The following is a 71,090-nucleotide window of genomic DNA, read 5'->3' as shown; positions in this document are numbered from 1 at the left end:
CTTTTCATTCCATTTTTTGTAATTTTTGTTGTCAACGGGATGTCAGTAAAGAAGGCACAGGTTCTGAGCTAGTGTAACTGCTGCTCCTTCTCAGGCTGTTGGTGGCCCAGTTGCTCAGTTTGTCGCTCAGATCCGCAGTCAGCAGAGGGTGAGGACCTTCTGCATCAAGCCCTGAGCTGCCAAACCCCAGGGCAGCAGTCCCCTTCCCCCATTTGTCAGCACTAACTGTTCATCCAGGCTCAATCAGTTAATGAAAAACCTGATTTCTCTCAGGGCTGGGACATGAAGGGCTGGTTGGGAAAGGCCTGGGTTGGAGCTGTTTGGTAGACAAGCAGGAGTCTGGTGTGTCTGGGGTCTCCTGTCCTCCCAGCACTTGACCTTCCTCTTTCAGACACCTCTGGGTGACGGCAGGGCATTGTAAGTATGTATTTGTATCAGCAGAGTAGAAGTTTCCAGATTTTCCACATCATTGCTAACACTTTACTAAAACGTCTGGCCATCCTAGTGTTGCTCTTATCCGTGGTCCTTGGATGTGATATTTCAGTCTTGCTACTCTTCGGAGACTTTCTCTTTGGCCTGCACATTAAGGCAAGCAGGAGAGCAGAGCCATCTCAGGGCCCAGCCACCACTCTCCCTCTGCAAAGCCCCAAAGACTGCCTGGGAGCCAAACCCATCTCTACATTCTCTGCCTCCTGACACGCCATTGCCATGGAAGGAGCTCACTCCTTCACGCTTGCATGCATAAGATAATTCCTGACACTCTAGACAGTTCCTGGAAACAGGAGGTGCTCAGCATAGGTGTGTTGTAGGGAGGGGCCATGTAGTCTAGTGTCCACATTGGAATACCTGAGTTCCATTCCCAGCTCCAGCTGCTGCCTCCAGCTTCCTGCTGATGCAGACCCTAGGAGGCAGTGGTGATGGCTGAGTAATTGTTTGCTGCCATCCACATGGGAGACCTGCTCCCAGGTCTCAGCATCAGTCCAGTCCCTGTCACTGTGGACATTTAGGAGAGAAACCAAGAGATGGGAATTCCGTCTAGCTGTGTCTCTGTCTGTATCCCTCCAATAAATACTCTTTTTTTAAATTTTTTATTTTATTTTATTTTATTTTATTTTTTTTAACTTTTATTTAATGAATATAAATTTCCAGTGTACAGCTTATGGATTACAATGGCTTCCCCCTCCCATAACTTCCCTCCCACCTGCAACCCTCCCCTCTCCCGCTCCCTGTCCCCTTCCATTTGCATCAAGATTCATTTTCAATTCTCTTTATATACAGAAGATCAATTTAGTATAAAGACTTCAACAGTTTGTACCCACATAGCAACACAAAGTGAAACATACTGTTCGAGTTCTAGTTATAGCATTAAATCACAATATACAGCACATTGAGGACAGAGATCCCACATGAGGAGCAAGTGCACAGTGACTCCTGTTGTTGACCCAACAAATTGACACTCTAGTTTATGGCGCCAGTAACCATCCTAGGCTGTCGTCATGAGTTGCCAAGGCTATGGAAGCCTTCCAAGTTTACAGACTCTGATCATATTTAGACAAGGTCATAAAAGACAGAGTGAGGATAGTAACCAATGATCCTAAGAGTGGCATTTACCAGGTTTGAACAATTATACAGCATTAAGTGGGGAAGAGGACCATCAGTACACACAGGTTGGGAGTAGAGCCATTGGTGGTAGAGTAGAGGTTATGATTACAAAGGAATGAGGCCCAAGTGCACTAGACAGGGCCTAGAACAAAGGACAGAGTCATTATTAGAGGAGCTAAGAAAGGTGCTGTCTAAGCTACAAGTAATTTTTCTGATTGAGAGGCAAATAGAACCTGATAGAAGGGGCTTGATAATAATCTGGTGGGCTTTAGGCCTTGTAAATTAAGAGGCCCAGACCTATCTATCTCTTCACATGGGGTATATCCTAAGGGAGGTGTGAACCTCTTAGGGGAAGGCACTCTGTTGACTTTCATTACTTGGCTGGCCTGGGAGGAGAGCTGGCCAGGTAAAGGCAGGTGGCATCTCTAACAAGAAATTTACAGTTCTGCCTGCAATGTTGCTGACCCTACTTGACCATCCCCTCAGCTGCAGTGGTCACTTTGGAAGTTGGGCTGAGTGAAGGGCTTTTCAGCTTAGAGCCAATAAGATCTGTGGCTCTGACCTGGGCATCCTTCGACTCCAGGGCAGGTCCATTTCCAGTGATCCAACTCTTGGCAGAGCTGCCAGGGCTCTTCACAAGCTGACTTCTGCTGAAGCCCAGGCTTACCACATTGAAAGCCACTGCAGTGGACTGGCCTGTTGGGTCTGCTTGAGGGCAGATCACTGTACAGATCAGCCATTAATAGGCCTGCCACCCATTGCTTCTGATGCAGAGCTTTCTTTTCCTCCTGGTTTGTGTTAAAGCAGACCAGAGGATGCAAGTCAAGGGAGTGCCCGTGTCCCATCTCTAATCTTCGGTGGCCTGAACTACAAGTCTATAGTCACAGGCATGTTCTGTAGTAGTTTTTCTAAGGTAGACAATGCCCATGAGGAAAATTATATTCTCACTTTAAAACTTTCTTTCCCTTTTGTCTGAAAGGGAGGTTTTTTCTACTTACTGTATACTGTGAATCTAGCTATGAGATTATTATTTAAGTTCTTATTTTGGCTATGCTATTATACAAAAATGTTAGCCATCTCTTTTATAAGGTCTAAAGATTAAATTGTGCATCCTACAGATTCCTTCATAATAGAATTAGTTTCCTACCTTGAAGAGAATAGAGAAATGAAAGAACAAGTTGGGCTTAGAACAGAGAAATGAGGGAGCAAGTCCTAGATCGCTTGCTGACAATAGCAATATCACATGAATACTTAGCAAACCATTTCAACCATTAGATAACAACTTAAGAAAACATTTACCAGAAGGTCCAATGCCTTCTATAAATTTTAAGAATCATGTATTTGAAAACACCTCTTAAATATCTAACATGGTGTAGTTTGTTTAGCCAGTAAACTTAAGCACAACCATCTAAAATGTTTTTAGTTTCTTTCTACCAGCAAGTCTAAAACATATGATACACAGATTCAGGTCACACAAATTAAAATGTATCTTTGATTGATTTTAGCAGCTTAAATTTATGGACAATCTTATCTATAGGCCATTTAAAATAAAACTCTTAATAAAATTTCCCCATGTGGACATACAATATGTACACACATATAATATAGCATAATAGACCAATATAGCAATTTTAATACTAGCTTTTAAAATCTTTAACTCTTTTTGTAGATTGCCAATTGATTTGAATTGCTTTTTCTTTTTAGTAACCTCAGTTAACCATACTTTCTCTCAGTTGGTACTGTTAATACATTATTGGCTTCATCTGTTTACAGAGCCATCCCAAAGTACTGAATACAATAGAAGTGGCTGGAAAAAGTCCATAGGAACCTATAGGAGGACAGCTAAACACAGAACCAACAACGCTTTAGTTTTATGAGCAGAAAATCATATATAACTGTGGATGACAAAAGACTTTAAGTTGCCATGTTTAAAATTATAAACTCATCAACCAACAAGAGGCACTTGCTTACTTCACAGTATTTTTGAAAGCACCTGTAGGATTTTACAAGTATTTAACCCTTTAGGCCTCTGGGGCTTTCTCATTAAGATAACTATCATGTCTAGTAACACAAGATCATTAGACTTTTTAATTCTCAAACATTTGTATTAATAGCATTTTCCATTATAGAAACTTAAAGTCTGGTACCACATCACATCTTGACAGTCCTTCTAATATAATCCAAACAGCCTGATTAGTTGGTGTCTCTATAAGATGAGAGACATAGGTCTTTCGATTTTTTTCAGTTGGGCCCAAACTGGAAAAACCAAAGTCCAGGATTTACTGGAAATTTTAGAGACCAGATTGTTTGAAACTTTGATTTTTTGAATGCCTGACAAGAATGCCAAGAAGGCTCAAAATCCAAAATATCTGGTTGAAATAAGATTCCTTAAAATCATGACATAACATAGACCAAATTTGATCATTGTTACAAGGTGATTATTCAAATTTTTTAAAATAAGCACATAATTAAATAACCCATAGCTCTTAATAAAAATTCAGCTGTTTTTGAACAATTAGAATTTAACAGACATCAAGAGAACATAATAGATTACTTTAACACATTGATTTAACAGAGCATCAGAGTTTAATTCTATGTCAAAGAGAAATTGAGCTTCCTGTGAACTTTTGCTGTGAGGTTTCCTTCCTTTACCTTCTTTCATATTGGTGACCATGTTTCTGTGTTTCTGTGTGTAACACATCTTTAAGCATCTTTTGCAGGGCAGGATGAGTGGCAACAAATTCTTTCAGTTTCTGTTTGCTATGAAAAGTCTTAATTTCACCTTCATTCACAAATGAGAGCTTTGCAGGATATAATATTCTGGGCTGGCAGTTTTTCTCTCTTAGCACCTGGGCTATGTCTCGCCATTCCCTTCTAGCTTGTAGGGTTTCTGAAGAGAAGTCAGCTGTGAGTCTAATTGGAGATCCTCTGAGAGTAATCTGGCGTTTCTCTCTTGCACATTTTAGGATCTTTTCTTTGTGTTTCACTGTGGTGAGTTTGATTACGACGTGTCGTGGTGAGGATCTCTTTTGGTCATGTTTATTAGGGGTTCTATGAGCTTCCTGTATTAGGATGTCTCTGTCTTTCTCCAAACCTGGGAAATTTTCTGCTAGTATCTCACTAAAAAGGCCTTCTAATCCTTTCTCTCTCTCCATGCCTTCAGGTACTCCTAGAACCCGAATGCTGGGTTTTTTAAGAGTATCCTGTAGATTCCTGACAGTATTTTTTAGATTTCTGATTTCTTCTTCTTTTCTTTGATTTGATTGTTTCCTTTCCTCTTCTCTGTCTTCTAAGTCTGATATTCTCTCTTCTGCTTCGCCCATTCTGTTTTTAAGGCTCTCTAATGTGTTTGTCATTTGATCTATTGAATTCTTCATTCTCGTCACTATCGCAGTTTCTTGTTCCACTAGTTGTTTCATTTCATTTTGATTCCTCCTTAATATTTCATTTTCAAGAGAGAGATTTTCTATCTTGTCGATTAAAGATTTCTGTAGTTCAAGAATTTGTTTTTGAGAACTTCTTAATGTTCTTATAAATTTTTTGAGATCTGCTTCTTGCATTTCTTCATTCTCCTCATCTTCATAATCTTGAATTGGGGTGTCTTTTTCATTTGGGGGTGTCATAGTGTCTTCCTTGTTCTTGTTACCTCGGTTTTTGCATTTGTTGTTTGGCATGTTGGAGATATTTGGTTTCTTCACTGTGGTGTTTTTTCTTGTTACACTATGGCTCTATATTAAGTGGACTGTCTGCTTTCAGTGGAGCCTTAGAGGCTTGAGATGAGTGTGGACTGAGAGCTGTGTTTGGTTCCTCAGGATTGAGGGTGTGTCAAAGATGACACTCCCAGGTTAGGTGTGGTAAATCTCTCTCTCTTTTTTTTGATTCAAAAGGGAAGTAATTCCACACAGCTGAACGTAATTGGAGGTAGTTAACAGGCAAATGATAAACCCACAGGAGCCAGAGATCGGAAGCTCTTTCCCACGGACCACACAGGGAATCTGTGCTGCCCTCAGTGTGGGCTCCAATTCTCCTGCAATCTCCCACTGGGTTGTCAAGTCAGATCCCAATCTCCTGTTATTTCACCCCTCCGCCCAGAGTCAGGTTTTTCTGCTAGGCTCAGGGCTGGTGCAGACCTGAGGTCGCCCTGCTTATGACGTATGTCCAAAATGGCGCCTGCTCTGTCTTGCTCGCCTTTGAGAGGTGAGCAGAGAGGGAGAAACTTGTGTCCGTATCGGTCACTTTTTAAATTTTTTTCCTCTCTCTCTTCTAGTTAGCCTGGTGAATTTTTCCCCACGGAGTTTCAAGCCTCGTTCCCTCTAGCCTCCTCTTTCCGCTTGCCCGCTGGTGTCTCGGGCTATTGTGGTTCGGCTCACCTCGCGTTCCAGCGCTGGTGTGTTGAGTCTGCCGCTGGTGTCCCGAACTTGGGCTCCCACTCTCTCCACGCAGGTACACTGTGAATCACTAGTTCCGGTAGAGTTTCCTATGCTGTTTCATCCCCTACTCTTCCTTGATCCTGCAGTATCTCCACTTATAATAACTTGTCTCTCTCCCGGACTAATAGTGTGCTCTCTGCCTATTCCGCCATCTTGCCCTAAATACTCTTTTCTAAGAGAAAGTTTATGGTACCTCCTGCTCCCACTTCTGGGTTGTCTGCCCGCCTGACTACATGATATCTCAGCCCATATCCCCCAGAAGTTTCTGGAAAATCCCAGGGCTTTCTGAGGGCCCCAGTAGGAAAATTTCCACAACAGATCCTTGCCGTGTGAGCAGTGCTTTCAGGAGCAAGCTGTGACGATTGAGAGTGGTTAGGGCACACAAGCTCAGGCAAGGACATGGGTTCAGTAGAAGCTCACCTCAGCCTGAGCCCACAGAGGATCTGAAGTGCCCCTGGGACCATGTGCACATTCTTGGGCCTGGGGGTCCTCACACATTCCTATTCCCCATCAGTCTCAGGTTGACTGGAGCTCAGGTCAGGAAGACCCTTCTCATGTCTCCATGACGGCCTGTCCCTGTCATCCTGGTGGGTCTTTGAACACCATGTTCCCTGTGCACAGCTGAGTGTGCCAGTAATTCTACCTTTCAAGTAAATAAAATAAATCTTTAAAAAATTAACTGAAAAAATGAGCTCTGTACAAAAAATATTAATGGGAAACAACAGAGTGGAAGAAAAGGAGCAGGAGTGTGGGTGGGAGTGAGGTGGGGAGAGAATCACCACGTTCCTAAATCTGTGTATATTAAATGCATGAAGTTATATTCCTTAAATAAAATAATAAAAAATTGATGTGGAGAAAGCAATACATGTGGTACCCTTTTGAATTACATATATTCAAGATAATCACTTTTTTGATACTTAAATATTCTGAGTAGAAGAAGAACACCGAGAATTATTGGCAGCAAAAAGCTTTAGAGCAGTTTCTGCCTGGAGGGTATCTGGAAAACCATGGTGAGTGAGTGTCACCAGATGGAGGCTCTGTTGGCTTTGAGATGCCAGGGTTTGCAAGCACCACAACTCCTGTACTGTGCCTGGAGTTACCGATATTGTTGAATTTCTCCTCCTCCTTCATCTTGCCTCTTCTTCTTTCTCCTCCTCCTCCTCTTCCTCTTCTTCTGGATTTATGTATTTTATGGGCAGAATTAGAGACGTGTGTGTGTGTGTGTGTGTGTGTGTGTGTGTGAGAGAGAGAGAGAGAGAGAGATCTTCCATCTGCATGTTTACTCCCTAGATGGTCCCAATGGCTGGACCGGAGTCAGGAGCTTTTCTGGGTTCCCACATGGGTGCAGGGGCCCAAGGACCTTGGCTGTCCTTTGCTGCTTTTCCAGGCCATTAGCAGGGAGCTGGTTTGGAAATGGAGCAGTTGGGATTTAAACCAGTGTCCATATCGGATATCAGTGTTTCCGGTGGCATCTTTAGCCATTATGCCACAGGACAGGCTCCATGCAGCAACTTCTTCAGATCCTTAATTTGTGGCATGGTCTGCTACAACGGAAAATCCTTGGAGCTGGTGTCTGCATCCAAGCAGCTATTGAGAACAGAGACAGCTGGCCCAGGGCTGTGGCTCTGCCACAGCTGCACCACGAGTCTCAGGGACAGTGGTGCCAGAGAACCTGGATCTCACTCACCCCACCTTGGTGCTGCCTTTTCTGAAAAAGCATTTTCACTTCTCTGGTTCCCCTTATGTTCATAGCTGCTACTCTTCCTTCCAAAAAGAGTGATTTTCTCTTCCTCAGCTGTTGCTATGAACACTTGAATTTTTTGCTTTGGTACATATTTTGTTTATGTTATACACATTTCATCTATTTCCTTTATACCATTATAGGAACATAGTGGCACTTCCAGCACACTCCCTCCTACCCATGCTCCAGCACATTGTTTTTGTTGTGACCTGGGATGGAAATGCACCTGGTTGGTGGAAGGTTGGGTTGCTACTCAGCATCCTTATTTTTAAAAAAACTTTTTATTTATTTGAGAGAGAGTTACAGTGAGAGGGAGAGACAGAGAGAAAGGTCTTCCTTCCATTGGTTCATCCCCAGAAGGCTGCATTGGCTGGAGCTGCACCAATCCAAAGCCTGGAGCCAGGAGCTTCTTCCAGGTGTCCCACAGGGGTTCAGGAGCCCAAGGATTTGAACATCATCAAGTGATTACCCAGGTCACAGCAGAGAGCCAGATTGGAAGAGGAGCAGCCGGGACTAGAACCAGTGCCCAGATGGGATGCCAGTGCCACAGGCAGATTAACCTGTGCTGGGGCTGGTGTCATGGTTCACTTGGTTAACCTCTGCTAGCGGCGCCAGCATCCCATATGGGTACTGGGTTCTAGTCCTGGTTGCTCCTCTTCCAGTCAGTCCAGCTCTCTGCTGTGGCCCAGGAAGGCAGTGGAGGATGGCCCAACTGCTTGGGTCCCTGCATACACATAGGTGACCAGGGGGAAGCACCTGGCTCCTGACTTCAGATTGGCACAGCTCTGGCCATGGCAGCCATTTGGGGGGTGGACCAACGGAAGGAATGTGAAATTAAAAAAAAAAACTACTCTACAATGATCCTGGCCCCCTGGAATCTCCTCAGCAGTTGTGGGGTTGAAATCAATCTCTGAGCTGAGACTTTTCTACCAGATTTTTTTTTCTCAACAACACATCTTGAAGTGTTTGGATTTGGTCTACAGAGAGTATGTTAGTTCTTTAAAAAAACCTTGTATTTATTTTTTGAGATAACATATAATTTACATTATAGCCAAAGGCTTATTGGTGCCCCTAAATAAAGAGTTCCAGAAATAAAAAGTGAGAAGACCATAGTTCAGTAAGAAAAGAGGCACAGGCTACACAGAATAACCAACAGAAAAGATGTTCATGTTGACTCACATAAAGTAAATTTTAAAGTAGTCCCAAAATCATCAAAACTCTAGTAGAATATAATTCCTATCAATTTTCTTGGATCAATATTTAACACAAAATGAGACAAAACACACTATTTCCAGTAAAACTATATATTCAGGCATTTTCCTCTTTAAATATTGGCTGCCACCCTATAAGAGAGGACATGCACCATTTGTCTTTCTGTGTTTGGATTATTTCACTCAATAGCATGTCCTCCAGTTCCAGCCATTTTTCCTGCAAATGGTAGAATTTCATTCTTTTTATGGCTGAATAATACTCCTCTCTCTCTCTCTCTCTCTCTCTCTCTCTCTCTCTCTCTCTCTGTGTGTGTGTGTGTGAGAGAGAGAGAGAGAGAGAGAGAGGCACCTTAGCAGGTTTTCAGCTGTCAACTTCCAGTGCATTTGTTAAGAAGTGATCCTGCTGCTCCTCAGTTGAGTGCGTGTGCTCCATTCTGCACACCTGCAGGTGGATCCAAGGGCTGGAATGGTGATTGCTTTGTTGAGGGGAGGTGGCTGTGAAGCTGCTGGGTCATCCCAGGGCTGCACCTGGTTGCATGCTCCCCAGCAGCCTGCTCAAGGCCCATCTACCCTTGGCCTGACCACAGGTGTAGAGTTCAGCATTTCTTTCCCACATGTGGGCACCCTTTCCTCTGTGGGATTTATGTGGATTCTCCTGGTGGGAGTGAGGGGCTGTCTTGTTAGGCACATGAGGCCATTTGTATTTCCTTTTGGTAACCTGTGTGCTTCTGTTCAACCTGCATTTCTTTTGAGACATTGATGTTTTTCCTATTGAATTATGTACGCGTTCATTTTTAAAGATTTTTATTTATTTATCTGAGAGGCACAGTAACATTAAGGGGTAGTGGTGGTGGTGGGGTGATCCTGAGATACTCCATCTACTGGAGATGCTCCATCTATTGGTTGCCTTTCCAAATGGTCACACTGGTCAGAGCTGGGCTGATCCGAAGCTGTGAGCCAGGATCTTAGGACCTCTCCTTCCTTCCTCTTTCCAATGGGGATGGGATGGGAATAGCAATGGGAGCAGCAGAGCTCAGGCAGCAGCTGTTTGTACTGCAGAGACCATTAGTAGCCCCAGTTGATGTGTGGGACACTGAGGCCCAGAGCCACCAAGTACCTATCTCATGGTGGGGGTCTGGAATCCATACTCTTAGCTGTCAGCTGAACTTGTAACTGCACCCTCCTGTCGGTGAGGTGGGAGGGAGGAGGAACTGAAGTTGGTGTTGCCGGCAAAGCCTCGACACAAAGGAGATGCTCAGGAATGACAGCTGTGTCCAGTTAGTAGCATGGAGCTTAATCCAGATCTCCCACATGGGTGTCAGGCACCTAACTACCTGAACATCCCTTGCACTCTCCTACGACCCACACTAACTTCTTTTTTTTTATTAAGTTTATTGATTTACTTGAAAGAGTTACAGGGTGGTGGAGAGAGAGGGAGAGAGACAGAGAGTTCTTCCATCAGCTGGTTCATTCCAGAGATGGCTGTGATGGGCAGGCTGAAGCCAGGCACCAGGAGCATCATCCAGTTCTCCATGTGGATGGCAGGGCCAAATACTTGGGTCCTGTTCCTCTAATTTTTGCAGGCCATCAGCAGGGAGCTGGATTGGAAGCGGAGCAGCTGAGCAATGAACCGACCACCATATGGAATGCCAGCATTGCAGGCAACAGCCTTATACACTAAGCCACAGGGCTGGCTTCCACATGAACTTCTATTTCTCTCATATTGTTCTGTCAGAGCCACACGGACAAACTTATTTTGAAAATGAAACCTATGATTTTTAGTTTCTGCCTACCTTGATAGAATATTATACAATAAAATAATCTTGTTAATTTGTGTGGCAACAAATTTGCTGTGTTTCCAGTGCACTTTGTTATTGGCAAAGCTGATGATCAAAATATAGTAAGAATCACTAGAAGCACATTTAGCCTAGTGCTTAAGATGCTCATTAAGAGACCCACACATCGGGGCTGGTGCTGTGGCACAGCAGGTTAAAGCCCTGGCCTGATGCGCCAGCACCCCATATGGGTACCGGTTCTAGTCCAGGCTGCTCCTCTTTCGATCCTGTTCTCTGCTATGGCCTGGGATAGCAGTAGAAGATGGCCAAGTTCTTGGGCCCCTGCACCCACATAAGAGATGCAGAAGAAGCTCCTGGCCCCTGGCTTTGGATTGGCGCAGCTCCGGCCATTGCGGCCATCTGGGGAGTGAACCAGTGGATGGAAGACCTCTCTCTCTGTCTCTATCTCTCTCTGTGACTCTGTCTTTCCAATAAATACAATAAATATTTACAAAAAAAGAAACCCACATCATTGGACCTAGGTTCAGTTCCTCCTGTCTTTAGCTCCTGAGTCCAGCTTCCTGCTAATGCAGACTCTAGAAGGCATCAGTGATGGCCTAAGTAAGTCAATTCCTGCCAGCCACAGCCACATGGGAATCCTTGGTTGCATTTCCAGCTCCCAGCTTCAGTCCCTACCTGGTTCATCCCAGTTGGTTGCAAGAATTTTGGGAATGAACCAAACAATGGGAGTACCATCTGTGTCTCAGCCTCTCCAAAAATGTAAAGACTTAGAAGATGTATTCATTATTGAAAGGCAGAGTGACAGAGAGGGAGACACAGAGAGATCTTCCAACCACTGGTTCACTTCCTAGAAGGCCACAGCAGCCATGTGTGGAACTCCATCATGATTTCCCACATGCGGTACAGGGACCCAAGTACTTGGGGTGCCTTTGGCCTTTGCAGGCACATTAGGAGGAAGGCAGATATGCGGTGGAGGAGCCAGGACTCAAATCATTACTCCAGCATGAGATGCCAGCGTCATTGTTGACAGCCTGAACCATAGTGCCATGATGCTGTCACCACAAAATAAATAACTTTAAAAATCTTTTAAATGCATAGTGAGAACACTGGAGTTGCCCAGTGGTGGGGGACGACAGGGAGGCCACCAGCCAAGGACATGTTACAGGCTGGCACATGGACATGTTACAGGCTGAACCTACTAGGTCCCTGCTGTCTGGCAGGGGGCACTGTGGAGTAAAGCATACTCAAATGCTTGAGTGCAGTCAGGCTTTGGTGATGCCAGGCAAGGCTGATGTTTTTTGCACCTGGCAAGCAGCAGAATTTGGCCCAAATGCTTGCCCCATTTCCACTATGTGGGAGACCCAGCTGGAATCCCTAACTCAAGGCTTTGGCTTGGCCCAATCATGATCATTGAAGTCATTTGGTGAATGAACCAGTAGGTGGAAAATCTCTCTCTCTGTTTCTAGCCCTATGTGTAAACTGCCATCCAGAGAAATAAGTCTTTTTTTTTTTTTTATAAAAGGTCCCTCCTTCCAATGCCATTGCACTGGGGGCTAAGTTTCCAGCACAGGTATTTTGGGAGGACATTTGAGCCACAGCATTCTTTCAAGGAAGCAGCCAGCGGTGCAGACAGGTGAGGGCGTTGCAACCTTCCTGCAAGGCAGCTCTAGTGGGTGGGCCAGAGAGTGGGGCCAGGAGGAAAGACTCTGTTCTGTCCCACAAGGACCACAGGCAGGGCATGACAGCTGAGAGGTCCCCATCCTGTAATTGGTTAAGGAGAAGCAGCCACTCCTTTCAGCCAGGAGAGAATCCTGGGCTCCCATCCCTTCAGTTCAGCCACAGGTTTCCTGCTCAGGTGTCAGTCAGTCCTTGTGGACATCAGTGTGTTGGGCTCTGCAACCCCATCGCCCACATGACGGAAACTTTCCAATAGGATTAGACCTTCCCTGGAAGCTGTCACACAGGCCAATGCTTTCTGACACAGGATCTGCAGAGCAGACACATGAGCACAAGAGACAGGGAAGCTTTTGCATTGAACACTGCCATCTAATGTCAATGTTCAGCCAGCAGGAGGCCACAAGATGAGGGGTTCTCCTGAGTAAGAGGTGTGCCACAGGTTTGAAGGTGGAGGAGAGGACCAGACAGATGGGAGGGTCTCCAGATGAAGAGACTAAGGAATCAGGTCTGGAGGCCAGGGAAAGGCAGGAAGCAGGTTGGCAAGGGGGTCCTGCATCCATGGCCGTGTGTCCCTCATCAGACACTGCCTGGGCGGTAGGACAGCAGCGGCTATGAGGGTCCACATCCGTAGGGCATAGATAATCTGGTCCAGAGGTGCAGGGAAAGGCAGGGATGCAGGGAAAATGGTCCCCTGGAGACAGCTGTAGGCCCCAAGAGGAGATGCTGGCATGGAAAGAAATACCCATGGGCTTTTTAAAAAAGATTTTTCTTCTTATTTATTTATTTGAGAGGGACAGACAGAGAGAAAGGTCTTCCATCTGCTGGTTCACTGCCCTGATGGCTGCAATGGCGAATCTCAGGCCATTTAAAGCCAGGAGACAGGAGCTTCTTCTGGGTCTCTCATGTGGGTGTAAGGGCCCAAGGTCTTGGGCCACCTCTGCTGCTTTTCCAGGCCATAGCAGAGAGCTGGACTGGAAGCGGAGCATCTGGTACCGAAACTGGCACCCATATAGGATGCTGGCACTGCAGACGGAGGATTATTCTAGTGCACTACAGCTCCTGCCCCAATATCCATGGGTGGTTCTTCTTCTGCACCCTGGGCAGTGGCCCTGCTGGTGTCTCCTGTTTCCTTTTCTGTGTCCTCTGCTTTCCTTGTTGCTGGACACTGGAAGGGCAACAGTCAAATGAATAATCCCTACAGCTGGCACAGGGGTAAAGGAGGAGGCTGTGTGCTGCTCTGCTCTGGGTGGCCATTGCTTCACCCCCAACGTGCTCTTGATGCTCGACAGCCCTGTTGCTTCTCCCTGTCATGGTCTTTCCTGGTGACCCCGTTACTTGTCTTGGTGGGGACTGTAGTGGTTGCACTTTGCTGGAAGTGTTCACTGAGCTGCAGGGATGGTGGTGAGTTTGTTCTGCCAGTGAGGCCTGCACAGAGGTCATGAGCACCTGAATCGAAGGCAGCACCTCAGGGTGGCACAGTGAACTCAGGGTGGTGATCAGAGAGACCTGCACCCCTGCAGAAAGATCCTGGGGCCTTTCCCTTATGTCCTACCCGTCGACCAGGACCACAGACAGGTGCTGACCCCGACCTGATAGAGGCACTTGGCAGGCTGAGTAAATGGGATCAAAGCAGCTGAGCTCTCTGGTCAAGGGCAGAAGTGAGGACAGAGTTTGCACGGGGAACTCCCTTAGGGATGTGGAGTCACATGGGGTGCTTGGATAGACAGCTAAACTCTCAACCGTCACCTTTGGCTGGGAACTCTGCCAAAATCTAAGTGAACAATCCTGGGGATCTTCTGGACAAAAACTATAGGACCGTATTGTGAGTGAGGGCTGATTCCCTTGAGGTCCAAGAGATGGCCTGGTCATATCCTGGAGGGGTAGGCAGTGTCCATGACCCCTCCCCCCATTCTAGACCTTGTGCCAACCATGATTAGATGTGAACCCAAGTCCAGCCCTCACTCTGAGACCCAGGGGCTTGTGGATATCACTGAACCAGCTGAGCAGCAGCCCTGCAGGCCCCCATCCAAGTTGATGCCTCCTCACTGCTCCTCACCAAGTTCTGTTGCCTGTCACATGGGCAGTTGGTTTGGAATGTCCTGGCTTCTGACTGTTGGAAACTGAGCAGTGTACTGGTCACTCACTCCAGGTGGTCCCTGACCACAGCGATGCCTCAATGCAGGGTGGTAGGTTGAGCCATGTGCTATGGGGGGATGGGCACTGTGTGGACCCCCTGATTCTTCAGCGGGGTTGCATGTCAGGGAAGCGATTGCATTTTGGTCAGGGATTTTAAATATTGAGCCATGAGGTTAGTCAGGATTTGGGGTCATGTATGTCTTCAAGGACATCAGCTGTCTCTTGCAACCCCCCAGGAGATTTTTGGAAAGTGTGGGAGGACAGTCCTTGGTTCCGTGGCCAGGGTAGCATCTTGTGGTCTCGGGGTTCAGGGATCTCCATGCTTAGGGACTCCAGCTGTACATTCACCTTAAGATTCACGAATGAATCATCGGTGAGGTAACTCTGGGGAAGTCATTTAATCTCATTTATTTCAGTGCCTTGAAACCATCAGAAGTCACAGCCGCTATTCTGCCTACACTGCATCTCAAGACCATAGGTTTTGTTTGTGAGCTGTGAAGAATCTGTCCCATGCCAGTGTGGAAGAGAAAGCCCTATTTTCTGATTTGTCACCTGTGAGGACCCTCCTCTGAGGACACTAGCACTCAGGTCTCCTTAACTCTACTAGATACTTGGGAAGTGAATACTTATGTCAATGGCTCTTATGACATAGCAGCCAGTATTTTTAGGCTTTGGATTAAGTTATTTTTAACCTCACAGTCATGCTACTACACAGGCCCTTCAACATTTCCACATGTGAAAGTGGGTCACTTCCACTTTTGTTGCTGCTGTGAATACTGCCACTATGAACATTTGCCTTAGATTGTTACATGAAGGAAAGTATTTTTTTCCTGCGTAGATATTCCTGAGCAGAATAGCTGGACCACACAGCAGCCCTGTGTTTAACTTTCTGAGAAAGTGTCACACTTCTGGGGGGGATTAGCTGAAGCAGTGTTTGAAGTTTCCACTTTTGCGACCTCACTGGCAGCACTTTTCTGAACAATTTGCAGGCATCCTAGTGTTGATCTCTCAGGTCCTTTATAAACAGTGTTTCACTCTCGTGAGTCTCTCTGTGGCCTTCAGCTTATTATGATATGAAATTATAATGCCAGGGTACATTGAACTTCCTGGTTATTTTTAAATTGCATAGACAGAATCAAAGAGATGGCCTCTGCTGGTTCACTTCTAAAATGCTTGCTACAACTACAGTGGCCAAAGCTGGGAACTGAGAACCTGATCCATGTCTTCCACCTGGCTGGAAAGCACCCAACTTCTTGAGCCATCACCACTGCCTCCCAGGATGCCTATGGGTAGGAACTAGAGACAGAGGTAGGGGATCAAATGCAAGAATTCCTATGTGGGACATAGATGTCCTAAGCATTAGCGTAATGACTAGGGCTAATACCCAACATTCGCATATTGTGGTTAAAGGTTATAAAAACATTGGGGGAAGCTTAGGATATAATTTATATAATCTTGCCATCCTATTCTCTCTATCATCTCTCTGTGGGACTCAGTGACTATGTGGTATTCTTAGTAGTGTTCCACAGGTCTCTGGAACTCTATTTGTTTGCTAACTGTTCATTAGACTGGGGTCATCTCAAGGGTCTAATCCACAAGTTCACTGATGCTTTTGCCTACTCAAAGGCCTATTATAGGTGGAGTTACGTCCTCTATGGTCAAGTCCTAGCCCTCAGTGTATGTGTATGCATTTTTTTTGGAAAAAAATGTATTCACAGGTAGAATCAGTGAAGATACATCATCCTGTATCAGAGTGGGTCCTGATCTAAATGCCATTGTCCTTCCTTTGGCAGAGAAATGTGGCCTCTTAGACATGGAAGGAAGAAGGCTGCTCTGGGATGACACAGGCAGAGACTGGAAGCATGCACTGCAAAGCAAGCAAGCCAAGGACTGCAGCAACCACCAGAAGCTAGGAAGAGACCATGAAGGGTCCTAGCCTGGAGCCTGCAGATAGAGCAGAGGGCAGGAGGCCCCTGACCTCAGGCTCTGACCTCCAGAACCATGGGCCAGCTTCCAGCTTTAATGGCACACAGATTGCAATAAGGAGGTATGGTGACTAGAAAACTAATACTGGCCCCTCTTGTGAGCCTTTCAATTGTTCTGATTTGGAATTCCAGAACTCTGTTTGCATACTTTCCTGAATTACTTTGAGTATATTGTAAAAGCTGAGTGCTCAGGAACTAGTGAGATCCATGTCTGTAATTCCTCAGAGATAGTGTCAACCGGCTGCTTTTTTCCCCTTGATTTTCTGCTTGTGTTGGGAGATCCTGATCCTGTGCACTCCCAGGGTCAGTGATTCCTTTGGAGGCCCCACTGGGCTCACAACAAGGTGGCACAATGTGAGTGAGATGTCTGCCCGACAAGCTCACCAGGGTCTGATTGCTCAAGGTGTTCATGGATGCCATCTTCCCAGCACATGGTAGATTCTAGTACCCCAGGAGGAACTGGATGTTTGGCTTTAGTCATTGTGTGTGTGAGAAGTCCAGCACCGTGAACCTCTCTCATCAGAGAAGGGCGCACCTGTGCATTTCTGGATTCCCAGGAGTGTGTCAGAACTTCCCTCATGACCCAGCTCTCCTGTAGTGCTGTTGGGTTAGTCTGTCTTTTATCTAAGGGAAGTTGTCAGCCACTTCACGTATCAACAAAGTTAAACATTGCCTTGATAGTTTTGACATTTGTGCTTGGGACCATTGTACTTATCACCATGGGCAAGCTCATGGTCAAAGCAAAGCTCTGGCTTGTTTTGACAGACTTAATTGTGTACTGGAAAAGAACGTTGTCCAGGACAAAAATTTGGGGTGATTTCGGATATTTTAATGTTGCTTGCAGAGTTCTCTCTATAAATGAGAGTCAATAGAGCATTTTCAGTAGGGGAGTGGCAAGAACCAAATTGAGTTTGAAAAAGAGTTCTCTGCTTACTAGTGTGAAAACTCCTTGATGGCCAGAGAGTTCAAGTGAGGAAGATACTGAAGTGTGTGTTTGGAGGTGCTAAAGGGCTGTGGCCTCCCTCAGACAATGACAGGGGACATGGATCCCATGTAAAGATGCCATGGTCCCAGGCTAACTTGTAATGCAGAGGCTGAAGTTACCGGGGGTGAGAGCAGCAGTGGGGCCTAAGGGTGCAGTGAAGGACCTAAGCAGCCGTGTCCTGTGCAAAGCCTTCAGAAGTAACAAGGAGGTGGAGAATGCGATGGAGCTGGGAGGGACAGGAGAGGGGTCCCTGGACAAGGGGGCTGCGATATGGCTTCTCCCACTCTGCCTTTCTCCAGTGCCTTCCATGACCAATGCAGATGTCTTTGATCTCTGTCTTCAGATCATGACTGGTTGGTCCTGAACAGTACAGGTGTCTCATGGACAGTTCCTCAGAAGGCATGGGGATGTGGGAAAAGGCTGTGCACTGCTGAGTTCCTGGTTGACCTCAGCCTCACACCCAGTGCCTTTTTTGTTTCAAAAGCAGAGCTAGGGAGAGAGGTGTGAGACTGGAGCAGCTTGCACTGGGACAGGCTGAAGCCAGGAGCCTAGGCCTCTGAGTCTTCCACCTGGGAGGCAGAAGCCCCAGTCATTGAGCCATCTTCTGCTGCCTTCCCAGGTTTGTTTGCAGGAGTTGTATTATGATTGGAGCAGCCTGGATGCTACCCAGTGGAAGCTCTTATCACAGGGAGCAGCTTAACCCGCTGCACCAGAACTCCACACACCTACCTCGCACCCCAGCGGTTTGGATTTCCCTGGGGCTTTGGTTCCCTGGCTCAGGTAGTTGCTGAGTCCCATTCTTAGCTGTGCTACCTGGACTGGACCACAAGTGTGGTCGTTCTGAGGTGCACAGGTGGAGGTGAGCAGTGCCAGGTTGGCAATCAGGGTTTTGAGAACTAGATTGAATCTCCGGGTTCAGGGCTGATGAAACCATAGTGGGCCGTTAAGGTCCTGTGATAATTTGGCCATCGACCAATATTCCAGGGCAGGAGGCAGGAGCATGTCCCCAACAAGGCATGTGAGCCTAATTGGTCAGTGGTAACCCTCCATGGTTGGAATGATTAGAGGGGAACAACTGCACTTTATATAATGTGAATGGGTACTACTTGGAGTTCATTGCAACTTTTGCATTGCTTTAACTTGATATGAGTGACAGAGAGAGACATGGAGACACGGAGCTCCCATCTACTGTTTCATCCCCGAATGACCCCTAAATGCCTGCTGTGGACAGGGAACACAGGTGAGGGCCTGGGAACTCAATCCAGATTTCCCGTGGGGTGGCAGGGCCCCAGCTACTTGGGCCATTAATGCTGCTTTCCAGGGTTGCATAGGCAGGAAGCTGGCATAAGGATTCAGAGCTGGGGTTGAACCCAGAATTGACCACTAAGCCAGTCACATAACCCTGGCTCCATATTTGCTGAGTAATGCATAATACATAACATTACACATTTTCCTTCTGAGAACTGTCATGGTCAGAATCCCCCCAAAAGGAGGAGAGATGGGAGGCTCAGGGGCAGTGGTTTGTTTCTTTAAAAATGTACACAAAAACACATGCACAGAAAAAAAGAGAGAGAGAGAGAGAGAGAGAGAGAGAGAGAGAGAGAGAGAGAGAGAAAGAGAAATATGAAAATCTGACTGCTGCTTCACTTCCCAAATACAGAGGTGGGGCTGGGCCTCACTGAAGCCAGAAACTCCATCCTGTGCTCTCACATGAGTGTCAGGAACCCAAGCACTGGGGTCATCACTGGGGCCTCCCAGGGTACAAGAGTGCAGGAAGCTGGATCAGAAGCACCGGTGGGACTCTATCTCAGGATCTCCATATGGAATGTGGGCGTCCCAAGCAGATGGCAAACCAGTTCTGCCACAACACCTACCTCAGATGCAACTTGGTTTTGATGAGATTGATGTCCTGAGGAGTCCAGGCCAGCTATTTAATGGGATGCACCTGTACGGGCATGCATGTGGGACTAGGTATTTCCTAGAGATTTCCAGCTGATGCAGCTCAGTTGGGGGTTTGATTTGTGTGAGAGAGAGCAAGGAGGAGGAAGATAGCATTCCAGGTGGTAGCAACAGGGTTTTGCCGGTGTGTGGGACGTGGGCCATAGGAAGGAAGATCTGTGTCTGGCTATCTCCTTCTCTTTGTGCCGCTCTCTCTACAAATGAAATGAAAATAAGTCTTTAAAATCATTGTTAGCTCATATTTTAGAAAAGAGAGCCCTGTTCCTGGAGCTTTCACCTCTGAAGCATGTCAACACTGTGCCCCCAGGAATTGACCTATTACAGTCTGTGATCCCTACCTACAGTTGAGCCCCAGCATAGGGCTGTGCTCAGTTAAGCTGGGATTCTCTGCATCTGCCAATCAAGGCAATTTCTGGAGGCCTGTTTTGCCAGTGACCTCACTTTTCTGTAGGATACAAGACGAGTTTGTGAATTCAGGTGTTCAGTTTTTGTCTGGTGGTGTGGCTGGGAGTGACTTTCAATACACTTTGTACATGTGGACTAAAAGATGTAAATTAATTAATCCTTTTTTTAAAAAATGGGAATCTAACTAGTTTATTTTTCATGAAAATAGTCTCTTCCCTTCCCCTTTCCAGATCAGAATGGAAGAGATGGAGTGACCACTTTCCCCCATGTTGACAATCAGATCACCCAGGAATAAGTGACATCCTAGAATTACTGTTGTCCTTGGTTATTGTGGAGTGATGAGTTTTCTTCGATTCTTCCTAGCCTGTGAGTTTTGTGCATGCTCTCTGGCTAAGATGTGAGTGTAGGAGATTTCCTTAAGAGACAAATTGTGCATGTGTGGAGTGTAGATTGCTGGTGTGTGTGAGGTGTGATCCAGCCAACCACAGCTCAGAGAGGAGGTGAGAAGTGGCTGCTGCCACAGCAAGGTTGAACCTTCCTGTCTCTTGCTGTCCTGAGCTCACTTGATCTTGGGCCCCATCCCTAAAGTTCAGCCACAGATTTTCTTTTCTTTTTTTTTTTTTTAAGATTTTATTTACATGAATGCCAGATTCCACAGGGAGACAAGAAGAGGCAGAGAGAGAGAGAGAGAGAGAGAGAGAGAGAGAGAGAGAGAGAGAGAGAGAGAGAGAGAGAAGTCATATATTTGCTGGTTCACTCTCCAATTGGCTGGAATGGCCAGAGCTGCATTGATCCAAAGTCAGGAGCCAGGAGCTTCTTCCCGCTCTCCCACATGGGTGCAGGGGCCTATGGACTTGGGCCGTCTTCTACTGCTTTTGCAGGCCCATAGCAGAGAGCTGGATAAGATGTGGAGCAGCTGGGATTCAACCTGGCCCTAAGTTTGCCAGCACTGCAGGCCATGGCTTCACCCACTATGCCACAGTGCAGGCGCCTCAGCCACAGTTTTTCTGCTCAGGAGGCAGTCATTATGGCCATTGACCCACTCTGGTCTCCAGCCCCTGTTACTTGCACCACAGGAACATTTTCCCCTAGGATCTGACCTCCTGTCAGCACTCAGCAGAAGCCAGTGTTCCTCACACTGAATCTACAGAGCACGGACACAAAAGAAAAAGAAAGAATATGGTACTTAATACTACATAAGTGAATGTTATCTTGTGGGGAGCCAGCTGGAAGCCATGAAAGGAGCTGGCCAGGGGCAGAGTTGTGCTTGTCCTGGAGGGTAGAAGGAAGGGTCATGCGGGAGGGTCTATATCCATAGGTGCTGGGAAACTGGGTATGAAGATGCAAGGAAAGGTGGGAAGGACAGTCACAAAACTGCCCCTGGGACCAGCAGGAGGGAGACAGAGGGCAGGAGGTGCGGTTGACATTCTGTGGTCTGTGATGGAACAGAGCAGGGTGAAGTGTCCATGGTATCCTTCTGTGGGGGAGTGTAGGGACTTGACTGTCCCCCTTCTGGGCTCACAGTGGTGATTTTTGTTTTTTCATGCCCTGTAGAGTAGTGTATGGGGGTGTGGTGTCCATGGCCTCCGCTGGTGAAAGGAGCATAGGGGTGTGTGGTGTCCATGGCTTCCTTCCATCGGGGAGCATATAGGGTGTGGTGTCCATTGGCTCCTCCTGAGGGAGAGCGTAGGGGAGTGTGGTGCCCATGACCTCCTCGCATGTTGGATCATAGGGTGGTGTGGTGTCATGGCCTCATCTGGTCGGGGAGCATAGGAGGATAAGTTGTTTGTATCCCATCAGTTCAGGGAACATATGGGGGTGATGTGTTCATTGCTACCCCCATTGGGGAAGATGGGGGAGAGATGTCCGTGGCTTCCTCCTGTGGAGTATCGGGGGTCAAGTGTGCATATCCTGGATGATGGGCTGATGTACTTTGCAGGCTTGCCTCCTCTGCCTTCCATGGCTGGTTGGTCTTTAGGAGCAAGAGTGGTTGGCACAGGTCCTGAGAAGGGAAAAGGCCAGAAGGCTGTGTACTGCTGTGCACCTGGGCGACCTCAGCCTCACCTCCTAAAGTGCTTTTGCTGTCTGTTACAAATGTATTTTGTGTGAAAGGTTGAGTTGGGGAGCGCGAAAAAAGCGAGCTTCCATCTGCTGATTTGACCCTGAAATGGCCACCACAGCTGGCATAGTCACTTACAGACAGGGCCCTGGATCTTCATCAGAGTCTTCCAAAGGTCCAAGTCCTTGAGCCATGTTCTGCTGCCTTCTCAGGTAGAGTGGCAGGCTGCTGGGCTGGAAGGGCAGCAGCTGGGACTCAACCCAGCACTCAAATGGGATGCTGGTGTGGCAGGCAGTGGCTGAGCCCGCTGCACCACAGCACTGTGCACACACATGCCCGCCGCACTCCGACCACCACCCCAGTGCTTTCAGATTTCCATGATGATCAGGTGACCTGGCTCAGGAGGTGGTGGCATCCTGTTCTTGGCAGTGCTCCCTGTGCCAGAGGACATGCCGTGTCTGAGGCCCACAGACAGAGTAAAGCAGCGCCAAAATGCCACTCAGTTTTCTCAGGATCAGAAAGGACTGTCTGCTGCAGGGTTTGTAATACCTATGATACTTTGGTCATCTTCCAATTGGTCCATGGCCAGAGGCAGGAGTGTGACCCCGACCTGGGCATGGGATCCCTTTTGGTCAGTGGTCACCCCCTTTGCTGCGGTCAGGTGAGGGGGCCAAAATTTACTCCCCAAAGTGTTTCTCAAACAGGGAGAGTCTCTCTACAACAGTAGATGTCCCAAACAGCTTTCCGCCACTGTCCCTCAGAAGTGCTAAGGCCAAAATGCTGCCTCTGTGGAACCTCGGGAGTACCACATCTGCAGATGACATGGGAGGAAGTGGTACTGGCAAAGGCTGCGGGTCCCCTCCAGACTCTTGTGTCTCCCCACTTTCTAGCTGAGGGCAGAGGGTATGTGGATGGAGCACCATGAACTGTTGGTAGTGTGTTGGCCCCCTCAATGCTCTTCCAGGGCCTTAGCTCTCAGGGTGCTATGCTGGACTCATTTCCCATTCCCCACCTCGCAGGTAAGTGATTGTTGAGGAGCAATCTCCTGGCGAGCGGGTCCTGCAGGAGGTGGCAGCATTGGTGTCACCCTGTGTGTATCCTCCTTCCCTTGTCCTGGAAACACTGAGGAGAGCACCCTCAGAGCAGAAATGCAGGTGCCCGCCAGAGCCTGTGGGGCTGGCAGCATTGTTTGGTGCCAGGCAAGCAGGGAGAGACATGCTGACCATACAACTGAGATCCCATTCCTGCTAGTTCTCTTGGAAAAGACAACTTGTATTTCCACAAAGACATGTTTGTGAATCTTGACCTGGAAACAGAGAGGTGAATACCCTCAGAGCAGAAATGCAGGTGCCCCTCAGAGCCTGTGGGGCAGGCAGCTTGGATTGAGGCCAGGCAGGCTGGAAGACACATCCTGACCATACAATTGAGATCCCATTCCTGCCAGTTCTCAGGGAGCAAGCCAACATGGATTTCCACAAAGACCTATTTGTGAATCTTGTCGCTGCTCCATTCCCATCATCTAGATCCTGAGGTGCTCCATCTCCCCGGCCCCTTTTTTAAAGATTTTTTTTTATTCGAGTGGCAAAAGTGGAGAGAATGATCCTCCATCAGCTGATTCACTCCCCAGATGGCTACAACAGTCAGGGCAGGTCAGCAGACAACGAGGAGCTTCCCTTGGTTCTCCCACTATTACAGTGGCCCAGGGACTTGAGACATCCTCTGCTGCTGTCCCAGGCACATTAGCAGGGAGCTGGATCAGAAGTAGAACATCTGGGACTGGAACTGGCACCCATATGGCATGAAAGTGCCGCATGGTGCGAGATCACACATTGCTTCTTGACAGCAGCCCCAACCCAGCTTTTCTTGAGTGTCTCTGTGTTTCAGTTGTTCTGGGAATAGCACTGTGGGTCCTGTTGCTTACCCTGTCTAATTAGCGTTCCTTCTCTCCGGTTCAGCAGACTAATGAAACTTTACAGCCACACTGATTCTTTGACCCATGCTCTGTTTTGATTGTTCCCCTCTGTGTGACCTTTGTATAAATGAAGCACCACCCTCTGAGTCTGTGCTTTCTGTTTTGGGTTCTACAGACACCGTTTAGAGAATTTAGCAGGGGGAAACACAGCCAGTAGTGATATACTTAAAGTGTCCCCTGCTCTTCATTAGTCCTGATGTACCAGAATGCTCTGGATGGGATTTCACTTCAGCCAGAAGAATTCCATCCACTTGGTGCTGTTTTGATAGCAAGTGGTCTTCTGATGACTGTTCTTAGTATTCCTTCATCTCCATCATCCTATTTTTTTTCTGCATAGAGGGCTTGCAATCCTACATGGTATGTTTTCCCCTGGAGAATCCTGGGGTGGTCTTATCTTTCCACACGTGGTGAACAGGGTTCTAGTATCCTGTGGTGTTTGTGTTTTCTGATGAGAAGTCATCCCTGATCATGTGGGTATGCACATGCCATTGGCTCTGATTTCAAGATTTCTCTTCTGTTCTTCTTTTGGATTGTTCACATGTCCCTGAGATGCTTCTGAGTTCTTGGATCTGTATTCCTAAAAAGGCGATGTTCCTGGCCATCCTGTTCCTTTTAATATTTTGTCCTTCACCACCCTCCTACCCCCTCCAGGCTCCGATGAGTTAGGGCTCTTGCTATGGTTCACACATCTCTGAGGCTCTATTCATTTATGTTCAAGCTTCTTCCCTTTCTCATTGTTCTTCAACTTGTACATTTCTGTTGATTGGCATGTAACTTGATATTTTCACCTTTTCCCGCACTCTGGACTTGATTCCATCTGTTACATTTTCAGTAGATGAAGGAACCACTGAACTAAAGCCAGCCCAGACATCCACTGTATTTTTTTATGAATGTTGTACATTCAGGCCCAACGTTTCCAGCTTGTGTTTTTCATGTATTTCTTCCTCTGCTGACAACTTCTTAGCTCTAATTTGAAGAGTATTTTCCTTTCCTTCTTTAGTGATGGTTAGAGGAGATGCTGTCTCTAAACATTCCTGTATGAGGGCAGTTTCAGAGCCAAGCTGTGCAGACTCCGTTTGTCCCCTTAGCGCTCTGATTTGCACAGTTCTCCTGACCTTCATACATGTTCTTCTCAGTGGTGTTTATTCCCCATGCTGTTGTGCAGTTCCACAGACAAGAATACCCATGAGGTGAAATAGTATGTGAAAGTGATACTAGAGATTTTCCTCTTATTCCTTGGAGAACACAATGCTTTCTGGTTCTTTTGAGCAGAAATATAGTAATTTTCAAGGTTGTCCCTTAGCAGAGACATTAGGATAGCTTTGTCAGTGAAAAGAGAGGAACTAAACAAACGGGTATAACCCTCTCCTTAACACCCTAAGTCCCCATTTCTCATTTTTTGGAGAGAGACAGGGATTCACCCTTGGTTTTCCTTTTCAGAGGTTCTTCAACTTTGCCTGCATTGGAGGAGGCTGAGAGAAAGTGAGGAGAGCAACCTAGCCAGACTCCCATCAGGCTGTTGTTGAGATTTGCACTTAAGTCCAATCTGCCTCTCAGTGTGGCCTTCTAAGAGTGTTGAAGAATGTGCCCTCTGCTCAGATTTCACTTTCATCTGTGTGAGTGATAGGTTATTTGGAGCTCTCCATCTTGTGCCATCCAAGTGCTCCAGCTACTTTCATAGATATTTACATTTCCTGCAGGACAAGATTTCCTCCTCTGAAAGGAGGAGGATGATCCACTGTGTCCGTGCGCCACCATTTGTTTATTCCTTCATCCGCCAGTGGATGCCGAAATTGTTTCCATGTCTAGGTTGGTAGGGATAGTGCTGCAGAAAACATGGCCGCATATAGATGTTTCCATCCCACTTTCAATTCTTCTCGTGATTCGTCCAGAATCGGGATGCTGGGTCGTTCTCAGTGAAATAAGGCAGTCAAAGGAGGACCAGTCCTCTGTGATTCTACTTAGACACACAGGTGGTATTCCAGCTGCCAATCTCATAGAAACAGAAGAGGGATCTTGCTCTGAGCTGGGGATGGACATGGAGAGAGATTTGGTGTTCACTAGAAATAGAGTTTCAGACACACAGGAAGTGAAAGTCCTAAATATTTGCTCCAGAGTTTATATCTTTTTTGACCATGTTGTCTCGATGGTGGATGTCTTGTCAAATTTTCTTCCCACAAATAAAGAAGTCATGCCATTCCTGGTGATCAGAGAGGGATGATAGTATTTAATTGCAGGAGCGGTGCAATCAAATAGCAAGCTGTATGATCAGGTGATTTCCAGAATATAAAAACTAGTATTATTTAATAATTAAGGAATGAATAAATGTCTAATACAATTTGCCATTTTCAATCTGTGAACTTGTAAGTGCACCCAAGAGAAAGTTTCTATGGTTATTGCTATTTTTACATGACTATACACAGAAAAATAGTGTACTAATGCTCTTCCGACCTGAAGTTCTCATGGAAGGAATTCACTCCTTCATGGTGCCATGCATAAGAGAAGTACAGGCACTCTTCAGGGTGCCTGGAAACAGAAGGCACTCAGCAGAGGTGCACTGTTGGGAGCAGGCCTGTAGTCGAGAGTCCCACATTGGAATACCTGAATTCCCTTCCAGGCTGCAGCTGCTGACTCCAGCGTCCTGCTGATGCAGTCCCAGGGAGGCAGTGGTGATGGCTATTTAATTGCCTGCCACCCACACAGGAGAGCTGGATTAAGTTCCCAGGTCCTGGCTTCACCCGGCAGAGTCACTGTGGGCATTTAGGAAGAAACCAATGGATGGGAGTTCTGTCTACCTGTCTCTCTGTCTGTATCTCTCCATAATACTTTTTTTCTATGAGAAATATCGGGGAACCTCCTGCTCCCATTTCCTGTTGCCTCACCTCCTGACTGGGGAACAGCTCAGCCCATATCCCCCAGAAGTATCTGGAATGACACAGGGCTTCCTGAGGATCCCAGGGAGAAATCTTCCACAACAGATTCTTGCAATGTGAGGAGTGCTCTCAAGAGGAAGCTGTGAGGATTGGAAGTGGTTGGGGCAAGAGTGTGACAGGTGATCCAAAAGCGCAAAGTGTCTACAAGGTATAGTATACTCAGGTGGTTGTAGAGTATATGTTATTTGGCTTGGATGTTTTATAAACAGGGCCTGTTCATCATAAGAGTAAATGTTAATTTGTAACTGGCCCATTTCTGACTTCTTTTTTTTTTAACTTTTATTTAGCAAATATAAATTTCCATCTGCCATTCTATGAGTCTGCTGTGTATCCCGCTTCCCATGTTGGATCGTTCTCTCCCTTTTTGATTCTATCAGTTAGTATTAGCAGACACTAGTCTTGTTTATGTGATCCCTTTGAATCTTAGACCTATCCTTATGATTAATTGTGAACTGAAATTGATCACTTGGACTAGTGAGATGTCATTGGTACATGCCACCTTCATGGGATTGAATTGGAATTCCCTGGCACATTTCTAACTCTACCATTTGGGGCAAGTCAGCTTGAGCATGTCCCAAATTGTACCACTCCTCCCTCTCTTATTCCCACTCTTATATTTAACAGGGATCACTTTTCAGTTAAATTTCAACACCTAAGAATAATTGTGTGTTAATTACAGAGTTCAACCAATAGTATTAAGTAGAACAAAAAAAATACTAAAAGGGATAAAGTATTAAGTTGTACATCGACAGACAGGACAAGGGCTGCTGAAGTCACTCTTTCTCAAAGTGCCCATTTCATTTCAACAGGTTTCCTTTTGGGTGCTTGGTTAGTTGTCACCGATCAGGGAGAACATATTTTGTCCCTGTGGGTCTAGCTTATTTCACTCAGCATGATGTGTTCCAGATTCCTCCATTTTGTTGCAAATGACCAGATTTCATTGTTTTTGACTGCTGCATAGTATTCTATAGAGTACATGTCCCATAATTTCTTTATCCAGTTTACTGTTGATGGGCATTTGGGTTGATTCCAGGTCTTAGCTATTGTGAATTGAGCTGCAATAAACATTAAGGAGCAGACCGCTGTTTGTTTGTTTGTTTGTTTTTTTTTTTTACCAATTTAATTTCCTTTGGATAAACTCCAAGGAGTGGAATGGCTGGGTTGAATGGTAGGGTTATGTTCAGGTTTCTGAGGAATCTCCAGACTGACTTCCACAGTGGCTTAACCAGTTTGCACTCCCACCAACAGTGGGTTAGTGTCCCTTTTTCCCCACATTGTCGCCAGCATCTGTTGGTGGTAGATTTCTGTATGTGAGCCATTCTAACCGGGGTGAGTTTTGATTTGCATTTCCCTGATTGCTGGTGATCTTGAACATTTTTTCATGTGCCTGTTGGCCATTTGGATTTCCTCCTTTGAAAAATGTCTATTGAGGTCCTTGGCCCATCTCTTGAGTGGGTTGTTTGTTTTGTTGTTGTGGAGCTTCTTGATCTCTTTGTAGATTCTGGTTATTAACCCTTTATCTGTTGCATAGTTTGCAAATATTTTTTCCCATTCTGTCAGTTGCTTCTTCACTTTCCTGACTGTTTCTTTTGCAGTACAGAAACTTCTCAGTTTGATGCAATCCCACATGTTAATTTTGGCTTTGACCGCCTGTGTTTCTGGGGTCTTTTCCAAGAGTAGTTGGTCTTTGCCTTTGCTTATATCTTGCAGGGTTTCTCCAATGTTCTCTAATAATTTGATGGTGTCGGGCCCTATATTTAGGTCTTTAATCCATGTTGCATGCATTTTTGTGTAAGCTGAAAGGTAGGGGTCTTGCTTCATGCTTCTGCACGTGGAAATTCAGTTTTCCCAGCACCACTTATTGAATAGACTGTCATTACTCCAGGGATTGGTTTTGGATCCTTGATCAAATATAAGATGGCTGTAGATGTTTGGGTTGATGTGTGGTGTTTCTATTCTGTTCCATTGGTCTATCCATCTGTTTCTGTACCAGTACCATGCTGTTTTGATTACCACTGCCCTGTAGTATGTCCTAAAATCTGGTATTGTGATGCCTCCGGCTCTGTTTCTGTTGTACAAGATTGCTTTAACTATTCAAGGTCTCCTGTGTCTCTATATGAATTTCAGTATTATTTTTTCCAGATCTGAGAAGAATGTCTTTGGTATTTTGATTGGTATCACATTGAATCTATATATTGCTTTTGGGAGAATGGACATTTTGATGATATTGGTTCTTCCAATCCCTGGGCATGGAATATTTTTTTCATTTTTTGGGTACCCTCTACTATTTCTTTCCTTAAGATTTTTAATTCTCATCATAGTGATCCTTGGTTAAGTTTATTCCAAGGTATTGGATTGTTTTTGTGGCTTTGTGAATGGGATTGATCTTAGAAGTTCTTTCTCAGCCATGGCATTGGCTGTGTACACAAAGGCTGTTGATCTTTGCACACTGATTTTATACCCTGTTACTTTGCCAAACTCTTCATTGAGTTCCAATAATCTCTTAGTAGAGTTCTTTGGATCCCCTACATAAAGAATCATATCATCTGCAAAGAGGAATAGTTTGACTTCTTCCCTCCCAATTTGTATCCCTTTAATTTAATTTCTTTCTCTTGCCTAATAGCTCTGGCTAAAACGTCGAGAACTATACTGCATAGCAGTGGTGAGAGTGGGCATCCCTATCTGGTACCAGATCTCAGCAGAAATGCTTCCAACTTTTCCCCATTCAATAGGATGGTGGCCGTGGGTTTTTCATCAATTGCTTTGCTTGTATTGAGGAATGTTCCTTCTATACCCAGTTTGCTTAGAGTTTTCATCATGAAAGGGTGTTGTATTTTATCGAATGCTTTTTCTGCAGCTAGTGAGATAATCATATGGTTTTTCTTCTGCAGTTTGTTAATGTGGTGTATCACAACGATTGATTTGCAAACATTGAACCATGTTGAGGATTTTTGCATCTATGTTCATCAGGGATATTGGTCTGTAATTTTCTTTCAATGCTGCATCTTTTTCTGGCTTAGGCATTAAGGTGATGCTGGCTTCATAGAAAGAATTTGGGAGGATTCCCTCTTTTTTTGATTGTTTTGAATAGTTGGAGAGGAATTGGAGTTAGTTCTTCTTTAAATGACTGTTAGAATTTAGCAGTGAGGAAGGCGCCCTGGCTCAACAGGCTAATCCTCCACCTAGCGGCGCCGGCACACCGGGTTCCAGTCCTGGTCGAGGTGCCGGATTCTGTCCTGGTTTCCCTCTCCAGGCCAGCTCTCTGCTATGGCCCGGGAGTGCAGTGGATGATGGCCCAAGCGCTTGGGCCCTGCACCCCATGGGAGACCAGGAGAAGCACCTGGCTCCTGACTTCGGATCAGTGCGGTGCGCTGGCCTCAGCGTGCCGGCCGTGGTGGCCATTGGAGGGTGAACCAATGGCAAAGGAAGACCTTTCTCTCTGTCTCTCACTCTGTCACTGTCCACTCTTCCTGTCAAAAAAAAAAGGAAAAAAAAAAGAATTTAGCAGTGAATCCATCTGGTCCTGGGCTTTTCTTTGTTGGGAGGGCCTTTATTACTGTTTCATTTTGTGTCTCTGTTATGGGTCTGTTTAGGTTTTCTATGTCTTCCTGGTTCAATTTAGGTAGGTTGCATGTGTCCAGGAATCTATCCATTTCTGATAGATTTCCCTGTTTGCTGGCATACAAGTCCTTGTAGTAATTTCTGATGATTCTTTTTATTTCTGTGGTGTCTGTTGTTACGTTTCCTTTTTCATCTCTGATTGTATTGATTTGGGTCTTTTCTCTTCTTTTTTTAGTTAGTTGGGCCAATGGGGTGTCAATTTTGTTTATTTTTTCAACAAACCAGCTCCTCATTTGGCTGATTTTTTGTAAGTTTTTTTGGATTCAATCCTGTTGATTTCCTCTCCGATTTTAATTATTTTCTCTTCTCCTACTAGATTTGGGTCTGGTTTGCTGCTGCTTTTCTAGATCCTTGAGATGCATTGAAAGCTCATTTATTGGGTGCCTTTCCAATTTCATGATGTAGGCACCTATTGCTGTAAACTTTCCTCTTAACACTGCTTTTGCTGTATCCCCTACGTTTTGATATGGTGTGCTGTTATCCTCATTTACTTCCAGAAAGTTTTTGATTTCTCTTTTGATTTCTTCTGTGACCCAGTGTTCATTCCGGAGCATGTTGTTCAATCTCCATGTGGTTGCATATGCTCTAGGGATTCCTGAGTTGCTAATTTCCAACTTCATTCCACTGTGGTCTGAGAAGCTGCATCGTATGATCGTAATTCTTTTGTATTTGCTGATACTTGCTTTATGGCCTAGTCTGTGGTCAATCCTAGAGTAGGTTCCATGTACTGCTGAGAAGAATGTCAATTATTTAAGTGTAGGATGAAAAGTTCTGTAGATATCTGTTAGATCCATTTGGGCTATAGTGTCGTTTAAATCTACTGTCTCCTTGTTGATCTTCTGTCCGGTTGATGTGTCTGTTTCTGAGCGTGGAGTATTGAAGTCCCCCAGTACTATTGTATTGGAGTCTAAGTCTCCCTTGAAGTCCCTTAACATATCTTTTAAATAAACCGGTGCCCTGTAGTTAGGTGCATATACATTGATAATCATTCTAATTTCCTGTTGAATTGATCCCTTAATCATTATATAGTGCCCCTCTTTGTCTCTCTTAACAGTTTTTGTGTTACAGTTTATGTTGTCTGATATTAAGATGGCTATGCCCGCTCTTTTTTCATTTCTGTTGGCATGGAATATCTTTTTCCAGCCTTTCAGTTTCAGTCTGCGTGCATTTTTGTTGGAAAGATGTGTTTCTTGTAAGCAGCAAATAGATGGATTTTGCTCCTTAATCCATTCAGCCAATCTGTGTCTTCTAACTGGAGAGTTGAGGCCATTAACATTCAATGTGACTATTGATACGTAGTAACTTTGCCCTGCCATTTTCCCAAAGATATTTTCTAATATATGCTTTGAACTTCGTGTGATCTTTTACTGTGAGGTTTTCTTCCTTTACCTTCTTTCATATTGATGACCGTGGTTCTGTGTTTCTGTGTTTCTGTGTGTAACACATTTTGAAGCATCTTTTGCAGGGCCGGACGAGTGGCGACCAATTCTTTCAATTTCTGTTTGCTATGAAAGGTCTTTATTTCACCTTCATTCACAAATGAGAGTTTTGCAGGATATAACATTCTGGGCTGGCAGTTTTTCTCTCTTAGTACTTGGGCTATGTCTCGCCATTCCCTCCTAGCCTGTAGGGTTTCTGCTGAGAAGTCTGCTGTGAGTCTGATTGGAGATCCTCTGAGAGTAATCTGACATTTCTCCTGGCACATTTTAGAATCTTTTCTTTATGTTTCACTGTGGTGAGTCTGATTGCAACGTGTCGTGGTGAGGATCTCTTTTGGTCGTGGTTACTAGGGGTTCTATGAGCTTCCTGTACTAGGATGTCTCTGTCCTTCTCCAAACCTGGGAAGTTCTCTGCTAGTATCTCACTAAAAAGGCCTTCTAATCCTTTCTCTCTCTCCATGCCTTCAGGAACTTCTAGAACTCAAATGTTGGTTTTTTAAAATAGTATCCTGTAGATTCCCAACAATATCTTTTAGATTTCTAATTTCCTCTTCTTTCCTTTGGTTTGACTGTAAACTTTCCTGTGCTCTGTCTTCTAAGTCCGATATTCTCTCTTCTGCTTCACTGACTCTGTTTTTAAGGCTCTCTAATGTGTTTTTCATTGATCTATTGAATTCTTCATTTCATTTTGATTTCTCTTCACTATCACAATTTCCTGTTCTACTAGTTTCTGCATTTCATTTTGATTCCTGCTTAAGATTTCATTTTCACGAGAGAGATTTTCTATCCTGTCCAGTAAGGATTTCTGTAGTTCAAGACTTTGTTTTTGAAAGCTTCTCAATGTTCTTATCATAAATTTTTTGAAATCCGTATCTTGCATTTCTTCTATCTCATCATCTTCATAATCTTGGATTGGGGTGTCTTGTTCATTTGGGGGCATCATAATGTCTTCCTTGTTCTTGTTTCCTCGGTTTCTGCATTTGTTTCTTGGCATTGTGGAGATATTCTTTGGTTTCTTCTTCCCTCGCTGTGGTGTTTTTTTCTCGTTTTACTATAACTCTATTAAATGTGCAGTCTGCTATTTGATGGATCCTTAGAGGCTTGTAATGGGTGTGGCCAGAGAGCTCTGTTTGGTTCTTCAGGGTTAAGGGTGTGCCAAAGGTGACACACCCAGGTTAGGCATGATAAATCTCTCTCTCTCTCTCTCTCTCTCTCTCTGATTCAGAAGGGAAGTAATACCACACAGCTTCCTTTTCAGCATTGGTGCATAGATTCCGTGGCTGGGGTTCTGAGCCATGGGCACCCGTGCCCTCCACGTAGGTCCACCATAAACCAGTAGTTCCAGAAGAGTTTCCTCTGCTGTTTCTTCCCTAACTCTTCCTTGAACTGCACTATCTCCATTTTTATTAAACCGTCTTTTCCCGGACTATCAATGTGCTCCCTTTCTATTCTGCCATCTTGCCCTCCTCCCATTTCTGGCTTCTGTACCTCTGCTGGCTTGATAATGGCCAAGGCCACTAGACTACGCTTTCTCCTGTCTTGTCCCAGATGCAACCACAAGATAACATAGGTGGCACCAAGGTCAATGGCACCATGTTTGACCCTGACTTGGAACCATCAAATAATTAAATCATTACATTTTTCAATAAGGTTACAAAGAAACTGGCTGGTTGGCTAAGTGCTTCTTGCTTCTGTATGTCTGAGTCCTGCTTGCACAATTCTGCACATGTAATTAAATGACAGATAAAAAGTAGGATTTGCCTTTACAGACTCTCTGCCCCTGCAACTCTCTGCTGTCTTCTCCAGACTTGCTCTGAGAGGGCAGTCACCAGCTGGACAATAAATATTCCTAATTTGACCTCACTATTTTAATCTCTGCACCCCAAAACAAGAGAAGCTCAGATACGGATGTGGTTGTAGCTGTTGCTCTCCTGGGCCTGATGTCACAGAGGGTCTGAAGTGCCCCTGGCGCCAGGTGACACTTTCTGGGGATGGGAGTCCACACACATCCCTGTTCCCTGTGAGTCTTAGGCTGGCTGTGGGCAAGCTGATGGAGTCCCAACCAGAATCTCCAATAGCCAGGTCAGGTCTCTTGGGCCAGGTAGGTCTGTGAATATTTGGCTGCTCTGCTGTTTTCCCTGTGTACTGCTGAGTGTGCCAACCATGGAGAGAACCCCAGGGAAGGCTCAAGAGCATCCACATTTCAGTCATTTCCACATTCCCTAACACTGACAGTTTGGTTAGTAATCCCTGGGATTAGTGATGACTGGGTTTAATGGAGAATTGAAATAGTAAATCCCGACACCTACAAGTCAACACAGAATTGATTCTGCAGCATGGGCCTTCCCCAACATCATTCATTCTCCATTTGAATGCATTGGGTTGATCCTTGCAGGCTCCCTACCCCCATGGACGCATCACTTTGTTTCTCCAATGTGTTAGCCTTGAGGTGGTCGAGGAGAGTGTTCATTTATACATAAGTCATCCCACGGAGCAGCTGGGGTGGGGACAGGCATGGAGCAGCACTGACTGAAGAAACATTAGTTGGGAACAGGAAACATGTCAGCTGGTTGGAGACATAACAGGAGCTTCAACTATGTTACTTTTGCACATGAATTGTTTCACATTTAAAGGATGGACAAAAAAGCCAACAATAACCGTTATTCTTTCTAACCATTGATCAACCTTAGGAGCAAGGCGATTCATAAGATAATGATTGACCCAATGCAACATAATTTCTAAGCAAACCTGCTGATTATCCAACTTTGTGGAATGGTGATTCTCAATCCTTAGGTAAAATAAGTGGGAATTCATTTTCTGCTTTAATTCAGAGTAATTATTAATAACACTTTTCTTACAGGTTTTATTTTTTGAAAGGCAGAGATACAGAGAGAGAAGGAGAGGGACCCTCATCCACTGGTTCACCCCTAGGTGGCCACACAGCAGGGGATGGGCTAGGCCAAAGCGCAGAGCCAGCAGTTCATCCAGATCTCCCATGTGGATGCAGGGGCCCAAGTACTTGAGCCATCTGCTGCTGTTTTTCCCAGGCCATTAGCAGGAAGCTGGGTTGGAAGCGAGGCAGCACTGACTGGAAAAATATGGGATGCTGACCCCACCAGGTGGAGGCTTTACCCTCTCAACCACAGCACCAGCCTCTATTAAAAACTCTTGTGCAAGAAAGACAAACAGAGATAGGCATGAAGGGGAAATGTCACTCAGTTAAGTCATCCAGGAACTCCTACCATATTTCAATTAGGACAAGGTAACAAAGAATTATTAAGTTATGCTAGAAGAGTTACTCTGTTGTGAAGAGAATTCCAATAGATTTCATATGGCTCAGGATGGACACCTAAGGGAGAAAACATCTGTAGTTTCCAATCCCCAAGGGTGGGTTTCAGCCCTCACAGGATGTAGTACAGTTACATCCCAGTAGACAGTGGACAGGTGTATGTGTGACCAAGGACAGGTTTGGTTCACACTCGCTGGGCTGAAGGCAGCCACCTTCCTGGGTAAAAGTGAGGTCTCTCTTCCTCTCTCGCAACTCTGTCTCCCTGCACATGCCCCATGTGTGTTTTCTGTTGGGCTTTGACTTAATACTGTATCATGAGAAGTATTTTTTTTGTCACAACCACCACAAATGGAGTTAAGGATTGTAGAATCTCTCTGAGGTTGATATTATTATTATTATTATGACCACGTCACAAGTGAGGAAGATAAATCAGGTGGCAAGGAGAGACCTCTAGTGATCTGATCTTCAGGCTTGGCCAAGGGGCTTTGGACAAGGATGGAAGGGCCCTGTGTTTTGTATTTCCTCACTTGTGCAGAACGATGCACAAAAGACTATTTCTATAGTAGTGGTGGGAGGGCATGAAGGGGTCGAGGACTGAATTTGGGGAGTCAAAAATACAGGGTGGAAGCATTTGGGAATTAGAGTGTTTCTGTGGGCAGTAGGTCTTACTCTTCCATAGACTTGGGAAGTAATGCTTACATCAGTGGTGCTTAGGAAATACCAGCTACTTTCTTCAGGATTTGGATTTACTTAGTTTTAACCTCACAGTCATCCTAACACAGGTTCCATTAACATTTCCACACCACAGGCAGGGAACCGAGCAACAGAGGGGCTGAGGAACATCCTCAGGTACACGCAACATTGTCATCAGGCATCCGGCAGCTGTCCCCATACTCTGGTTCAGTGCATGATGCTGACTTTCTCCATCATCTCGTGGAAATACAGCAACCGTCCTCGTATTTCACAGCACACCCAACTGGGAGAACTTACTCATTCCTACTCTGACCCAGGTGGCTCCTCCAGGCAGCCCGCAGTAAAGAGATCCATGATTGGGCCTGGGAAGAAATCATTTCTTATTTTGCCAAGATGGCAACATCATTCTTGAGTGAATGCATTTCCTTTCATCTTCCTACAGGAATACGGAGAACAGCAACAAAAAGACAACTCATGTGTCCCTCAACAGCCTTGCGTTCATCTGTCCCAGGACCACACCCATAGCACCAGTGGTAACCAAAACACACAGGTATTCAAGTCCCTTCTATAAAGTGTCCATGGGATTGGAAATAACTGTGCACATCTTCCCTGTGACTTAAGTCATCCCTGTGCCAATAAATCATTACAAATTTGTACTGCCTACTACAATGTAAAGGCACTGAAAAGGGACATGTAGTTTAAGGAATAATGACAAGAAAGAGCTCTACATGTTCTGTATAGATACAACTGTTTCAGAGTATTTTCCAAGGTTATTGAATATGCCAATGGGGGCACATGTCTTTGGAAGTCACTGAGTTAAAAGATCCACATGGGGATTGACCCTTGAGGAGGAAAACTCATCACTGGCCCCACAGTCACTGAGCAGCACCAGAGTGGGCTCTGACAGGAGACCAGGATTAAGCTTCCAGTATCACCTCCTATGACCTTTTACCACTGAAGTCACTGTGAGAACTGAATTGTTAAGGTGACTCAGGAGTGATGACTATGGTCAGTATTCAGTCTACCATCTTCAGAGACATACTGTACAGACATCTTAATTCATGTTCTTTTTAGCAAAATAGAATTTTCACGTGATACATTGACACATTTAAAGTGTATAGTTTAGAGGCCAGCATTGTGGCATAACAGGTTCAGCCACCACCTGCAATGTAGGCATCCCATATGGGTGCTGATTCTAGTCCTGCTGCTCCACTTCTGATTCAGCTCCATGCCAATGCTTCTGGGGAAACAGTGGAAGATGGCCCATGCGCTTGGTCTCCTGCCACCCACATGAAAGATCTGGGAGAAGCTCCTGGCTTGTGGTTTCAGGCTGGTCCCATCCTGGCTTTTGGAATCATCTGGGGGAAATGAACCAGTAGATAGATCTCCCTATCATTCCTGCCCTCTCTGTCAATTATATAAATCTTTTAAAAATCTTTCAAGTATATAAAGTTATAAAATATCATAAAATAAGAAAATATTAAAAATCAAGTATATAAATCTTTTAAAAATAAACAAAGCATAGTGTTGGCTGGGTTTTGGTATATTCAGGTTTTCCTGTCTTGTAATTTCAGTACTTTTTTCAACATCTCAAAGGGAAACACCATACTCCTTGTCAGAGAACCTCATTCATTTTCTCCACCTTCCTTGGCCTTGGTAACCCTTATCTACCTCCTGTCTCTGCGGATTTCTTTTCACCTCTGGCCATTTCATGGAGATAGAGGGTCACTCTTATGTCTGTTTTCTTTCAATAAGCAAAATATATCCAAGGTTCATCCATATTGTAGCATATATCCACACCTGATCCTTTGATGGCTGAGTAATATCTACTGTGTGAACAAAACCTATTAATACTTTTCATTCATCACATGCTGAGTAAATGGGTCACTTACACATTTGGCAGCTATGTATACTGACACTCTGAACTTTCCTGAGCAAGTGTCAAACTTTTAAGGGAGGGGCCGGCGCCGTGGCTCACTTGGTTAATCTTCCACCTGTGGTGCTGGCATACCATATGGGTGTCGGTTCTATTCCTGGCTGCTCCTCTTCCAGTGAAGCTCTCTGCTGTGGCCAGAAAGGAAGGCAGTGGAGGATGGCTCAAGTGCTTGGGCCCCTGCACCCACGTGGGAGACCAGGAAGAAGCAGCTGGCTCCTGGCTTTGGATAGGCGCAGTTCTGGCTGTAGCGGTCATTTGGGGAGTGAACCAATGAAAGGAAGACCTTTCTCTCTGTCTCTCTCCTACTTTCTGTAACTCTACCTGTCAAAGAAATAAAACAAATTGTAAAAAAAACTTGTATGGGATTTGCAGAGTAAAATGTGAAGTTTAAATTCCACAACATTATTAGCAGTACCTTTGAGAAAAGGATTACAGCCATACCAGTGTTCATCTTCTCAGAGATACTTTGTGCATGATGATTCATTCTGGAGGCCCTTGCACGTCTTTGTCTTTGCCTTCCAACTCACTAGGATGTGAATTTCTACTGTTGCAGTTCATTGAACTCCATGTACATTTTTGCATCATATGATGTGTCAGCGATAGAGGCATGAGAGATATTCCAGCTGCTGATTGACTCCTCTGAAGTACTTTCTACAACTGTAAGATCACAGCTGGGAACTGGGATCCCAATCCAAGTTTTGCCCACATGTGGAATAAGCCCAACTACTTGGACCCTCACTGCTGCCTCCCAATATTCATAAGGGGTGGGAAGCTGGAAACAGGAGACAGAGCTAGGGAATCAAATTGAACCATTTCTTGTTCGGATATTGATGTCCTATTTGCTTTAAAACTAGGCCAAACACCCATGCATATTTTGATTATTCTTGTTCAAAATGTTTAGGCAATTTGGGGACACAATTCATATATTCTTGCTGTCCCTCTCTCATATCCTGTCTCTCTGGACTCTTTATGAATATGTGTTATGCTTGATAGTGTCCCACAGGTCTCCGGAACTATTGTTTGCTTATTATTCACTGGACTGGGCCATCTGCAGGGTCTGACCCACAGGTTCGGTGTTTCTTTTGCCTGTCCAAAGGCCTATTGCATGAGGAGTTTGTCCTCCAACGTTTAAGCCTTAGCGCTCAATGCCCCTGTAGGAGGCTTTCTGTGGAAATAAGGTGTTTACAGGTAGAGTCAGGGATGATGAGCTCATCCTGTGTCAGAGTGGGCCCTGATCCGTTGCTGTTGTCCTTCCATCCAGGGCAAATGTGGATGTGGAAGGAAGAAGACTCTGATGGCACAGACAGAGGCTGGGAAGTTGCAGCTGCAAAGCAACAACCCAAGGGTGGCGGCAAGCGCCAGAAGCTAGGAAGAGGCCATGGAGGATCCTACGCTGGAGCCTTCAGATAGAGCAGGGAGCAGCAGGCCTCTGACATCAGGCCCTGCCCTCCAGAACTGGGAGCAGCCTTCCAGCTTGAAAGCCAGGCAGATGGCAGTAAGGAGATATGGTGACTCGAGGAAGCTGGTACAGGCCCCTGCAGGGGGGTTCTCAGTTGTTCTTTTGAATTCCAGAAACTCGAGTCACTCCTCTCATAAGATATATTCCCTTACTGTTATTTCCTATCCCGTGAAACACTTCTCTTGATGTTTGTAGTGCTTAACACATAGGTTCCTTCACTAATTTGAGTATAGTGTGAATGCCGGGTGCTCTGGGCCTGGTGAGTTCCATGTCTGTGCTTCCTCAGAGGTCGTGTCAGCTGGCTGCAGTTTTTTCTTGGTGATTCTGCTTGTGTTGGGAGATCCTGATCCTGAGCACTCGCAGGGTCAGTGCTTCCTGTGGAGGCCCCCCTGGACTCAGAACAAGTTGTGACAACAAGAGTGACATTTGCCAGACAAGGTCCCAGAGTCTGATTGCCCAGGCTGTTCAGTGGTGCCTTCTTCCCAGCACATGCGTAGATTCTAGTACCCCAGGAGGAGCAAGAGGTTTGGCATTAGTCATTGTGCATGTGAGGAGTCCAGCACCTTGAGCCTCTCTCATCAGAGAAGGGTGCACCTGTGCATTTCTAGATTCCCACGAGTGTGCCAGAGCTTCCCAAGTCCCCTACAGACACTCATGACTTAGCTCTGCTGCAATGTTGTTGGGTTAGTTTGTCCTTTATCTAAGGGAGTTGTCAACTACTTAGAGTACCCACAAAGTTAAGCAGTGGCTGTGATAGTTTTGAGAGTTTTGCTGGGGACCATTGTACTTATCACCTTGGACAAGCTCAAGGTCAGGTCAAGTTTCAGCCTAGAAAGTGGGTTCTTCCAGAAAGCAGCAGACTCCTCAGAGAGTGCTCATTCTCTATGAATAAGGCTTTGGGGAAGCCACAGACTGATTGTGCTCCCGGCAGTGGCTGCCCAATGCTGGTTTTCACCATGAACGTGAGCTTCAGTTTTCTGTGTTCCTGTGGAACTGCAGAGCAGCAGGTTGTACTCGGGACAGGGAAACTGCCACCAAGCCCCTGTTCTTCCTGAGATTCAGCTGTGCTTTGTGTTTCTGTGTTCGGTACTGCCTGGGTTACTGCAGACGTTGGGTTAATTTCCAGGATTCTTGAAATGTTAATGGCTTTTTGGCCCTTTTCCCTTTTGTGCTGGGTGGGCTTGCTGCCCCTGCACCTTTGGGTGTGTGGTCTTCAGGCCACCTGCTCCATGCTTCCTGGTCTGCATACTCCTCCACGTGGTGGCTAGTGGTGTTCGGTATGATTCCAGATTTCTCTGTCTTTTTTAGATATGGCCCTCACTCTCCTATGCATTTCTCCCACTGAATCAAAAGATTAAAAACGTACAAAATGTTAATGGTGACTGTTTTTGCCAGGTTTCTCACTGATTTATTGGAGGGGAGAATTGGAGGGCTTTCAGCTGTTGTTTACTATACAGTCATCATCTACTTCTCCTTTTTGTGGCGATTGTAAGGATATAGCACATAACTGACTACCCTTGGAAGCTTGTGACTGTCAGAATATGCTGTAAATTCTCTCTCAGAGTGAAGGGCCCAAGAGCTCAGGCGAGGAAGATATTTAGGTGTGTGTGGAGGTGCTAAAGGGCTGTGGCCTCCGTCAGACAATGACAGAGGATGTGGGTCCCGTGTCGAGACGTCATGCTCGCAGCCTGACTTGGAAATGCAGAGGCTGAAGTGGATGAGAGCAGCAGTGAGGCTGAGGGCACAGTGAAGAACCTAAGTAGCCACGCCCTGTACAAGATCTTGAGGAGAGAAAAGGAGGTGGAGGAGGGGGAGAGAAGGGGCTGGGAGGGGCAGGACAGGGGTCACTGGCCCATGGGGTTGAGTCATGGCTTCTCCCATTCTGCCTTTCTCCAGTGCCTTCCACGACCAGTGAAGATGTCATTGATCTCTGTCTTCATTGCTCTCTTCAGAGGTTCCATCAGCTTTGGACAGCTCTATAGGCTAGATGAGTTGGTGAGTGTTCTGCTCTCTTTGGCAGCTCCTTTGTTTTCAGAAACACACAGGTGATTCTGTAGAAATTGACCTTAAAAATCCCTCAGCACAAAGACAGATGAATAAATGTGTGTAGTATTGTCCTCTGAATAATAGAGTACTTATGTCCCCTAGCAATTCGACTGCTGGTGATATGAGGAAATTTAGATTCATGGACAGTGGGATTTAAATATACACCTGAAATATATACTTTGTCAATAGAAGGTAGATTAATTTCCAGACATTTTTGTAATAAAACAAGCACTTAGTACTTTCCTCAATAACTAAGGATCTTGGCAATTGGGCCACGTCCATGGAGTCTTCCAGTTCATATATTTTCAATTACAGATAGATATATTTATTTATTCATTTGAGAGGCAGAGTTAGAGAATGAGAGAGAGAATCCAGTCTCCCATCCACTGGTTCACTCCTCAAATGGCCACAATGGCTGGAATTGTGCCTTTCTGAAGCCAGGAGCTTCTTCCATGTCTCCCATGTGGGTGCAGGGGCCTGAGTACTAGAACTGTCATCTGCTGCCTTCCCAGGTGCAATAGCAGGGATCTGCATTGGAAATAGAACAGCCAGATATTGAACCAGTGCCCCTAGGGGATGCCAGCACCACATGTGGCAGCTGTCCTCACAATGCCATAGTGCCAGCTCAGTTCTTCCACTTCTTTACTGAAGAAAAATGGGTCACCTTCACAGATATTGGAAGAGGCAGGTTTTCAGACGAACACCCGATGCTGCCTGGGACATGCACATCCCTTGTCAGAGTGCCTGGGGTTGAGTTCCTGTCCCACTTCTGATTAATTTTCTTCTAATGTGCACCCTGGGAGGCAGCAGGTGATACTGGGTGCTGTTGGTTGCCTGTGATTCAGGTAAGAGACCCAGAGTGACTTCCTGCCTGCTGGTTGTGGCTTGGCTTTAACTGGGATGCTGTGGATATTTGCAGGGTGAACGTGCAGAAGAGATGCATCTTCATCTCTGGCTAAAGGTTTTATTTATTTATCTGAGAGGCACAGTAAGATTAAGGGGTGGTGGTGGTGGGGGGTGATTCCGAGATACTCCATCTACTGGAGATACTCCATCTATTGGTTGTCTTCCCAAATGGTCACACTGGTGAGAGCTGGGCTGGTCCGAAGCCAGGAACCATGATCTTAGGACCTCTTCTTCCTTCCTTTTTCAAACGAGGACGGGATGGGAATAGCAATGGGAGCAGCAGAGCTCAGGCAGCAGCTGTTTGTCCTGCAGAGACCGTCAGTAGCCCCAGTTGACATGTGGGACACTGAGGCCCAGAGCCACCAAGTACCTATCTCATGGTGGGGGTCTGGAATCCATACTCTTAGCTGTCAGCTGAACTTGTAACTGCACCCTCCTGTCAGTGAGGTGGGAGGGAGGAGGAACTGAAGGTGGTGTTGCCGGCAAAGCCTCGACACAAAGGAGCTGCTCAGGAATGACAGCTGCCTTGCGGTGTGGCCCTTGTTGTCTGCTGTCAGGTTGTTTCCTGTGTGTTCTGGGGAGCAGTGGTTGGCCCCTGGTAGAGATGAGCTTGGACAAATGTGCAGAGGTGTGAAACTGTTCTAGATGATGGACAGAATCGGGTGCTTAGGGCTGAGCTAAGAGCTCCCTGTGTCTTGCTGGTGAAGCCAGGCCCTTGCTTTTCTGGGTGGTGCTTTGTTTTTGACATGTCGCCATGTGTGTACCCAGGATCATTCAGCGTGGTTGTCTGAGGCTTGAAGCATTCAGTCCTTAGGTCTTTATTCCAGGGACTGGAAAATAGGGAGTATGAGAGAGAAGGTTGAATCCTCTGAGCACAGTAGAAATTCCTGTGAGTGGGATGCATGTGCAGTGATAAGGACTGCAGGGAGTGGCCCCTGAGAGGTCCAGCCTCGGTCTTGATAGCTATTTGCCCTGAAGGTGGTTTGGTGAGTGGGCATCCCAGTGGCAAGGAAAAGATCAAAATGTGAAACCAGGTGAGAAAACTTCAGGCTCTTTGGGGAGGAAATGAGAGAAAAGCTGAATTTACCTTGTTGCAGAAAGAATTTAAGTCCATGTGTCAGTTTACTCATAATATGCATTTTCCATGACCTTTTGAAGTCCCTTCATAAAGGAACTGCTGGAAGTAGCTCGTATGGACATCTGTCCTTAGTGTGGTGTGTTCATTGCCATCAGTGAACCTGTACTGATGCTTTATTATTCACTAAAGGCCACAGTTTATTCAACTTCCTTAGCTGTACCATCATGTCTGTTTTCTGTACCAACACTACATCCAGAATTTAGTCTGAGACTCTTCATGTTTTTCTTATATTATCCATTTACTACTTTGAAAGTACACACACCACTCACATGCACACTCACATGCACACACACACATGCACACACAGGGAGAGAGAGAGAGAGAGAGAGAGAGAGAGAGAGAGAGAGATCTCAAGACCTTCTATCTGCTAATTCACTTCCCAAATACAAAGGTGGGGCTGGGCCTGACTGAAGCCAGAAACTCCATCCTGTGCTCCCACATGAATGACAGGAACCCAAGCACTGAGGTCACCACATGGGCCTCCCAGGGTGCACGTGTGCAGGAAGCTGGATCAGAAGCAATGGTGGGACTCTATCTCAGGAAATCCAATATGGAATGGGGGCGTCCCAAGCAGGTGGCAAATCTATTGTACTGCAATGCCTATCTCCTCAGATGTGACTTTATTTTGATGCGATTGATGTCTTGAGAAGTCCAGGCCACAGACTGATGGGATGCACCTGCACTGGCATGTATGTGGGACTAGGTATTTCCTAGAGATTTCCAGGTGATGCAGCACAGTTTGGGGTTTGATTTGTGTGAGAGAGAGCAAGAAGGAAGATGACAGCATTCCAGGCGTGTGGGAAGTGGGCCATAGGAGAGAAGATCTGAGTATGGCTGTTTCCATCTCTTTCTGCAGGTCTCCTAATAATTAAAATGGAAATACCTTTTTAAAAACTTTGTTAGCTCTTATTTTAGCAAAGATTGCCCTCTCCCTGGAGTTTTCTCCTCTCTAGCATGTGCACATTGTGCCCTCAGCAGTTGACCTCTTACAGTCTGTGTTCCCTACCTACATTTGAGCCCCAGCAGAGGCCTGTGCTCAGTTAAGCTGGGATTCTCTGCATCTGCCAATCAAGGCAATTTCTGGAGGCGTGTTTTGCCAGTGACCTCACTTTTCTGTAGGATACAAGATGAGTTGGTGAATTCAGGTGTTCAGCTTTTGTCTTGTGGAGTGGCTGGGAGTGACTGTCGATATGCTTTGTACATGTGGGTTAAAAGATATAAATCAATAATCCTTTTGAGAAATGGGACTCTAACTTAGCTTGTTTCCTCTGCCAATAGACTCTTTACTTCCCCTTTCCAGATCTGAATGGAAGAGCGGCAAGGATGATATCTCCACATGTGGACAGTCAGATCACCCGGGAATCAGTGACATCCTAGACTCATGGTTGTCCTTGGATATTGTGGAGCAATGAGTTTTCTTCCTCTGTTCTTCATGGCCTGTGAGATTCGATGCCAGATGTGTGCTTTCTGGCTGAGCTGTGAGTGTAGATTTCCCTAAGGGTCCAGGTGTGAATGTGTAGAGTGTAGACTGCTGGTGTGTGCGAGGGGAGGTCTGGCCAATTCCAGCTCAGAGAGGAGGTGAGAAGCGGTTGCTGCCAGGATGAACCTTCCTGTCTCCTCCCTTCTTGGGCTCATTGATCCTGGGCTCCATCCCTTAAGTTCAGCCACAGCTTTTGTTTTTTTTTCCTTCATTTAGAGATTTATTCATATATTTAAAGTCTGAGTTACAGAGAGAGAGAGAAGGAGAGGCAGGGAAAGAGAGTTCTTCCATCCACTGGTTCACTTTCCAATTGGCTCCTAAGGCTGGAGCTCTACTGATCCCATGCCAGAAGCCAGAGGCTTCTTCCAGGTGTCCCACATGTGTAGAGGGGCCCAAGGACTTGGGCCATCTTCTACTGTTTTCCCAGGCCATAGCAGAGAGGTGGATCAGAAGTAGAGCTCCCAGGATTTGAACCAGTACCCATATGGGATGCCAGCACTGCAGGCTTCAGCTTCACCCACTGTGCTGGCAAGGTTCCAGCCCACCAGCCACAGCTTTTCTGCTCAGGAGGAAGTCATTATGGCCTTTGGCTCCTTCTACTCCCTAGCCCCCAACCCTCCAGCCCCTGTTTCTTGCACCACAGGAACATTTTCCCCTAGGATCTGACCTCCTGTCAGCACTCATACAAGCCAGCATTTCTCACACTGGATCTACAGAGCACAGACACAAAAAACAGAACGATTATGGTGTTTAATATTAAATAAGAATCTTGTGTGGCGAGGAGCCAGCTGGAGGCCATGAAAGGAGCTGGCCAGGGGCAGAGTTGTGCCATGTCCTGAAGGGGAGGGAGGAAGGGTCATGCAGGATGGTCTATATCCATAGGTGCTGGGAAACTGGGTATGAAGATGCAAGGAAAGGTGGGAAGGCCAGGCATAAAACTGCCCCTGGGACCAGCGGGAGCAAAACAGGGGGCAGGAGACATGGTTGACATTTCCATGGACTATGCTGGAAACTAGGGGGATGAAGGGTCCATGGCCTCCTGCGGAGGGGGAGTGTAGGTTGGTGTTGTGTCCATGGGCTCCTCTGGAGGAGGAGCCTATGGGATTGTGGTATCCATTGGTTCCTCCCTTGGTGGAGCATAGGAGGGTGTGGTGTCCATGGGCTCCTCTGGAGGAGGAGTCTATGGGATTGTGGTGTCCACTGGTTCCTCCTTAGGAGGTTGTTGTGTCCAGGGACTCCTCCCATGGGGGAGCACAGGAGGGTGTTGGGTCAATAGGCTCCTCCCTTGGTGGAATGTTGGGAGTGTGGTATCCCTGGGCTCTTCCCGTGGTGGACATGGGGAGGTGTGGATCCGCCCAATATCATTCTTATGGGGGTGTGGTGTGCATTAGTTCTGGTGGCTCACATGGGGGCGTGGTGTCAATTAGTTCTGGAGGCTCATATGGGGGTGTGATGTCCATCGGTTCCGGTGGCTCATAGGATGGCGTGGTGTTCATCGGTTCTGGTGGTTCATATGGTGGCATAGTGTACTTCGCTTCCGGTGGCTCATAGGGTGGCGTGGCGTCCATCACTTCCGGTGGCTCATAGGGTGGCGTGGTGTCCATGGGCTCCTCCTTAGGAGGTTGTTGTGTCCAGGGACTCCTCCCATTGGGGAGCACAGGAGGGTGTTGGGTCAACAGGCTCCTCCCATGGTGGAATGTTGGGAGTGTGGTATCCCTGGGCTCTTCCCGAAGTGGAACATGGGGAGGTGTGGATCCGCCCAAGATCATTCTTATGGGGGTGTGGTGTCCATTGGTTCTGGTGGCTCACATGGGGGCGTGGTGTCAATTACTTCTGGAGGCTCATATGGGGGCGTGATGTCCATCGGTTCCGGTGGCTCATAGGATGGCGTGGTGTTCATCGGTTCTGGTGGTTCATATGGTGGCATGGTGTCCTTCGCTTCCGGTGGCTCATAGGGTGGCGTGGCATCCATCACTTCCAGTGGCTCATAGGGTGGCGTGGTGTCCATGGGCTCCTCCTCCCAAGGTGGAGTGTACGGAGGAGTGGTATCCATGGCTTCTTCCTGTAGGGGAGCAGAGAGGGAAGAGTTGTTTATAGCTCTCTCCTTTCAGGGAACATATGGGGGTGATGTGTTCCTTGATACCCCCCATTGGGGAGTATAAGGGGAGAGGTGTCCATGGCTTCCTCCTGTGGAGGAGTATCAGGGGGTAAAGTGTCCATATCCTGGAGAATTGGATGATGTACTTTAGAAGCTTGCTTCCTGCGCCTCCCATTGCTGGTTCATCTGGTAGGATCAAGTGTGCTCAGTACAAGTGCTAGAAGGGAAAGGCAGGAAGGTTGTGTACTGCTGTGCACCTGGGCGACCTCAGCATCACCTCCCAAAGTGCTTTTGCTTTCTGTTGCAAATGTTTTATGTCTAAAGGTTGAGTTGGGGAGTGAGAAAACCAAAAGAGAGCTTCCATCTGCTGATTTGACCCTGAAATGGCCACCACAACTGGCACGGTAGCTGGCCAGACAGGGGCCTGGCACTTCACCAGTGCCTTCCAAAATGGCCACATACTTGAGCCATGTTCTACTGCCTTCCCAGGTACATTAGCAGGCAGCTGGGTTGGAAGTGCAGCAGCTGGGACTCAACCCAGCACTCCTTTGGGATGCTGGTGTTGCAGGCAGTGGCTGAGCCCACTGCACCCCAGCACTGCACACACACGTGCTCCCTGCACTTCTACCACACCTGCCCTACAAGGCTTTCAGATTTCCATGATGATCAGGTGACCTGGCCCAGGGGGTGGTGGCATGCTGGCCTTACCGATGTTGACTCTGTTGGAGAACACGCATTGTCGAGTCTGAAGCCCACAGACAGTGGTCAGCAATGCCACGATGGCCCTAAATTCTTTCAGCATCAGTGTTGTCTGATTTTTGGTCTGAAAGACTTATGGTATTTTTCCCGTGGACCAACTGGTCCAGGGCCAGAGGCAGGTGTGTGATCCCGACTTGGGCCTGGGGGCCCCTTAGGTTGGTCGTCAGCTCCCATTTCTGAGACAGGTGGGGGGGGGAAATTTGCTCCCCAAAGTCTTATACAATAGGCTAGAGAGTCTCTATAATATTAGACTTCCCAAAGCACTTTTGCCTGCTATCGCTCTGAAGGGCTAAGGCCAAAATGTTGCTTCGCCAGAATATTAGTCATCATAGAATGGGCACTTGTCATAGAATCTGTTGCTAGGGGTGCGCATTATAGAGAGCAGGGCCTGGAAATGGTCTGTTGAGGGCCCAGGCTAGGGATGGAGTTTGCCAAGATGGACTCAGGAGTTGCTCACTGTGCAGAAGACACAGGAGGATGTGGCCCCAGCAAAGGCTGCTGATCCCCTTTGGACTCTTGTGTCTCTCCAGGCTCCTACTGAGGGCAGAGGGTGTCTGTATTGAGCATCATGAGCTGTTGGTAGTGTGGTGGTCCCCTCAGTGCTTTTCCAGGACCTAGAGCCTCAGGACACTGGGCAGGACCCTTTGCATGATCCCTAACCCTCAGGTGGGTGAGTGCTAGGAGCGGTCTCTTGGCAAGCAGGTCCTGTAGGCTATGGCCACATTGCTGTCACCCAGTGTGGGTCCTCCTTCCCTTGTTCTGGAAACACTTAGGAGAGAGCCCTCAGAGCAGAAATGCATGTGCCCCTCAGAGCATGAGGTGCTGGCAGCATAGTTTTGGGCCAGGTAGGCTGGGAGAGACATGCTGACCATATAACTGAGATTCCATTCCTGCGAGTTCTCTGGGGAAATGCCAAGTTGGATTTCCACAAAGACATGTTTCTCAATCTGTTTCTGCTCTACTCCCAGATCTAGATCCTGAGGTTACCCAACCACATTCTTTTTTAAAATATTTTTTTTATTTATTGAATGACAGAATTAGAGAGAGAATGATCCTCCATCTGCCAGTTCTCTCCTCATGTGGCCACCACAGTCAGGGCAGGTCAGGAGAAAGCCAGGAGCTTCCTCCAAGTCTCTCATGTGTACAGGGGTGCAGGGTCTTCTGCCGTCCTCTGCTGCTTTTTCTGGAACATTAGCAGGGAGCTGCAAGTGCCTCAGGGTGTGGGATTGCACATTGTACTATGATATCCGCCCACATCCAGCTTTTCTAGAGCATGTCTTTGTGTTTCAGTTGTTCTGGGCATAGTACTGTGGGTCCTGTGGCTTTTCCCATCTGATTAGAGTCCCTTTTCTTCCTGTTCAGCAGAGTAATGAAACCTTATGGCCACTGGATTCTTTTACCCTTTGCTCATAGGGTGGCGTGGTGTCCATGGGCTCCTCCTTAGGAGGTTGTTGTGTCCAGGGACTCCTCCCATTGGGGAGCACAGGAGGGTGTTGGGTCAACAGGCTCCTCCCATGGTGGAATGTTGGGAGTGTGGTATCCCTGGGCTCTTCCCGAAGTGGAACATGGGGAGGTGTGGATCCGCCCAAGATCATTCTTATGGGGGTGTGGTGTCCATTGGTTCTGGTGGCTCACATGGGGGCGTGGTGTCAATTACTTCTGGAGGCTCATATGGGGGCGTGATGTCCATCGGTTCCGGTGGCTCATAGGATGGCGTGGTGTTCATCGGTTCTGGTGGTTCATATGGTGGCATGGTGTCCTTCGCTTCCGGTGGCTCATAGGGTGGCGTGGCATCCATCACTTCCAGTGGCTCATAGGGTGGCGTGGTGTCCATGGGCTCCTCCTCCCAAGGTGGAGTGTACGGAGGAGTGGTATCCATGGCTTCTTCCTGTAGGGGAGCAGAGAGGGAAGAGTTGTTTATAGCTCTCTCCTTTCAGGGAACATATGGGGGTGATGTGTTCCTTGATACCCCCCATTGGGGAGTATAAGGGGAGAGGTGTCCATGGCTTCCTCCTGTGGAGGAGTATCAGGGGGTAAAGTGTCCATATCCTGGAGAATTGGATGATGTACTTTAGAAGCTTGCTTCCTGCGCCTCCCATTGCTGGTTCATCTGGTAGGATCAAGTGTGCTCAGTACAAGTGCTAGAAGGGAAAGGCAGGAAGGTTGTGTACTGCTGTGCACCTGGGCGACCTCAGCATCACCTCCCAAAGTGCTTTTGCTTTCTGTTGCAAATGTTTTATGTCTAAAGGTTGAGTTGGGGAGTGAGAAAACCAAAAGAGAGCTTCCATCTGCTGATTTGACCCTGAAATGGCCACCACAACTGGCACGGTAGCTGGCCAGACAGGGGCCTGGCACTTCACCAGTGCCTTCCAAAATGGCCACATACTTGAGCCATGTTCTACTGCCTTCCCAGGTACATTAGCAGGCAGCTGGGTTGGAAGTGCAGCAGCTGGGACTCAACCCAGCACTCCTTTGGGATGCTGGTGTTGCAGGCAGTGGCTGAGCCCACTGCACCCCAGCACTGCACACACACGTGCTCCCTGCACTTCTACCACACCTGCCCTATAAGGCTTTCAGATTTCCATGATGATCAGGTGACCTGGCCCAGGGGGTGGTGGCATGCTGGCCTTACCGATGTTGACTCTGTTGGAGAACACGCATTGTCGAGTCTGAAGCCCACAGACAGTGGTCAGCAATGCCACGATGGCCCTAAATTCTTTCAGCATCAGAGTGTGTTGTCTGATTTTTGGTCTGAAAGACTTATGGTATTTTTCCCGTGGACCAACTGGTCCAGGGCCAGAGGCAGGTGTGTGATCCCGACTTGGGCCTGGGGGCCCCTTAGGTTGGTCGTCAGCTCCCATTTCTGAGACAGGTGGGGGGGGAAATTTGCTCCCCAAAGTCTTATACAATAGGCTAGAGAGTCTCTATAATATTAGACTTCCCAAAGCACTTTTGCCTGCTATCGCTCTGAAGGGCTAAGGCCAAAATGTTGCTTCGCCAGAATATTAGTCATCATAGAATGGGCACTTGTCATAGAATCTGTTGCTAGGGGTGCACATTATAGAGAGCAGGGCCTGGAAATGGTCTGTTGAGGGCCCAGGCTAGGGATGGAGTTTGCCAAGATGGACTCAGGAGTTGCTCACTGTGCAGAAGACACAGGAGGATGTGGCCCCAGCAAAGGCTGCTGATCCCCTTTGGACTCTTGTGTCTCTCCAGGCTCCTACTGAGGGCAGAGGGTGTCTGTATTGAGCATCATGAGCTGTTGGTAGTGTGGTGGTCCCCTCAGTGCTTTTCCAGGACCTAGAGCCTCAGGACACTGGGCAGGACCCTTTGCATGATCCCTAACCCTCAGGTGGGTGAGTGCTAGGAGCGGTCTCTTGGCAAGCAGGTCCTGTAGGCTATGGCCACATTGCTGTCACCCAGTGTGGGTCCTCCTTCCCTTGTTCTGGAAACACTTAGGAGAGAGCCCTCAGAGCAGAAATGCATGTGCCCCTCAGAGCATGAGGTGCTGGCAGCATAGTTTTGGGCCAGGTAGGCTGGGAGAGACATGCTGACCATATAACTGAGATTCCATTCCTGCGAGTTCTCTGGGGAAATGCCAAGTTGGATTTCCACAAAGACATGTTTCTCAATCTGTTTCTGCTCTACTCCCAGATCTAGATCCTGAGGTTACCCAACCACATTCTTTTTTAAAATATTTTTTTTATTTATTGAATGACAGAATTAGAGAGAGAATGATCCTCCATCTGCCAGTTCTCTCCTCATGTGGCCACCACAGTCAGGGCAGGTCAGGAGAAAGCCAGGAGCTTCCTCCAAGTCTCTCATGTGTACAGGGGTGCAGGGTCTTCTGCCGTCCTCTGCTGCTTTTTCTGGAACATTAGCAGGGAGCTGCAAGTGCCTCAGGGTGTGGGATTGCACATTGTACTATGATATCCGCCCACATCCAGCTTTTCTAGAGCATGTCTTTGTGTTTCAGTTGTTCTGGGCATAGTACTGTGGGTCCTGTGGCTTTTCCCATCTGATTAGAGTCCCTTTTCTTCCTGTTCAGCAGAGTAATGAAACCTTATGGCCACTGGATTCTTTTACCCTTTGCTCATAGGGTGGCGTGGTGTCCATGGGCTCCTCCTTAGGAGGTTGTTGTGTCCAGGGACTCCTCCCATTGGGGAGCACAGGAGGGTGTTGGGTCAACAGGCTCCTCCCATGGTGGAATGTTGGGAGTGTGGTATCCCTGGGCTCTTCCCGAAGTGGAACATGGGGAGGTGTGGATCCGCCCAAGATCATTCTTATGGGGGTGTGGTGTCCATTGGTTCTGGTGGCTCACATGGGGGCGTGGTGTCAATTACTTCTGGAGGCTCATATGGGGGCGTGATGTCCATCGGTTCCGGTGGCTCATAGGATGGCGTGGTGTTCATCGGTTCTGGTGGTTCATATGGTGGCATGGTGTCCTTCGCTTCCGGTGGCTCATAGGGTGGCGTGGCATCCATCACTTCCAGTGGCTCATAGGGTGGCGTGGTGTCCATGGGCTCCTCCTCCCAAGGTGGAGTGTACGGAGGAGTGGTATCCATGGCTTCTTCCTGTAGGGGAGCAGAGAGGGAAGAGTTGTTTATAGCTCTCTCCTTTCAGGGAACATATGGGGGTGATGTGTTCCTTGATACCCCCCATTGGGGAGTATAAGGGGAGAGGTGTCCATGGCTTCCTCCTGTGGAGGAGTATCAGGGGGTAAAGTGTCCATATCCTGGAGAATTGGATGATGTACTTTAGAAGCTTGCTTCCTGCGCCTCCCATTGCTGGTTCATCTGGTAGGATCAAGTGTGCTCAGTACAAGTGCTAGAAGGGAAAGGCAGGAAGGTTGTGTACTGCTGTGCACCTGGGCGACCTCAGCATCACCTCCCAAAGTGCTTTTGCTTTCTGTTGCAAATGTTTTATGTCTAAAGGTTGAGTTGGGGAGTGAGAAAACCAAAAGAGAGCTTCCATCTGCTGATTTGACCCTGAAATGGCCACCACAACTGGCACGGTAGCTGGCCAGACAGGGGCCTGGCACTTCACCAGTGCCTTCCAAAATGGCCACATACTTGAGCCATGTTCTACTGCCTTCCCAGGTACATTAGCAGGCAGCTGGGTTGGAAGTGCAGCAGCTGGGACTCAACCCAGCACTCCTTTGGGATGCTGGTGTTGCAGGCAGTGGCTGAGCCCACTGCACCCCAGCACTGCACACACACGTGCTCCCTGCACTTCTACCACACCTGCCCTACAAGGCTTTCAGATTTCCATGATGATCAGGTGACCTGGCCCAGGGGGTGGTGGCATGCTGGCCTTACCGATGTTGACTCTGTTGGAGAACACGCATTGTCGAGTCTGAAGCCCACAGACAGTGGTCAGCAATGCCACGATGGCCCTAAATTCTTTCAGCATCAGAGTGTGTTGTCTGATTTTTGGTCTGAAAGACTTATGGTATTTTTCCCGTGGACCAACTGGTCCAGGGCCAGAGGCAGGTGTGTGATCCCGACTTGGGCCTGGGGGCCCCTTAGGTTGGTCGTCAGCTCCCATTTCTGAGACAGGTGGGGGGGGAAATTTGCTCCCCAAAGTCTTATACAATAGGCTAGAGAGTCTCTATAATATTAGACTTCCCAAAGCACTTTTGCCTGCTATCGCTCTGAAGGGCTAAGGCCAAAATGTTGCTTCGCCAGAATATTAGTTATCATAGAATGGGCACTTGTCATAGAATCTGTTGCTAGGGGTGCACATTATAGAGAGCAGGGCCTGGAAATGGTCTGTTGAGGGCCCAGGCTAGGGATGGAGTTTGCCAAGATGGACTCAGGAGTTGCTCACTGTGCAGAAGACACAGGAGGATGTGGCCCCAGCAAAGGCTGCTGATCCCCTTTGGACTCTTGTGTCTCTCCAGGCTCCTACTGAGGGCAGAGGGTGTCTGTATTGAGCATCATGAGCTGTTGGTAGTGTGGTGGTCCCCTCAGTGCTTTTCCAGGACCTAGAGCCTCAGGACACTGGGCAGGACCCTTTGCCCGGTCCCTAACCCTCAGGTGGGTGAGTGCTAGGAGCGGTCTCTTGGCAAGCAGGTCCTGTAGGCTATGGCCACATTGCTGTCACCCAGTGTGTGTCCTCCTTCCCTTGTCCTGGAAACACTTAGGAGAGAGCCCTCAGAGCAGAAATGCATGTGCCCCTCAGAGCATGAGGTGCTGGCAGCATAGTTTTGGGCCAGGTAGGCTGGGAGAGACATGCTGACCATATAACTGAGATTCCATTCCTGCGAGTTCTCTGGGGAAATGCCAAGTTGGATTTCCACAAAGACATGTTTCTCAATCTGTTTCTGCTCTACTTCCAGATCTAGATCCTGAGGTTACCCAACCACATTCTTTTTTAAAATATTTTTTTTATTTATTGAATGACAGAATTAGAGAGAGAATGATCCTCCATCTGCCAGTTCTCTCCTCATGTGGCCACCACAGTCAGGGCAGGTCAGGAGAAAGCCAGGAGCTTCCTCCAAGTCTCTCATGTGTACAGGGGTGCAGGGTCTTCTGCCGTCCTCTGCTGCTTTTTCTGGAACATTAGCAGGGAGCTGCAAGTGCCTCAGGGTGTGGGATTGCACATTGTACTATGATATCCGCCCACATCCAGCTTTTCTAGAGCATGTCTTTGTGTTTCAGTTGTTCTGGGCATAGTACTGTGGGTCCTGTGGCTTTTCCCATCTGATTAGAGTCCCTTTTCTTCCTGTTCAGCAGAGTAATGAAACCTTATGGCCACTGGATTCTTTTACCCTTTGTTGTGTTGTGACTGTTCCCCTTGGTGTGACCTTTGTACAAATGGATTCTCACCCTCTGAGTCTGTGCTTTCTGTGTTCGGTTCTGCAGACACCGTTTAGAGAATTTAAGGGGGAAAACACAGCCAGCAGTGATTTAAATCCTTAACATTTCTGCTCTTCATTATTCCTGATGTACCAGACTTCCTGCGGGCAGGATTTCACTTTAGCTTGAAGAATTCCATCCACTTGGTGCTCTTTTGATAGCAAGTGGTCTTCTGATGACTGCTGTTAGTATTCCTTCTTCTCCATCACCCCTCCTTTTTCTGCATGGGGAGCTGAGATCCTTCAGGGTGTCTTGGTTCCCTGGAGAATCCTGGGGAGGTCTTTTCTTTCCGCACTTGGAGGACAGGGTTCTAGTATCCTATGGACTTTGTGTTTTCTGATGAGAATTCATACCTCTCACGTGGGTATGCCCTTGTTGGGAGCGTGCCATTGGCTCCAATTTCAAGATTTCTCCTCCACACCTTTTTTTGTAGATTGTTCACATGTCCCTGTAATGCTTCTGAGCTACTTGGATTGTATTCCTAAAAGGGTGATCTTCCTGGCCATTGGATTCTTTATAGATTTTGTTGTTCAGTGCCCCCCTCCATTTCTCCCCCCCCATTTCAGGCTCCCAAACATTAGGACTCTTGCTCTGGTTCACACATCTCTGAGGCTCCATTCATTTAGCTTCCAGCTTCTCCCCTTCTCTTTGTTCTTCAACTTGTACCTTTCTGTTGATTGGCATGTAATCTGATCCTTCTTCTTTTTCTACACTCTGGCCCTGATTCCATCCATTGCATTTTGATATGAATGTTGTATGTTCAGGCCTGACATTGCCATCTTGTGTTTTTCATGGAATTCTTTGTCTGCTCAGAGCATTTTCTTCCCATTAATTTCAAGAGCATTTGCCTTTCCTTCTTTGGAAATGGTTAGAGGAGATGCTGTCCCCAGTCATTCCCACATGAGGACAGGTTCAGAGCCAATCGGTGGTCTTTTTCTTTGAGAGCTGATCAGACTGTCCTAGTCATCTCTATGTTTTGTTGTGTACTGTTCCGTGGTATTCTGGACAGTGTGGGGGTCAAAAACTCTCAGGAGGATGCTCATTTTCCTTCTCTGGTGCTTTGTGAAGCAAACCACATAGTGCACATCTAACGGATCTTGGTGTTTTGGCTCCTGCCCTACAGTGGTGCACCTTTGTGCAGTTTTCAACTCATTTTCATGGAGCTGTGTCTACTCAGACCTTGTCCCCTTCAGAGGTCACCTGGAAGTCAATTGCTTGGTTCCGTGGGGCTCAGTTCCGTGGGGCTCAGTTCCGCAGTCTTTCCTCCTCTGGGGCGTGGCCTGTGTAGGTGCAGAGGGATCTCACATCTTGTGCTGATTCATCTGCAGACTGTTTGTCCCCTGCAGCTCTATTTGCACAGTTCTCCTGACCTTTGCAAGTGTTGCTCTTCCATGTTCTTCTCAGTGGTGTTTACCCTCATGCTGTGGTCCAGATCCACTGCCAAGAATACCTGTGAGGTGAGATTGTTTGAGAAAAGATCGCTGGAGACGTTCCTCCTCTTCCTTGGAGAATGCCATTGTTTCTAATTTGTTTGAGCAGAAATAGAGTAATTTTCAAGGTTTTCCCTTTGCTATTGCAGAGACAAAGGACAGCTTTGTCAGTGAAGGGAGAGGAACAAAACAAATGGGTATAACCCTCTCCTTCATATCCCAAGTTTTCCTTCTCACATTTCTGGAGAGAGACAGGGATTCACCCCTGGTTTTCCTTTCAGTTGTACCCAGACTTCACCTGATTTGGAGTAGGCTGAGAGAAAGTGAGGTGAGAAACCCACCCTGACCCCCATCAGGTTGTTGTTGAGATTTGCACTTTTTTTTTTGACAGGCAGAGTGGATAGTGAGAGAGAGAGACAGAGAGGAAGGTCTTCCTTTTTGCCGTTGGTTCACCCTCCAATGGCCGCTGTGGCCAGCGCATCTCGCTGATGCGAAGCCAGGAGCCAGGTGCTTCTCCTGGTCTCCCATGCGGGTGCAGGGCCCAAGGACTTGGGCCATCCTCCACTGCCTTCCCGGGCCATAGCAGAGAGCTGGCCTGGAAGAGGGGCAACTGGGATAGAATCCGGTGCCCCAACCGGGACTAGAACCCGGGGTGCCGGTGCCACAAGGGGGAGGATTAGCCTGTTAAGCTACGGCACCGGCCGAGATTTGCACTTAATCCAATCTGCCTCTCAGTGTGGCTTCTAAGAGTGTTGAAAAATGTGCCCTCTGCTCAGATTTCACTTTTATCTGTGTGAATGATAGGTTGTTTGGAGCTCTCCATCTTGTCCCATCCAAGTGTTCCAGCTCCCTTCATAGATATTTACATTTCCCGAAGGACAAGATTTCCTCCTCTGAAAGGAGGAGGATGATCCACTGTGTCCGTGCATGACCATTTGTTTATTCCTTCATCCGCCAGTGGATGGCGAACTTGTTTCCATGTCTCAGTTGGTAGGGATAGTACTGCAGAAAACATGGCAGTGTATAGATGTTTCCATCCCACTTTCAATTCTTCTCGGTATTCATCGAGAATGGTGATGCTGGATCTTTCTAAGTGAAATAAGGCAGTCAAAGGAGGACCAGTCCTCTGTGATTCTACTTAGACACACAGGTGATGTTCCAGCTGCCAATCTTGTGAAAACAGAAGAGGGATCTTGCTCTGAGCTGGGGATGGACATGGAGATTTGGTGTTCAACAGAAATAGAATTTCAGATACACAGGAAATGAGCATCCTAAATATCTGCTCCTGAGCTTATATCTTTCATTGATTATGTTGTCTAGATAGTGGATGTCGTGTTACCTTTTTGTCCCACACACACAAAAAAAAGGTCAGACCGTTCCTTGCCAGAGAATGATGAAAGTCGATAATTGCAGGAGTACTACATTCAAATATCAAACTGTATGTTCAGGTGATTTCGAAGACAAAAAATTCAAATTATTTAAGAATTAAGAAATTAATAAATGTCTCATTAAATTTGTCATTTTCTTTCTCTTTTTTTGGACATGCAGAGTTAGACAGTGAGAGAGACAGAGAGAAAGGTCTTCCTTTTTTCTTTGGTTCACCCCCTATGGCCAGCACACTGCTACTGGTATTTTGCAAATCCAAAGCCAGGAGCCAGGTGCTTCCTCCCTGTCTCCCTTGAGGGTGCAGGGCCCAAAGACTTGGGCCATCTTCCACTGCACTCCTGGGTCACAGCAGAGATCTGACTGGAAGAGGAGCAACTGGGAAAGAATCCGGTGCCCCAACCGGGTCTAGAACCTGGGGTATTGGCTCTGCAGGTGGAGGACTAGCCTAGTGATCCATGACACCAGAAAATTTGTCATTTTCAATAAGTAATTATAAGCACACAAGATAAGATTTCTATGGTTATTGCCATTTGTACATGACTATACACACAAAAATGTACTAATGCTTTTCCGACCTGCAGGAAGGTGCTCACTCCTTCACGCTGCATGCATAAGAGAAGTCCTGACACTCTAGACAGTTCCTGGAAACAGAAGGTGCTCAGCACAGGTGCATTGTAGGGAGGGGCCATGTAGCCTAGTGTCCACATTGGAATACCTGAGTTCCATTCCCAGCTCCAGCTGCTGCCTCCAGCTTCCTGCTGATGCAGACCCTAGGAGGCAGTGGTGATGGCTGAGTAATTGTTTGCTGCCACCCACATGGGAGACCTGCTCCCAGGTCTCAGCATCAGTCCAGTCCCTGTCACTGTGGACATTCAGGAGAGAAACCAAGAGATGGGAGTTCTGTCTAGCTGTGTCTCTGTCTGCATCTCTCCAATAAATACTTTTTTTTTCTAAGAGAAACATTGTGGTACCTCCTGCTCCCACTTCTGGGTTGTTTCCCTACTTGACTAAATGGCAACTCTGCCCATCTCCCCCAGAAGTTTCTGGAAAAGCCCAGGGCTTTCTGAGGGCCCCAGTAGGAAATTTTCCACAACAAATCCTTGCAGTATGAGCAGTGCTCTCAGGAGGAAGCTGTAGCGATTGAGAGTGGTTATGGCAGGAAAGGCTCAAGCATGGCCATGGGTCCCGCTCAGCCTGATCCCACAGAGGCTCTGATGTGCCACTGGGACCACGTGACATGTTCTTGAGCCTGGGGGGTGTCTCAGGTTTCTCTTCCCCATCAGTCTCAGGTTGGCTATGGGGGAGATCCTGACCTAGTTCTCTGAAGGTTCCTCCAGCTCCTTCCCTAGCTGGTGGCTGAGTCTCCTGTGGAGTTCCTGTTGCCTGGCCAGACCCCTCAGGTGCCTGCCTCCTGGCAGTCCCTTTGGGAAACAGTTTCTTTCCTGGGTTTCTCTGTTCCTCCTTTGCCTCTGAAGCTGCCATGGAGTGAGGACTCAAGGCAGCCACTGAATTTCAAAGCCCATGAATCCAGTAGCTCTGAAGCATTGTGTGCCCTGTGAGCTGTCCAGATCACCAGGGGTGATGGGGAATGGAGGCAGGCAGGCAGGAGCTGAGCAGGGAAGAGGAGGAGGGTACTTTCCAGGGGGCAGGGGCCAGGGGCAGAGGAGGTCCAGGCTGAGGAAAGAAGGCATGGGGTGGGAGGACACAGAGGTCAGTCAAGGATGTCTCCACCCAAGAGGGAGGCAAGGAGCAGGGGGCCCTCTCCTGGGAGGAGGAAAGGGAGAAAGGAGAGGTCAGAGGCCTTGATGTCAGTGATCAAACTTCTTCCTGGGGTGTTTCCTGTGTGATGTCCTCAGAAGACCCCGAGTCTCACCCCTTGGGCTGCCTCCTCACTGAGTGTGGGGAACCTCCCCCAACCAGAGAACTCCAGGAAGGTTGCAGATTAAATAAGAGACTAGAAAAAATGAGAGCAAGTAGGATGTCTGGTTGACAATGAGGATGTTTATTGAGAGTTTATTGGATGCAGGGTTGGGGTGGGCTGGGATATCAGGGAAGGGGTGGAAGGCGAAGCCTGGGGTCCTGCAGCTTCCAGACCCCATGGGTGGGTGAGAGTTGGTCCCTAAGGACAGCATGTAGGGGCCACGCTCTTCTCCGTGGTTTTTCCCTCACGAGTGACCCGGCAAGTGAAGCGGCTATGCGATGTCCACTGTCCATGTGACAGGCTGAGGAAGTTCTGGCCATGTACTTGTTGCTCTGTTTGGAGGGCTGGGTGGTGTCCATACCCTGGGTGATGGTGGCTCCATCTGCCTTCCAGGCCACCATCACTGTGCCTGGGTAGGAGTCACTGATCAGACACACCAGGGTGGCCTTGTTGGCCTTGAGCTCCTCTGAGGAGGGTGGAAACAGAGTGACCAAGGGGGCGACCACAGGCTGACCTGCAGGGACAGAGAGATGTGAAATAGCGGATGGGTCTGGGTGTTGGGGAGTTCTCTCACAATGCAACCTTCTGTCCCCATCCTCCCCTGCCCCCCGCCAGGGACCATGCTCCTTTCTCTTCCTCTCCTGCCCATCAGCTGCCTGGGGAACAAACAGTCCTGCCCCCTCCCAAAGCCCTTCCAAGTCTCTCCCAGTTGAGTTGACCCTGCTCATCCCCTCTGCGGCCTCAGCTTCCACTTCATCACAGGGCAGCCTTGCTCCTCTCCAATCCCCAGAGGCTGAGATTGGAATCTGGCCCTGACCTGCTGAACCCCAGCCCAAGCCAAGGCCTCCACTTCATTCTTTCAGTGCCTGGAGACTCCTCTGAACAAAGGGCCCACCCTCCCAGCAGCACAGTCGGGGCTGTGTGGGGACGGCCCCCGCCTGTGCACGGCATGTGAGGGAGGGTCCTGAAGCCTCCTGCCCCCTCAGGCTCTGTCCCAGTGAGGCCCCTCTCCCCCCTGGCCCTCCCTAGTGGCTCACTTTTTCCTTGGCTCCTGGGAATGCTCCCCAAACCAGGGCGGAGTGACCCCCATGGCTGCCCCAGCAGCCTCTCATTCCACCCGGCAGCCAGAGCTTCTCTGAACTGCCCTCTGCTCCCCCTCCTGGGCCACTGGGTCTACTGTGCCCTTCAGGGAAGGCAGGAGGCCAGGCCATGGTCAGGGGAGACATGGATCCCAGGGGCTCCAGATCTGCTCCTTTGTGACTAGTCCTGGGCTCTGGTCACCTCACCCAGTCTGTCCTGTCCCTCAGTGTCCCTGTGTCTTCATGGCCCAGCAGAGCTCAGATAGCACAGCCTGGCATGAGTCAGAGCCCTCTCCACCCTCTGCTGGCCCTCCCTCAGAGGAATCCTGTGCCTCTGGATGCTGGGGTCACAGCCCCGGCCATGCCCCGGGGCCTCCTGGGTGCTTCTCCCAGCCTAGTTGGACCTCAGGCCCTCAACTCAGACCCTAGAGACTCAGGAGCTGTCTCCAATGCCTGCTAGAACCTCTGATCAGAACCAGTATCTGCCCCTTCTCAGGGACCTGCCTTAGAAGAGGGAAGGAGCCCCTGTGCCTGAGCAACCCCCAGCCCAGGTGCCCAGACTTGGCCATGTCCAAGTGTTGGGATAGGAAGGCTCCTGCTGCTGGGATCCTTTCTGTGAGCTGTCTTGAGACCACCTACCTCTCCCAGAACCCACGGTGAAAGGCAAGGACCCTAAAGCCAGGACGGGCAGAAGGGCAAAGCCCGAGGGAGATAAAACAGACTTCGCACAGACTGCAGGAGGTGGGATGGCAGGGAGAGGCTTGGAGAGCCACTTACCTGTGACTGAGAGCTGGGTCCCACTGCCAAAGATATACCACCGTGACTGAGACTCAGACCAAAACCCGTGGAGCCAGCACCTGGGGCCTGCCTCTTGGGGGCCGGGCTGGAGCGGCAACCTGCGGGGCGTTAGAGGCACAGACTCATCAGGCAGGGCTGCATTCTCGGCACAGTGCAGGTGGTTGGCCAGCCGCCCCCCTCCCCAGAGTTCTGGCACCCTGTCCAAGGCAGCCTTGGAGTGACCTCAGTGTGTCCTCCCTGCAAACTGTTGATTGTGCTGCTGTGCACAGCAGGAGGTCAGCAAATCACAGTGATGCATCCCTCTCAGGTGACCAAGGGATGTGGTCTTATTTTAGGGTCTGTAAGTTTTCTCATATCCCTAGACCTAAGGACACGGGGCCATGTCTGACTTAAAACATTATGGAGACACCCCTGCTTTGGTGTCTGCTCATGGAGACGCAGATCTGCCCCCCTCATCCATGAAGCCTTCTCAGACCATACTTTGCAGCTGTTGATTGCTCTGTGCCCAGGACGTCCATCCATTTGTCCAGCATCTGTGTACTCACGCAGCCACCCTTCATCCATTTGTCCATGCATCTGCTTAAACGTCTACATGTGTAGTCATCTGTCCTTCCATCCACCTGTCATCTGTACATCCATGCTGCCTGCACCAGGCACCGTCTTTTCACCCTGGGGACAGGGCAATGGCCCGCGGCTCTCATCCCTGTTTCTTTCTTTTTTTTTTTTTTTTTGACAGGCAGAGTGGACAATGAGAGAGAGAGACAGAGAGAAAGGTCTTCCTTTGCCATTGGTTCACCCTCCAATGGCTGCCGCGGCTGGCGTGCTGTGGCCCGCACACTGCGCTGATCCGAAGGCAAGAGCCAGGTGCTTCTCCTGGTCTCCCATGGGGTGCAGGGCCCAAGGACTTGGGCCATCCTCCACCGCACTCCCTGGCCACAGCAGAGAGCTGGCCTGGAAGAGGGGCAACCGGGACAGAATCCGGTGCCCCGACTGGGACTAGAACCCAGTGTGCCGGCACCGCAAGGCGGAGGATTAGCCTATTGAGCTGTGGTGCCGGCCCTGTTTCTTTCTGAAATATCTCAGCTCAAGGTCAAGAAATTCCTCATCAGGGTCAAGTCTAAGGTTCCTCTCCAGTTCTCTCCAGGATGCGACACACGGTCTGCCCTTTTTCTAGTGCTTCTCTTCCCCTTGGTATCTGAGACTACCCACTCTTCTCCCTGGCTTCCCGTTCTCTCAAGCCCCTGCCCCCTGGGTCCCAGACTACCACCCTGGGTCCTCCTCTGCCATCTTGTCATGCTGTGGACCCCCACTCTGCCTGTATGGTGAGATCTAGTCTCTCCCAGCTGCAGACACTCTCCTCAGCTCCTCCTAAATTGCCTACCACCCATCTCCACCTGGAAAGCGGCAAACGCTCTCAGAGGAACTTGGCCACCTGCCCCACCCAGGTCTTTGTCTTCCTCTGGTTATAGGGCACTCACTTTGGGGGGATCCTGGGGTCACCTTAGACTGAGTCACCTCACCTCCAGGATGAAGTGGTTTCTGTGTCCTGAGATGGTTGCATCTGAGCATTCCTCACTAAGGTAAAACAGGCACAGAATCATTAAAAAACAACAAACTTGCCTTCTGTTATCCCAAAACCACAAGAAGCCTGGGGCATTACCTTTGCTGTTTCACACAGGAATACAGCATTGAGTTACTGTCGGGGACATCAGATTAGTTGTGTTCCAGCTTAGACGATGGGCCAGTGAGAGGTGGTTGGTTTTGTAATGAAAATGGAAGGCTTTTCTGGGGCTGTTAAGAAAAACCTTTAAACTTATAAGAATATAACATAAAGTTAAGCACTATAGAAGTATATTTTTAAAGGGCAATACATATTTATCTCTCCATCTCTCTCGTATTATATAATACTATTTCTACTTTTTAATTATAGTAAAATATACAGAGCATAAAATGTAGCATTTTGCCCATTTTCTTAAAGTGCAGGTCAGTGGCATTTAGGTACATTCACACTGTTGCGCAACTGTTACCACCATCTGCCTCCAGAATTTTCCATCTTCCCAAACAGGAAGTCTGCATCCATTAAACAATAACTTCCCATTCCTCTTCCTCTGGCACTGGTACCTCTGCGTTATTTTATGCCTCCATAACTTGTCTACTCAGGGAACTCAAGTAAGTACAGTCATACAGTGTTTGTCTTTGTGTGTGTGGCTCATTTCTTTTAGCATAGTGTCTTCAAGTTTCATCCATATTATAGATTTTTGACATTTTTAATATCTATTCATGAAATTGTTTATTAAGTGAATAACACAAGTTACAACCTATTTGAAAATAATACAAAATCAATTTCTCAAAGGCACAGAAACAGACCTTCCTTCCGTTCATTGGTTCACTCCCCAAGACACGGCCACTGTTGTAGTCCAGATTCATGATCTAAAGAACAGAAAGGTGTTCAATGCACCACGCACAGCACCTCAGAGGCCCCTCCCTCCCTCCCTCCCTCTCTCTCACACACACATGCACACACGCACACACATTCTTATCAATTCTGCCTGCCCTCCCCCAGCTGTATTAAAGTAGGATCCAATCTCAAGTAACATGCATTTACAGTATACAAGGCCATGTTCTGATACATGCAGACATTGTGGAGTGATTAAATCAAGGAAGCCACATATCCATCACGTCCCAGAAACCTTGGGCCTCATTGACGTCTCCATGCTGTGCAGTAGCTCTTGCAAACTCATCATCACGGATTTCATCCAGGGGCCAGTAGGGGAGTCACCACTGGGAGCACAGGCCAGGCCCCTTCACCCTCTTCCTAGGCTGTGAGCCCCTGGGCCCTGGGCCCCTGTACTTTGGTATCGGGTGGGTGGCAGGCAGTAAGGAGGGGGCCAGGAGTGACCCCACAGGCCATATGGAAATCTCCAAGCTCCCTGTCTTCCCTTGGAGGTGAGGTTGGAAGTGCTGCCAGTTCTGCTCACCCCCCAGGACCATGGTTGGTGGTGCAAGACAATGGATGTAAAAGTGGGCTTTTTGTCAGCAAGTTTTCCTAAGTTTCTTTCTCAATTGTGATCAAACATAGGTAACAAAATTTCCATCCTGACCATTTTGTTAATGATTTATTTATTTACAATTCAGAGTTACACAGAGAGAAGGAGAGGCAGAGAGAGAGAGAGATGTTTTCCATCTTCTGGTTTACACCCCAAATGACTCTGAGGGCTGGAACTGGGACAATCCAAAGCCAAGAGTCTGGAGCTTCTTCCAGGTCTCCCACATGGATGCAGGGGTCCAAGGACCTGGTCAATCTTCTACTGCCTTCCCAGACCACAGCAGAGACCTGAATTGGAAGTGGAGCAGCCAGGACTTGAACCTGTGCCCATATGGGATGCCGGCACTGCAGGTGGTGGCTTTACCCACTACACCATAGCCCTGGCCCCCACTGACCATTTTTAAAAAATATTTATTTATTTGAGAGGCAAAGAGAGAGAGAGCGAGAGCGAGAGAGAGAGAGAAACTAAGGTTTCCTACCTGCTGGTTCACTCTGCCAATGGTCGCAACAGCCAGAACTGAGCTGATCCAAAACCAGGAGCTTCTCCCAGGTCTCCCATGTGGGTGCAGGTTCCCAACACTTGGTCCATCTTCTGCTTTTCCAGGCCATAGCAGAGAGCAGAATCGAAAGTGGAGCAGCTGGGACTTGAACTGGCACCCATATGGGATGCCAGCACTGCAGGCGGAGGCTTAGCCCACACCACCACAGCACCAACCCCATCTTGACCATTTTTAAGCCTGCACTTCAATGGCACCAAGTCCCCCGACATCACTGGGCAACCACCACCCCCACCGACCTCCAGAACTTTTCCTCCTGTGAAACTGAAATTCTGGACCCACTTAACACCAGCTCCCTGTTCCCCTGGCCACCGTTACCCCCTCTGTCACCTTTATGAAGCTGGTGGCTCAAACCCCTCGTACAAATGGAAGCATGCACGGTTTGTCCATTGAAAGTGCTGTGTGTATATCACAGACGGGAGCCACCCGTGATAATTTTAACCAGCTGGTATGTGGCTGGTATAGCTTAGGAGAAACCATTAGCCACCAGCAAATGAATGGATCTCCAGTGACACCTCAAGTGCCACTCTGCACATTTGCATTGCAGCTCGGAGAAGGTTGTGAAGTGAGCTCAGGCTGGTTGCAACCAGAAAAGTAGGTCCCTGGTAGCAAGGGATGCTTCGTGGGATGTGGCTCCAGTTGTCTAAATACAGAGGGGCTGGGATGTGGGTTTGTTACTGGCTGTTGGGTTGTGTGTTGGTTGGTTGGCTCTTGATTTTGACGGGGCACTCCTCTCCTGTCTGCTGGTTCACTCCCTGCATGCCCACAACAGCTGGGGCTGGGCCAGGGCCAAAGCAGGGAAGCAGGAAACTTAATCCAGGTCTCCCAAATGGGTGGAAGGCACCCAATTTTCTTTTTTTACATACATAAGATTTATTTATTTGACTTGAAAGTCACAGTTACACAGAGAGAGGAGGAGAGGTAGAGAGAGAGAGAGAGAGAGAGAGTCAGTCTTTCATCCACTGATTCACAATCCAGATGGCCACAATGGCCAGAGCTGTGCTGATCTGAAGCCAGGAGCCAGGAGCTTCTTCCAGGTCTCCCAAGCAGGTGCAGGGGCCCAAGGACTTGGAACATCTACTGATTTCCCAGGCCACAGCAGCGAGTTGGATTGGAAGTGGAGCAGCCAACTCTCAAACTGTTGCCCATATGGGATGCTGGCACAGCAGGCATCGGCTTTACCACAGTGCCTCAGCACCAGCCGCCCCCCCCCAATTTTCTTTAAAATTTTCTTTTATTTGAAAAGGAGAGAGAGAGAGAGAGAGAAAGTGAGATTTTTTTTCCACCTGCTGCTTCACTCCCCAAATAGCTGCAACAGCCAGGACTGGGCCAGGTCAAAGCCAGGAACTAGGAACTCCATCTGGACAGGTCTCCAACAGGGTGGCAGGGGCCCAAGCACTCGGGCCATCTTCTGCTGCTTTTCCAGGTGCATTAGCAGGAAGCTGGATAGGAAGTAAAGCAGCCGGGACTCGATCCAGGGCTCACATGAGATGTCAGTGTCACAGGTAGGTGGATGCTTAACCCCCTGTGCCATAACAATGACCCCAGCACCCAATGTCTTTAGCCATCTTCACTGGCAGGAAGCTGAAATCAGGAGCCAGACAGAGCCAGGTGTTGAATCCAGGTTTTCCAATGGGGGAGGCAGGTGTCTGCCCCACTAACTAAACCCCTGGGAATATTCCAGAGGAAAATATTTTGTAGAACACTGTCCTGGTGCCTTTCTCTGAAGGGAGGAAGGAACCTCCACTGTGATATGGCCTTGACTAAACAAGTTCAGAGTTGGTGAATTCAAGGGGCTTCCATAGCCTAGACAGCTCATGGCAAGAGCCTCAGGTGATTGCTGACGTCATAAATAAGAGTGCCAATTGTTAAATCAACAATGAAAGTCACTGGGTACATGCTCCCCATGTAGGATCTCTGTCCTTAATGTGTTTTACTATGAAACTTAAAGACAACACTACTAGTCGAACAATACCCTATACCTTGTATGGTTGTGTGAGTGCAGCCTGTTGAAATCTTTGCTTAGTATATTCTAAGTTGATCTTCTGTATATGAAGGTAATTGAAAATGAAACTCAATGAAGGGTGGGATGTAAGAGGGAGTGGGAGTGGGGAGGACCGTGGGAGGGAGGGAGGTTGGGGGGGGGAAGCCACAATAATACGAAAGTTGAACTTTGTAAATTCACATTTATTAAATAAAAAAAGAGGAAATGGCAAAAAAAAAAACCCACTCTCCTGGGACATGCTGGCTCAGTTACCCTTAAGAGTCCAAACTGGTTGCAGATCCACTCTTGTATGAGCAAAATGTTCACGGGAAAATGCAACTAAAAGGTAAGTTTATTGTGGCACACACACAAAATCACTCAAGTCTAAGAAGTTTTTCCTATAAAGCTTTATTCATGAATTTTGTGAGGCTCCCTTGGGTGAATGGGTTTCAGGGTGGTTTATTTGTTGTTCTTTTTGGCACCAGAATAAACTTACCTTTGAATTTCACTTTCCAAGGACTTTCTGAAGTGCCCTTGTACTTTACCGTTGACTGATCCGGAGTGCATCCTTGAGACCCCCACCACTTGAGGTTCTGTCTGTCCCCATCCACTCAGGCCAATGCTGTCCAAAGGCTCATCCGTCTCTTGGAAGCTCTCCCCAGCTCCCCCCCCCCACGAATGAGTTCTGTGCATCCCACATGTCCCCAGTGGGGCAGGCCATCCCAGATATCCCCTGGCTCATGTCCAGCTGTGACCACTGGATTCTGTAACAAACTCCCTGTTAACCACATGTGGGTCCTGAGGACCACAAGGAAAGTCAGAACCTGTGGGCTGATGGGACTGTGCTTGGATCCCTGTGTCCCACAAACCCTGACTGACGGCCAGGCAGTGCATCCTGGAGGGTTTGCGGTCATCAGCGAGACGGGCTAGGTGCTGATTAGTAACAGTGTGTGGGTGCCCTCAGAGACATCCTATAGGGCATGGAGAGAGCTTCCAGGAGGTTTGTGACCCAGCCCAGCTCCCCCACTGCAGTGCTGGCCCACGCCTGACTCTGACCTTAGCCTTGGGGCCTGGGGCAGGGTTACCCCCAGAGGTCTATGCTGAAGCTGCTCCCCACCCTTGCACCCCCATGTGGGTGTGATACCACTGCCCACAGCACGGAAGCCATGATCCCTGCCTCCCCACGCCTCTCAGGGCCAGGACAACTCCCAGTCTTGGGCAGAAGAAGGGGCCAGCCCTAAACAGCACTGCTGGCTGCTCTGAAGCCCCTGTGTTTGCCTGCCATGGCATCTCGGGCAGACGTGACCACCACAAGCCACATCCTCCCTTGGATGAAAACGGAACTGAATCTGGCTGGGTCCTGGAGAGCCTCCGGGGCCAGATCGGTTCTCCCCAGGCTGGTGCAGCCACAGCTCTGGCAGCCAGGACCCCTCGCCCCCCTGGCGCAAGCTGTGCCAAGGGCTAGATCCAGACCCACAGAGGAATACAGGCCCTGAGCCTCTGCGCAGGGTCGCTGCCACCTCGCCAGAGCCTTCCAGGTCCCTCTGGCACTCCTCTCCTGGGGTAGAGGGGCACCCGCACCTTCTGCCCTGCTCCCCGTCACAGCAGCCCCTGCCAATCAGCCCCACCTCACAGGCCCAAGCTTCCTGCTACTGCAGACCCCTGGGGGCAGGGGTGATGGCTCAAGTAGTTGGGGTTCTGTCGTCCATTTAGGAGACCTGGATTGAGCTCTGGGTGCTGTTGCAGGCATGAACCAGCAGGTGAGAGCTCTCTCCCTCTCTCACTCCATCTGCCTCTCAGATAAAGAAATCAATAATAACAGAGGTTGCAGAACTCAAAGGTAATTTACCTGGTACCGCAAGGCGCATGTTGTTGATCCAAACGTACCTCACTGCTTTTGGGGAACTGTGACCCCAGATGAGGGTTGCTTGCCCCCAGTGGAAAATTTCTGTTGGAAACCGAAGCTTCTGATGCCTACAGCGTGGGGCCTCCTAACGTGAAAGGCCTGACCGGGGTCTGGCATAGCAGCGTCACAGAGATGGGGGAGCTGTGTCCACGCTGCCCGAGAGGACGTGTGATTGACAGCGCTGGCTGGCCCGGCTTCACGCTCATGCAGCAAGACCCTGGGGAGCAAGAGGCTGCCTTGCTCAGCTGTGTGTGTGGAAGGGAGATGCTGGGGGTGGGGGGGCCTCTATGCTCCTTCATTTCTGGCCAATTGTAGGATGACTTTCTCCAGGCAGAAGTCAAGGCTGACCCTCCCTGCCCCACCCCCTGCAGTGCCTGACTGGGCTGGGGGTTGGGGGGGGCGGGATTCCAGGAGACCCACAGTGACCCAAGCAGCCTCATCCAACTTCCCCTGGGCCCTGCCAGGACCCCTCGCCCCCCGGGGAAGAAGAGACCACGACCCTCAGCTCCACCTTAATCCCTCTGACAGCAGTTGACTGTGGCCTAAACCTGGGTCTGGCCTGCAAAGAGCTAAAAGCACAAACCCTAGAGATGTCTGTGGTGCCCTTGTGTGAGACCACCTGCAGAGGGTGAGCCAAGGTCTCCCAGGTGCCCATCTCAGGAGACACCATGACACACACACACGCACAGGCCACATGCGGTATGCATGGCCCTGGCCTAAACCCCGCCCCTCCTGCACCTCAGCGGTCCCAGACAGCTGGTGCCTTCAACCAGAGCAGGATCTCAGTGTTTAAGTCAGAATGTGAGCATTAAAAGCAAACACAAGCACACGACAAATAAAACTTCATGTTGACCTCTCTGCTATTGGACGGAAAAGCCCAAGACCTTAGCATGGCTCCCAGGTCCCCTGGACCACTCTCCCCACTCTTCCTCCAAGCTACTGGTCCCTTTGGTCACAGAACATTCCTGCAGGGCGTGCCTTTTCAGCACCTGGACTGCCCGGCTCTCATCTGCCCCCTGCAGGCTCTTCTGGGGTATGGCATCCCCAGAAAGCCCAGGCTCAGCGGCAGTGCCCTCCGCGGCCCTGCCCAGCTGCTCCTAGCATAGCGTTCACCTAACAGAGCAGGAGTTTCCTTCATCGTTCAGTTTCTGTAGCCTCAGAACGTACAGGCCTCCCCCACCCAGGGCAAGGGGCACGGTCCCCACATTCTTAACTATTTGTCCTGTGTCCCTTAAGGGGAAAAATGCTCCGCCGCCCACCTCCACCATATGCAACGATGGGTTTTCAGACACATGCTAATAACAAAGCCAAAGAAATAGAAATGAATGGAATTTTTAAGTTTGTCTTTAAATATTTGTATTTTATTTGAAAGGCAGAGAGAGGGAGGGAGCTTCCATTTACTGGTTCACACCCAAATCCTGCCACCCCACCCCACCAAGAGCTGGGGCTGAGCCAGACCAAAGCCAGGATTCCACAACCCAACCCCAGTCTCTCACGTGGATGGCAGGAACCCAACCACTTGAGCCATCACCTGCTGTCTCCCGGGTGCACATTAAGAGGAAGCTGGATTGGAAATAAAGGAGCCAGGATTTGAACACCATGCTCCCACATACGGAAGGCAGACAGCCTAACTGCTGCCCCAAATGCCATCCCCCCAACAAAAGGGATTTTAAAAGTGCATTCATAAACCCAAAGAGAGAGGACCTTAACAACGCACAGGTGCAGAGAGAGAAATCCGCTACGTCCAGCTGCCTAGGGGAGGCACTTCTTACAGCAGTGTCGACATCACCAGGGACATGGACAGCCAAAGAAATTCCTCGGGGAGAGACAGAAGCCTGGCCCTGTGGCCGGATGCGAGCCCTGTGAGCCAGCCCCAGGTGTCCCCACGGGGTTCCTGAAAGCAGCCTCCTGCCCTCCTGGGGGACACCACTGGCCCTGGGGACCAGTGGTGGGGACAGGTGCACCTGGCCCTATGTATGTATTGTCCCAGCAGCTGCTTCCTGCTTACCCCACTGTGGTGTCAGCCGGGCCCACGCAGCCAGCGCTCCCTCACTTGGACGGATGTTCCCCTGCCCCTGACCCACAGCAGCCACCTCAGTGCCAGCGATATGCCAATCATTATGGACATCTAGAATATTCTTTTCCTTTCTCTGTTGACATTCTTTGTGCTCCCACCATCTCTCAAACTATAAACCAAAATAAATCCATTTTTTATAAAAATGATTTATTTGAAATCATAGTTACACAGGGAGAGAAGGAGAGGCAGAGAGAGTGCGAGGTCTTCCATCAACTGGTTCACTCTCCAGTTGGCTGAAACAGCCAGAGCTGCACCAATCCAAAGCCAGGAGTGAGGAGCTTCTTCCAGGTC

General features: G+C 48.1%; 1 protein-coding gene and 1 pseudogene across 1 annotated transcript; both read right to left on the bottom strand.

Annotated features, from left to right (window-relative positions):
- Positions 1-46,669: 46,669 nt before the first annotated feature.
- On the bottom strand, positions 46,670-56,132 carry LOC133752045 (uncharacterized). The gene is made up of 6 exons (XM_062182325.1): positions 56,066-56,132; positions 54,586-54,615; positions 53,074-53,084; positions 52,099-52,329; positions 49,413-49,643; positions 46,670-46,960 (listed from the first exon to the last, which is right to left on the bottom strand). The coding sequence occupies exons 1-6, from the start codon at positions 56,130-56,132 to the stop codon at positions 46,670-46,672; spliced, it is 861 nt and encodes a 286-aa protein (XP_062038309.1).
- A 3,418-nt stretch (positions 56,133-59,550) lies between these two features.
- LOC133752044 (immunoglobulin lambda constant 3-like) lies at positions 59,551-67,383 on the bottom strand (annotated as a pseudogene).
- Between the last annotated feature and the right edge of the window lie 3,707 nt (positions 67,384-71,090).

The sequence above is a fragment of the Lepus europaeus genome, chromosome 23 (genome assembly GCF_033115175.1).
Source record: "Lepus europaeus isolate LE1 chromosome 23, mLepTim1.pri, whole genome shotgun sequence".
Taxonomy (NCBI): domain Eukaryota; kingdom Metazoa; phylum Chordata; class Mammalia; order Lagomorpha; family Leporidae; genus Lepus; species Lepus europaeus.
The sequence above is the reverse complement of the archived record's forward strand: the minus strand, read 5'-3'. Positions and strand labels throughout refer to the sequence as shown.

Bases quoted from the DNA above. Each gene is read 5' to 3' on its own strand.
- LOC133752045 (XM_062182325.1), bottom strand. From the start codon at position 56,132: ATGGCATTCTCCAAGGAAGAGGAGGAACGTCTCCAGCGATCTTTTCTC. The intron at 54,616-56,065 runs GTATTCTTGGCA...CGGTGTCTGCAG, and splicing joins CAAACAATCTCACCTCACAG to AACCGAACACAGAAAGCACA. The intron at 49,644-52,098 runs GTAATTGACACC...GCTCCCCTACAG, and splicing joins CCCCATATGAGCCTCCAGAA to GAAGAAGCCATGGATACCAC.